This window comes from Haliotis rufescens, unplaced genomic scaffold (genome assembly GCF_023055435.1).
Source record: "Haliotis rufescens isolate VD_foot unplaced genomic scaffold, xgHalRufe1.0.p SCAF_15, whole genome shotgun sequence".
Taxonomy (NCBI): Eukaryota; Metazoa; Mollusca; class Gastropoda; order Lepetellida; family Haliotidae; genus Haliotis; species Haliotis rufescens.
The window spans coordinates 16,879,823-16,944,405 of record NW_025963835.1 but is presented as its reverse complement, the minus strand read 5'-3'; the positions used below and the strand labels follow the sequence as shown (position 1 = coordinate 16,944,405).

Genomic DNA, 64,583 nt, shown 5'->3' with positions numbered 1-64,583 from the left:
AAAGGCATGGACTTAGCAAAGAGTACTTGTACATACTGGGTGTATTGGAGACCAATGTCATGTCCTGGTAATGTCTTTGCTTCCCAAAGCGAGAGATATTAACCACATTTAGAACATAAATACGTAAATAATCATGTTATGTACAATTTACAATGTACTTGACTACAATTATGGAAATATTGTTAAGTCATTAGGTATCTTTTTTTAAAACACATTTCTACAAGATTACTATCATGAATTCAGCAAACGTGGTGTCAGTCACGTAACTACACCTGTACTCACCGCCAAAAGAAACGCAAACAATAGAAACGCCTAGAGCAGTATGTAAGTTGAGAGGAGTTGTTTCCAATGTGTACCAAAAAATGACAAAACTAACAATCAGTCAAGTGTTTCCACAGAGTGACTTCATTCTAATGACGATATGATGCATGTGATTTCCAAACTTTACACGCTAATCTTGCACGAGACAAATGGTGCATCTCGAGTCATGGATCTATGACGTCGCATGTGATGCGTTCATGAGCATCTGTTCACACAACATACCAGTATGTTCCTTTGTGCCTTGAACCAATCTAATATCTCTTGAATATGAGTAAGTCTTCATATATAAACCATCATGTATGGTATTCGCGTTTCCTTTGGCGGTGAGTAAATATTTGGTTCAATCAATTGTACTCTGGTCCACCTGATTGACATGCTGAATAAAAACGTCGGTATGTCTGTCTGTCTGTCTTAATGTATGTGATAAAAACAAAAATTGTGAAGATGAAGTGCACCCATCTATGGTGGCCGAGAGGAGACATCGCTTTCTCGCTTTCTCGCTCTATCGCTCTATCGCTCTATCGCTTTCTCGGGGCGGTCGGGTAGCCTAGTGGTTAAAGCGTTCGCTCGTCACGCCGAAGACCCGGGTTCGATTCCCGACATGGGTAAAATGTGTGAAGCCCATTTCTGGTGTCCCCCGCCGTGATATTGCTGGAATATTGCTAAAAGCGGCGTAAAACCAAACTCACTCACTCACTATCGCTTTCTCGTTCTATCGCTTTCTCGCTCTATCGCTTTATCGCTTTATCGCTTTATAGCTTTATCGCTCTATCGCTTTCTCGCGGTATAGCAATAGTCCCTCTTGGCCACTATAGGGGTCGCATGTGTTACGTGTTTCTATACGATAAAATGTATATACGTAAAACAAAATAATGAATTGTTAAACCTGACCTCAGTGGGTGGAGGCTGAGGTGGGTTTTAGTCATAAAAGAGAGCTGAGATTTTTCCAGTCACATTACAAATTATACATATGGATGGAATGTTGAATTTTTTTTCTCACTATCTACTTAAAAATAATTTAACAGTACAGACGTAGGTGCTTTTATAACAATCCACGGATCCCTGCGTAAAAAAGAATTTGATTGTTTTATGGCCCTATTTAGGAGTTTTAGGTCAGGCCAGGTTATCAAAACAAACTGCAAATAACACTGCTCATTAGCGCTGAGTTGTACATGTACGTACTTCCTAAAAAACAATAGTGTTTTCCTAAAAACAACACTCAGGTTATATCAATGTTTATTCTGATTGCGGAGTAGATGTCATCAAAGAGGAAGTCCCCACCCAAGCAGTGGTAATACTACCGGATGTCCATTATGTACTTTCTAGTTTTTTGGATGACATATTGTTCTCAGTAGCCGTAATGTGAAAATAGATCGTTGATTGGTTTTATATTCAAGTTAGTATTTCCGCTATTCAAGTGTGCAGTGAGGCCGTCTTATCAACAGTCATTTCTGAGACATAAATGCAAAGTTTAATTAATGAAGTCTACTCTCATTTTTTTGTATTTATAATTAACTCTAACGTTAATTTCAAGATTTACAGTACATACTTTTTAAAAGAAGTTAAAGAACACCCGATTCTATCATATGACTTTGGTTAGTCATAAGAGAAAGCGATAGAGCGAGAAAGCCATAGAGCGACAGAGCGAGAAAGCCATAGATCGAGAAAGCGATAAAGTGATAAAGTGATAAAGCAATAAAGCGAGAAAGCGATAGAGCGAGAAAGCGATAAAGCTAGAAAGCGATAGAGCAAGAAAGCGATATTTCCCTTAATGCCGTACATTAAAACGGTTTTTGCTAAATATTTGGTGATCCGTTCCTGTAATTCTCACCGTTATTTTGCCTCTTATAATTAGATTTGTTTAACATCTTGTAGTAGATAAAAATATTACAAAGACATACATAATGTTTTTCTCGTTTAGCTTGTATATATACACGTGTTTATTTTCCTGTAGTGTAGTACATAAGCAAGATTCTCAGACGACAACAGAATAGTCACTGTTCATATTTTCATTTTGTTCATAATCCACTGAAAAGGACCATACATCAATCAATTACATTTTACGCAAAACTCTGTGGATTGTTTTAAAATCACCTACGTATGTACAGTTAAATTGTGTTTTAAGTAAATAGTGAGAAAAGTTCAACATTCCCTCCCAATTGCAGCAGATATCACATGCGGTCCCTTTAGTGGTCAAGAGGGGATATTGATGAACCGCAAGAAAGCGATAAAGCAAGAAAGCGATAAAGCTATAAAGCGAGAAAGAAAAGATGTATATACAATTGGAGAAAGCGATCGAGCGACATCTTGGCCCATTCTGGATCTTGACCTGGGAGCGAGGGATCCAATAAAACTCCTAAATAGGGCCATAAATCAATCAAATTCTCTTTTTACGCAAAAATTCGTGGATTGTTATAAAAACACCTACGTCTGTACTGTTAAATTATGTTTAAGTAGATAGTGAGAAAATTTCAACATTCCATCCATATGTATAATTTGAAACGTGACTGGAAAAATCTCAGCTCTCTTTTATGACTAAAACCCACCTCAGCCTCCGCGATAAGGCGATAAAGCGATAGAGCGAGAAAGCGATAGAGCAAGAAAGTGGTAAAGCGATAAAGCGAGAAAGCGAGAAAGCGATAAAGCGATAGAGCGAGAAAGCGATAAAGCGAGAAAGCGATAGAGCAAGAAAGTGAGAAAGCAATGTCCCCTCTCGGCCACCATAGATAACCCAATAAAACAACGCTCACTTGTAATTATCTTGTGTATCTTTTTCAGCGTGCGTATACGTATATCTTCAAAGATATTTTCTTACTCGCGGAATGCGGGTATCCCATACACATGCTCTATACTGTAGTGAATAGTGCACTTAGGTGAAACATCTCGCTTACTGTAACTTAGTCATACATCACTGTTATGGGTGCATGTGTACTGCGACTGCCTTTAGGAAAGAGCACGAATAAATGCTAATTAGAAACAGCATAGAAGATGCTACCCATCGGTTTACAACAAGCAATAGACTGTACCCAAGAGAGGTAAATATTGTGAATATCCGGAGAAAACTGTCAATACCCAATGTGAATGATAACACGTGAGTATAAGTACCCAATGTGAATGATAACACGTGAGTATAAATACTCAACGATAACACGTGAGTATAAAATACCCAGTGTGAATGATAACACATGATAAATAAATACTCAAGTGAATGATAACATACCCAATGTGAATGATAACAAGTGAGTATAAATACCCAAAGTGAATGATAACACATAATGATAAATGCTCAAAGTGAATGATAACATACCCAATGTGAATAACAAGTGAGTATAAATTCCCAAAGTGAATGATAACACATAATGATAAATGCTCAAAGTGAATGATAACATACCCAGTGTGAATGATTACAAGTGAGTATAAATACCCAATGTGAAGGATAACACATGATAATAAATGCTCAAAGTGAATGATAACACATGATAAGTAAATGCTCAAAGTGAATGATAACACGTGATAAATAAATTATCAAAGTGAATGAAAACATACCCAGTGTGAATGATAACAAGTGAGTATGAATAACCAATGTGAATGATTACACATGAGTATAAAATACCCAGTGTGAATGATAACACGTGCGTATAAATACCCAAAGTGAATGATAACACGTGATAAATAAATGTTCAAAGTGAATGATAACACATGATAATAAATGATCAAAGTGAATGATAACACATGATAAATAAATGATCAAAGTGAATGATAACATTACCAGTGTGAATGATAACAAGTGAGTACAAATAACCCATGTGAATGATAACACATGAGTATGAATACTCAATGTCAATGATAACACGTGAGTATAAATACCCACTGTGAATGATAACAAGTGAGTATGAATACTCGATGTGAATGATAACATACCCATGTGAATGATAACGTGAGTATAAATAACCGATGTGAATGATAGCACGCGAGTATATATACCCAAGGGCTTAAACAATTATCGTGATCCCTGAGTATTTACAAATGTGTCCATGTTGTTTTGATTCAATAGGCCTTTGCTGTATTTCGATGATTCTAGGAAACGTGCGGGTACCGGGATGTACAAGTATATCAGTGAACCATTTCCTCATAGATGGTGGTTATGTCGAACATGTGTTTCCGTCCACCGACGTCCTGTTCATATTCGTGTGTGCGTGTCTGCATGTGTGTGTATGAGCGCATGTATGTATGTATGCTTGCGTGCGTGATAGTGCGTGCGTGCGTTTATGTATATTATGCATACTGCTTTATTTAATGGCTACCCCGTCGCCCCTGTAAAGGGAATAGTGAGTTATTTTTGGTGAGACATTATGACGTAAAAGAAGCACACGAATCAAAACCCTTTTTTCCTTTTTCTTTACGTTCTTACTGATGGTTTATTGTTATTCTGCAATGAATTGGAAATTACTCGATTCTGATTGGTCAATCAGAGGTTACAAATCACAATAACCACCTCTGTTTGAAACAACCGATTTGACGGCCACATCACTGCGGAAACCAACATGTACAGGAAAGTACTTATTTCTGTTATTGTAGCTACACATTTCAAATAATTATAAGTACAATAATAGGTTAGAAAATGAAGAGTTGCGGTTGCTACAATAGTCAAAGTATATGTGACAATAGATTTCGGCCAGAAAACGCGATAGAAATCTAAAATGATGTATTTCAAGGTTCAGGGACAACTAATGGCTTGAGGTTTGGAGCTTTTCTGTACACCATTACACTGTCATATATATTGCGTCACAATGAGCAGTGTGACGTCATAATGGCGATGCGCGTTGTAGAACGAAATCTTGCGGGGCTTTGTTACAACCCTTAATGTAAAAATTACTCTTAATATAAAAGTTTTTACATTAAGGGTAACGTTTATACTTAAGGATTGACTGTGTATTTTTTTCGGTTCATTGAGGTATGAATCGAAAAACCGATGTGCAAACTGTATGAATCCGCGTAGCGGATTTTTACAAAAGTTTGCACATCGGTTTTTCGATTCATACCTCAATGAACCGAAAAAAATATACAGTCAATGCTTATAATTAAATTCGACAACGTTAAACATGTTTTATCTACAATAGTTTAACCCAAAACAGTTGCATATATCAAAACAGACAAAAATGACGACATTGATAAACATTCCAGGTGTAGGAATATATACAGTGGCGTGACATGAATCAGGTGATCGTTTAATTTATGCACATAACTTGACACGCCTACACAGTCAGTAGCCAATCAACGGAGAGTGGGATTAAAACAATGTTCATTAGACCTGTCAATTAAGGCAAGAGGCAAAAAGAACTGCAACAGTCAGACTGTAACGAACCGGAAGAAATATGTCGACCGAGAGAAAGCGGCTGTTTCAAATAACATGGTCATTTACTGCGTGATTCAAACATTACTTCACTGATTACGGTAAAACTCAGTTAGAGAAATGCTAGTTAGACATGAAACCCGAAGACATGAAAGTTGAACCGAGACGAGCGGGGAAAAAACAGGCGAGAGAGCCTGCACGTTTGCTGTTTCATTCGTTTTCGGTTTCAAACGGTTGTTTGGAAAATGAATATGCATGAAAGTCGCTAAATGTCCTGTGCATGACGATACACGTCTGCAGAAAGGGAATTCCCTCGAATATTGGGATTCCCCGACATTCCGCAGTAATAAAAGTAGTGCGCCGCGGTGGGCGTGGCTTAATTTTTTACATTCATTGGGAAATGAATGCAATAACACGTGACCAATTCAGCTAATCAGAATGCAGGAATTTCCATGAACACAACAAAAATTTAATTATATTAAGAGTAACAAGCCGCAACCCTTAATGTAAAACATATTTTTTCTACATTAAGGGGCAATATCGTACATATCGCCCCTTAATGTAAAATATTCTTATAAACAAAGGTCCAAGTTCGGGAGGTATTCGGGAGGAATACCTTTGATAAAAAATTCACTGGTAAGACGTGTTATTGATTTTCGCTACAGATAACATGCTATTACTATTCTGTTGGATAAAAGTATGTTTGGTTTCAGTAGCGCCACATTATGTGTGTTTACATATATCCAGCCGGAGAGATCGACCTGGTAATAATAACAAAGATAGACAAAATAGGGTAGAGATTTTGTTGTATTTTTTTAGTACACTGGAAGAAGACCCAGCTGTTTCTATCATTGTACTTGGATTTGTTTGTTTGTTTGATTGTTTGCCTGTTGTTTAACGCCGCACTCAGCATTATTCTAGCTACATGACGATAGTCTGTAAATAATGGAGTCTTGACCAGACAATCCAGTGGTCGACATCATGAGCATCGATCCACGCTGTTGGGATATGAGGACATGCATCAACCTAGTCAGCGAGTCTCACCACCCGATCCCGTTAGTCGCCTCTTACGGCAAGCATAGTCGCCTTTTATGGCAAGAATGGGTTGCTGAAGACCTATTCTGTCCCGGATCTACACAGGTCCATTGTACATGAACAGTAGAACCGGTGTGACGCGGGACTATGTGGAGAACGATGTTATTCACCATGTTGAAAGTAATAATTACTCAATAGATGTTTTTTCACAATTTGATAAGGAAAGTTATTCATGTGATAATTTACTTTGGAAAAACTCTTTTGGAAATGTGTTCAATTCTGAACATACATATTGTGAATGGAAGATTTGGAACTGACTATCAAATCGGTGACTGAACATTTATGGACATTTAGTGAGTGAGTGAGTTGGGTTTAACGCCATTTTTTACAGTATTCCATTTATATCACGGCTTATTGTCAGTTTAATGTGGGGGGAAAGCCCGAAGTGATGCAGGCCTCAGACGTTTACCACTTCGGTGAAACCCACGAGCACGGGTATGGTGCTGACAAACCTAGCAACATAATCGGTGCGAACCGGGATTCGAACCTACAATCATAGATTTCTGGCGTACCCAAGGTACGCAACTCTGCACAGCGAATCGCGGACATCCCGTGCCTCCTATTAGGCATTTAGGGTGTAGTGTGATAGATTATGGTTTAGCATCGAGTGATATGTTCCCCGATGATGATGAATGTCTCTGTAAAAAACATGAACGGTGCCATTATGTAAATGCGTTCAGAAATAACTAAAGATGACTCATACCTTATTAAGTAAAACAAAGTTTTGCAATGAATACAGATAACTCTGAGAATCAAGAAGGACCAGTTTGCACAATGTAAAAGGAGTGACCTAGAAAAGAAGCAGCGGTAGACTCTAAACGTTTCTGGGACATCATAAAACGTACGTCTGGACGACCTCAACGACCCAACCTTATTGATATACAACGCTGGTGGACTATTTCTCGTCTCCGAATTCTAAACCTATGGGTATTCAGGATAATCTTGGTGAGGTGGAGGACATAGTGACAGGTCATGGTTATGTGCAAGAACTGACAATTGACATATTAGAATCAACAATCACAAGATCCGAGTTTTTTGAAAGCATCAGTGCTTGGAAACATAATAAATCAGCTGGCTTGACGACATCTATGGAAGCCATTGAACAAACATGATTTGAGTGAAATGGGTAAAATGTTACAATCCTTGTACAGTAATGTAAAGGCCTGTGTTCGTTCAAACAACAGAGTATCTGGTTTATTTGTTGCTTCATTGGTGTGAGTCAAGGGTGTATGCTTTGTCCCTTTTTGTTTCAGTTTTTTTCATAAACGAATTGGTTACAAAATGGAACAAAACTGTCGTTTTGGTGTTTAGTTACATCCGGAATTTATTTATATTTTTCTACTTCTATTAGCGGGAGACCTTACTATGTACAAATGAAGTTGAATATCTTACATGATGACTGTTGTAAATGGGAAATGCCAGTCAATCTATCGAAAACAAAAATAGTTGTTTTTCAAAAATAGGGGAGGTTTATCACGTTATGAAAAAATGCTATTATGATGGAAATGCGTATGAAGTAGTTACTGGATACAGTTATCTTGGGTTGTATTTTAGCAATAGATTACTGAGATCGAATGCTTAAATGATATTTCAATTGAGGCAAGAAAGGTGTGCATGGTCCTGTTAATTAGTATACATTCCTTGAAACCATACTCGCCTCACTTTTACTTAAACTGTTTTGATACAAAGATAACACCAATACTTTTATATAGGGTTGTAATTTGGGGGTTCAGTGACATAGAACCGAGTCTGGCAGATGTTCTATTCGGTCGCTCGCTGTTTTGAAATTTGTCAAATATTGGCTGTCTCTTTATAATATGCAGGAATCTCGTATACCCCAAAAGTGGTACACTATGCTGCAGTTGTGCGATGAAAAAGCCACGTAAATTGGGTAACGAAACTTAAATCTGTTACTTTCAGATTAGGATTTGGTGATGTCTGGTACTTTCAAACATGTGGTAATAAAACCGCGTTTTTAAATATGTAACGTCAGCGGTTAAAACTTTTTTTCGGGTTTGGCATGGTAATTTATGCGAAAAACCCCAAATGGCTTATTATGCACAGTTTAAAACATCCATTTCATGTGAGAACTATTTGAGTAGTATTACTGTAAATAAAAACAGGACTCGTTTTGGGTTCAGTTCAATATTCCTCGTGAATTTAGAAAATGTAAAGTTTGTAACCTAAACCATTTCGAAAATGAATATCACTTTCTTTCTTTTTTCTATGATATAGCCATCTGAGGCAAAGTTTTACATCTTTCCAAATATTCTGAAGTTTAATACACTACTGTCATCGCAAGACCCTATTATCAATATGAATACAGCAAAGTACTTGTTTTACGCCAAATGCTGTAAGAACACAAATACTACAACTTAGTTAATATGCAATTATGTTAAAACTGCTTTTTCAAAAATAAAATGCAAAGGAATGTGTTGTATTTTATACTGTTTGCACCTTAATTGTATTTCGTTTGTAAATAAAGTCCCGTGGCCTAAAAGTACTGAATAAAGTGAAGACTAATTTTTCGTAATAGCTTCCTTCAACTGTGCGCGTTTATTCAGAAACAACAAAAAGTAGAGCCATTGAACTTGTGTAAGTGCACTACACCTTTCATACTCCAACAACCTCTCAACAACGACAACATTATGAGTATTTTTTACATTAAGAGTCGAACAAGGGTGAACCCGCAACACTTAATTTAAAATATGTTTACATTAAGAGTAATTTTTACATTAAGGGTTGTAAAAAAATTACATTAAGAGAAATTGTTACATTAAGGGTTGTAACAGGGCTTGCTATATTTTTCTGTTGGGATGCTCGTTTTGTTTGCCTATGAAGCAGTTGTGTTACACCCTCTCTGGATAGGTAGTTTACTGTGTACACCGCACGAAGATAAATCATCCGACCTTGATAGAATCAAGTTTCCTGCGTCAGTGTGTGTCATTACTGTTTGTTCGCTATTCAGTTGCAGAAACCAAACAAAATTTTAAAAAGTCATAGAGATTTCTAAAGGCTCCTCGCTGACAGCAGAGGCGTGACACATCAGTTCCGTAGGCCATTGTAAATGTTGCATTAGCTGTTTGTTCAAGTTAAAAACGCATTTGTTAAAAAATATTTAAATACGGTTACACATAATCTTCCTCTCCCACTCATGTAAAAGAAAGCACTAGTTTAAACTTTTACAACAAAAAAATTCACATTTCCCACTATTGTATTTACAAAACGTCGGAAACGCCTTTGCGTCAATATGTTTTAAATTGAACTGGTTTCAATTACGCGTTTCATTTTTATAAAAAAATTGTTTGGTTACAGTTGACTCGTCTTCCACAACGCTGTGAACAATATTTTCATTCCATGATCCGTCCACTGTAATTATCCTCGAATAAAGATATTTGCATACATAAGCGTACTTTGAATCGTGCATGCTACCGTGAGCAGTTTTGTTTGACAGACGCATATCATGTGAGACGCCTTTGCCAGTGTAGACCTCCGGAATGAATACATGACTATGCGTTTAATGACGTAATCAAGGTAGACGCTTCAAGGTCCACTGAAGACATTAACGTGTGCGCCACTTGCCGCTGATGTTTTTAAGGTACACGAGGTGAAATATTTAATAAGTAATACAAGCATACCTCAAAACTTACTTTTTCACTAACGCTCATTTTAATCAAACTTGAACTGATGATAAGTTTGCATCAAAACGTATTCACTGATGATGTATCGGCTGCTGTTGTAAACTTCCTGCCTGTGATGTCATGTGACTGATCATGTGACTGATCATGTGGTTCATCTATTTTTTATTTGAATATAATGGAATGGCTCGAAATCATGTGACAGGACATTATCAGTCTTGGTTTGACTAGATATGGTCAATTGAAGTGTTAGAAGAAATATATGTTCTCAAAGGGAAGACTTAATTGTAGTGTATTGGGATTGTTATAAGACTCGTAATCAGAAATACTTCTAAGGGGCTCGAAACACCGTACGCGAGGGCCCCGTGAAGATTCCGGGGTAGAATATGTCTTCAGCAACCCATGCTTGCCGTAAAAGTGCTGAGTGCGGCGTTAAACAACAAACCAACCAACCAACCAACCAACCGTACGCGAGGATATTTATTTCACGCTGGTATTCCTCCAAGTATTTTCCATTTATGCTGATCTTTACTATGTTGTTTGTTTGTAAGTTTGTTAGTTAGTTTGTTTGGTTTTTTGTAAGTTGTCTAACGCCGCACTCAGCAATATTCCAGCTATATGACGGCGATCTGTAAATAATCGAGTCTGGACCCGACAATCCAGTGATTGATATCATGAACATCGATCCACACAATGGGGATACGATGACATGCATCAACCAAGTCAGCGAGCCTGACCACCCGATCCCGTTAGTCGCCTTTTACGACAAGCATAGTCGCCTTTTAGGGCAAGCATGCGTTGCTGAAGACCTATTCTGCCCCGGATCTTCACGGGTCTCTTCAGCATGTGGTGCGGTCGGGTTGCCTAGTGGCCGAAAACCCGGGTTCGATTCCCCACATGGGTACGATGTGTGAAGTCCATTTCTGGTGTCCCCCGCCGTGATATTGCTGGAATAGCGGCGTAAAACCATACTCACTCACTCACTCACTATGTAACGGGTAGACAACATGTATAAGATCATACAAATATTTCGATTTCGCAGGAGTAGTATTTATTTCAGCAGTTGTCCCATCATACACTGACAAAAAATGTGTTCAGCATTGACGACCCTTTGAATATGAAGATTTGTTTGTTTGCTAACGCCTCACTCGGGAAATATTCTACGACGGCTTGTGGATAATGGAATCAGGTCAAACAATCCAGTGATTGATGTAATGAGCAACATCCCACGCCATTGAGGTACTAGGACCATCCTAGTGACCTAGGGACCTAGCCTCCCGGTACTTGAATCCGTACGAACGATCAAGTGCTCTGATCCCCTACAGGATTCAAATCCTTACAAAGACATGGACTAAAAAGGGACGATGTAGGCATAGCATGGGTAGAGACATTATACAGTAAACTTCGGATATAACGAACTCAAAGGGACCCACTAATTTTAGTTCGTTATAACCGTAGTTCGTTATAAGCATATATACAACATAGCTACAGCAATTAGTCGGGACAAAAAAGTAAGTTCGCTATATCCGTCAGTTTGTTATAAGCGTGTTCGTTATAAACGTAGTTTACTGTATATTGAACAAAGAAATAAGAGAACATGATGGAGGTGGGGGATATATTTAAGAGTTATTTTTATGAAAGTTTGTGCTTCACTTTAGAAAATCCCAAAAAATTTCGTGATCCCTAACTAATTTTGTACAGTATATTTCATGATAGAGACTATGACCTTTAAACCCATCGATTCAGAGCATCTATTTGATTACTTCCGTGACCACTCCTGTCATGCAAGGTCACGTCGACTAGCGAATCATGTCATCTCCCTTTCATTGACTGTGCTCCGTCTTTGCGTAAACTACCATAAATAAATAAATTGTGCCGCCATTTCACTGTCAAACTTGCTGTTATTTTTACATGGATATTATCTAAATGCGTGTCTCTCTTGTGTAATGGATAAAGCATTTGTGCCGTAAGCGGATAGTCGGGGGTCCGATCGGTGCAATACCAAAAGACGCTAAAAGTCCTTACTTATAGCAGAGTAGGTACATAACAGTAATCTGGGGTCTTCATCTCGTGGTACAGTATTATATTAACGGTAACAGCCGCGCCAGATCGTAGCTCTCCGCGTGGAACAGTCTGTTTATATGTGCAGATAAAGTTCGTGACAGTGGGACGTTCAAATAAAAGAATAAAGCAGTAATTCTCTTTTTACAAAGTAAACATGTGGCTATCCCTCCTCTGTGAAGGATATCGGCGCCTATCTGTGCGGTCATCAAGACGGCAGATGACCTTGATCATGCTGACCTCGTTGTCGGCGTTGTCGGCATTCAAGAGGGATAAAGTTCTCTTAGCTTGGGATCGCCCCCCCCCCCCCCCCCCCCTCCCCCTAAACACACACACACACGCACGCACACGCACGCACACGCACACACGCACACACGCACACACACTCTTCTTCCATTCAGATTCAATACAACTACACACCACCATTTTCTGCTATCTATAATGGGATATTAGCGATCGTTCAATTCGCTGAAAGCCCGGGTTTGATTCCCGTATGGGTACAATGAAACCCATTATTGGGTCTTCCACGGTATTGTTGCAATATTGTTAAAACGGCACACACGCGCGCGCGCACGCACGCACGCACGCACACACACACACACGAACACACACACACACCTACACGTCGCTATATAAATGCAATATACTTGAATCCCATGTTAAACCCCATGTCACCACCTCTGAATAGGGCAGTTGATGTCTAGTACCAATCAACATGGTTCCACACATAACGGTATTGGACGTACGTGCATTCAATTTGAGCATATCATCGAGTCTTAATAAAGTTTATGACTAATGATAGCGAGTGATTCAATAGTCCATTAACGAGAGATTCAATGATTCATTAAGAGAATCATGAGTTCAGCGATGCTATGTATTTAACGCGACCACCATCACACTGTTATTCTGGTTTAATGAATAGAGAGCAAACACATTCTGGCGATATCGTACAGTGTTCACTGCAGGGTGCATGTTTACACGCGTGCCACTTGTAGTCCATCATAGACATCGGTGTCTGGATCATGCCACTATCTCCTGTAACCCTGGAGTGTCATGTTTTTGCTTCTGGCGGATTATTAAACAACATCTTATTAGACGAACATTAAACAACACCCCACCCTTCTTGTGTTTGCCAATACAATAAGTGGTTGAAACGTTCGCTTTAAACAAGATCTTACAATATTAATAATGAAAGAAGTCTTCGCTCGTCACGACGAAGGACTGGGTTCGATTCCCAAATGGGTACAATGTGTGAAGCCCATTTCTGGAGTACCCTGCTGTGACATTGCTGGTATATTGCTGGCAAAATCTTATTCACTCACGTACTCAATTATGATCCCTTTTATATCTCATTACTTATGATTACTCATTACTTTCAGTTCTAAATATCACCTTGCATTTCAAGCGTTTGACTCGGACGATAGACTAACACTTAGTCAATGAAAGCATTTCTTTAAAATATTTTTTTTCATCTTTCCCCTTCTTCTCATTTCACAATGTGATATCAACTTGTAGGAAACTAGACTTGGTTTAGTTTGATCTAGACTTGCCTAGGCTTTTAGTAAAAAAAACATAGATAGATATAAATTCCACAGCCATGGCGCAGGACTAGTCGCACGGATGTCCAAGTCGTCTTAGGCGCCACAATTCCCTGCACGATGTGGCCAACCTTACGTGTGCCATAATCCTATCATACATACATACTTAACAAAAAAGATTACGGATCATGAATATTTTGATGGAGTTTTTTTTAATGTGTACGGTATATAAAAATACCAGATGATGAGTAACTTTTTTTGTTCAGTATATGATCATGGGATCAAATACAACATTTGCCCTGACTCGAACCCTATGTCAGTTGTTTAGGCAAAGGTTCTCCACGCGGACTGGTTCACAGGGTCAACGCGTCCTGCTCTAGAAATCTTACCAATGCCTGTTGATGTGTTTGTGCTAACAGAATTATATCATGCCCACTTATCACCGATAATATCTTGGTTATACTGAACAAACAAGGCATTGGATGACCGGACGTGGGAGAGGACGTTGACCATGGTCATCGTCAGCCATGCGGGTTAGAAGGATAATCTACTTCTTTCTGGTTTTGGCAAGTTGTTTACAGGTATCAGGTTGGAGTGATGTATTGATATGGTGAAGCCTGAATGAAAGAAAAGACACGGTTCAGAGCGCACTATAATCTGCATGTGTGTCCTCTATTGACTGGGTAAAATTGCCCTGGATAAAGAATATAAACTGTATTGTGCCTGGTGGATTGCCGCAAGGCCATTGACCAGGTGAAAAAAAATGTGCTTTGGCACAAACTATATTTTTCGGGTATTAATTACTCGGATTATGAATCATAATGTACCAAGACGTCAAATCGTCTGAAAGAACGGCGGGTGGTATCGATTCAAAATTATTTGGATCCACTATCGGTGTTTGGCAAGGGGAAAGCTTATCTCCTATCTTATTTCCTTTGTACGTTAGAACGCCTCCGTGGTCTAGTGGTAGAGCGTCCGCCCGGAGAGCTGAAGGTCAAGGGTTTCATCAGATGGTACTTGTTGTTACGCTGTCTGACGCTCGGCATTAAGGGGCTAAAACAAGGACTGGTCGGCTCGGAGTCAGTATATTGTGTCTGAGTGGGGTATTCATGTTAAACTGCAGCATGTTGTCTCAGTGAGCTAGCACTATAAAGCGGCGGACTAGTACAAGCAGCCAAACACACACGTGCATGCATCCAACAATCCTGGACGCGACGTTAAACTCCGTTTCACCTCACCTGTTTGTTTATTAATGATGTCGTTGATCATCTCCATCCGAGAGTTTGTTTGATTGTTTGTTTGATTGTTTGTTTGATTGTTTGTTTGATTGTTTGTTTGTTTGATTGTTTGTTTGATTGATTGATTGATTGATTGATTGATTGATTGATTGATTGATTGATTGATTGATTGATTGATTGATTGATTGATTGATTGATTGGTTGGTTGGTTGATCGATCGATCGATCGATCGATCGTTCGTTCGTTCGTTCGTTCGTTCGTTCGTTCGTTCGTTCGTTCGTTCGTTCGTTCGTTCGTTCGTTCGTTCGTTCGTTCGTTCGTTCGTTCGTTCGTTTGTTTGTTTGTTGTTCAATCCCGCACTCAGCAGCATTCCAGCTATAATTACATGTGTGACGACAGGATGGGACAATCTGAACTTTCCAAATCATTCCAGACTAGAGTTGTATTATGTCTTTTATATATTATTGTTGTTGTTTTGATGCTGTATGTTTGTTTGTTTGTTTGTTTGTTTAACGCCACACTTTTCCAGTAATATGGCGGCTGACTGTAAATAATCGAATCTGCTTCAGACAAACCAGTGGTTGACATCATGAGCATAGATCAACGCACTTGATATAGATGACCTGCTTCAACCAAGTCAGGAAGCCAGAACACTAGGTTTTATGTCGCGTCATAAGTCATAATATAATAGGGCAGTACATTTCTGACACGTGATGTTAACTGACCTGGGCCTCGTTCCACAAAGCAATCTTAGCGCTGATGATCCCATACTTTCACATAGGCTTACGGTAGTCGTAGGGCTAAGACCGTTTAGTGGAACGGGGCCCAGGGAAAATAAGCAACGACACAAGGGTCTGAGGTCCAGCACGATAATGGTACAGACAAATCTAGAACGAACCAGGATTCGAACCCACAATCATAGATTTCTGACGTGCCCAAAGGAGACGTGCGTGCGTGCTTGCGTGAGAGTGAGTGAGTGGTAGTATCACGGCCTGCGGTAACAGAAATGGGTCAATCTATTGTACTCATGTAGGGATTTGAACCCGAATCCTCGTCGTGTCGGTAAACGCTTTAACCATTAGGCTACAATACCGCCTTACCCCACGCCCCACAGTCTTTTAAGAAAATGTTGCGATGTTGAAGACGATTTTAAGAATTTCGATGATCCGAGAAAAGCCAGTTTTATCCTGTCTTCCCAAGATGTGATATATTTAAGTGCCAAAACCTGCTTTAACATTTTATCTAAAAGATATGATTGCCTTTATTCTTAATTCATGGTTTTACTTTAATATGCGTTGTAGTTTATGTACCTTTTATTTATATTTTAATATGCTCTTTTTATGAAAAGTCTCTCGTAACCCTGTATAGGGTGGCTCGTTACATTTTATACTTGTATACTTTTACATATGATATGTATTTGAGATATAAATTTGTGTATTTTAAAAGTATGTATAAATCATTGTAATGAGGTGAGACTATAATAAACTGTCTGTCTGTCTGTCTGTCTGTTGAAGACTTTGTCAAACAATCACGATCGGGGCGAACCTGAGCACGAGACCAAGACTCGGCAGATCCTGCTAGCTTGGGCGCGAACGGCGCCTTCGACGACTGGTCCAACCGTGTGATTAAGAGGTGAAGTGCATCAGTTTTCAATAAAGGGCTCATTTTCATTTTGTATTTATGAATACATTTTTCACTACAGCGTCTCGGGATATCTGAATACAATAATTATGAATAGATTGACATAAAACATACAGAAATCACTTGAAATGGTATCAACAGTCTATGGACTGGTGTAGACACACGGCTCTCACCCAGGACGATGCGCTTTACAGGCAACCGGATACTCCAACGTTAAAGGCTTGCAGCATGGGCGTACATAAATAACCCTATACAAACACCGCGGTACAGAATTATACGTTCGTATTGAAATGGAGTTGCTTTACGTGTGAAATCAATGCGAATGGTCGTTTTTAACCGGTGCGAATCTGGAATACGACGCATTTCGCCATTGAGAATTACGAAGCATTCTTTCACTGCCCCGCCTCACCGTTTTGGCAATAAAGTGAAAATCATAAACGAAACAAAGCCGATCCTTTGACGGTTAAGGGACGCAACTCTGTACAGGGTGTTACGACACATTACATCACTGCCCCGCACACACCATCCCCAAACCGTTGTGGTTATAATGATATTCATTATAATAATGATTATTATGATTGTGAATCAGGGATACGAACTCACGGCAAGCGTATACTTTGGTGGCTAAGGGACGCAACTCCGTACAGAGAGTAACGACACATTACATCACTGTCCCGCACACACTTTCCCCTACATCGATGTTATAATAATGATATTCATGATAATAATGATTATGATGATGGTGGATCAGGGATACGAAGTGACGACCAACGGATACTTGGACGGCAAATCTGTACTGGGGGGCGCGACACACTATCCCCTACACCAGAAATGGGCTTCACACATTGTACCCATGTCGGGAATCGAACCCGGGTCTTCGGCGTGACGAGCGAACGCTTTAACCACTAGGCTACCCGACCGCCCCTGATGATAGTGAATCAGGGACACGAACCGACGACCAACAGATCCTGGGAAGGCTAAGGGAGGCAACTCGTGGGGGTAATACTGAGTGAGTGAGTTTAGCTTAACGCCACTTTTAGCAATATTCCAACAATATCACGGAGGGGGCACCAGAAATTGGCTTCACACATTGTATCCATGTCGGGAATCGAACCCCGGTCATCCGCATGACGAGCGAACGCTTTTACCACTAGACTACCCCACCGCCTGGGGGTTATTATAATCACATCAAGTACATAGTATACCCTCCAGTGGTCAGTGGCCAGTGATCTGAGCAGAGATTATAGGGTTTCAAGTTACAAATCACATTACATACACAGGTTCTGGGCTGGTCACTGTAGAGAGGGGGTTGGGGACAGTTCTATCAGAAAGGGGAGATCTTATAACAAGCAAAAAACACGTTTAACAAAGTATAGAGAGGAATCACTGCATATTCATTACTATGTTTTACCACTGTGTATCGCCATTTCATTTACATATAGTCACTGGAGGGGCAACACAAAACAGACGACGTGCGTGTCACTTGCATCCGCCTCATCTCGACTATCACCAGCATCTTCATCTTGATGTATGAGGCAACATCAGACACCGTCGATATTATAAATCACTTTAAATCGAGTATCAGGAATAGATTCAAGATGTTTCTCGGGAATGTGCGGGTAAACCGTTTCATTCAGTCTGCTTAAATATTTTTTAGTTTGTCCGATGACATTTCTTGTTTCAATATTTATCTGTGAATGTCAGTATTTTAAAGGAAGTATGTCTTCCCTTGCTATGTCGCCATGGTTAGTGGGGAGTTTGAATTAAGTCTAGGCGTCCTGAGAAATGCACCAAACTACGTCTGGTGACCCTGTCATTTTGAAATAAACTTTGTCTCACCTACCCGACAGCCTAAATTAAACTTATGTACATTAGGACTGGGATGGTCTCTAAAGCATGGAAATTAATTATACTTTTATCGAAATCTGATTGTCATAAAGCATGATTTGAAACCTGATTTTGGTGGATGGTTTGGTTGTGGTGATATATGGATTGATGTTATCTGTGAAAGAGGCATGTTGCCGATGGATGGGGGGGGGGGGTTACACGTACCCGCTGGGGGTCTGCTAATAATGAATGATTCACTAAAATATATCCTAAGGCAATTTACGGCAGCATTTTCAAAATAAACACTATTTTCAGAGGCAGACATTCTGGATATGTTGTACATCATATTCATGCTGTGTTGGTATATAAGTATAGGTTTTGGGGACAACGGACCGTGGTCTAATCGGCCGAGACGCCTTCTTCTGAATCATGTTTGCCAATTAGAATTGCTCAGAGTGAGTTGTGAAATGAAAGTATGAAGTCAAAATAACCCGCACAGAAAGATAATCAGAGAGAGAGAGATACAAAATGGATATAGAGAGCGAGATAGGGAAAGATAGAAAGAAAGATGGCGAGAGAGTGATAGAGAGAGAGAGACATATATTTTAGAAATAGAAAGAGAGATAGGGTGAGTGAGTATGTGTTTACGCCGCTTTTAGCAATATTCCAGCAATATCACAGCAAGGGACACCAGAAATGGGCTTCACACATTACATTGTACCCATCTCGGGAATCGAACCCGGGTTTTCGGCGTGACGAGCGAACGCTTTAACCAATATATATATTAAAGCAATATTCGTGCTTGTCAATACTTTATCCACGGGTGTAATGAAAAATAAACGTACATTGTAGTCCTTACCATGATGTAACAGAGAGAGAGAGAGAGAGAGAAAAGAGAGAGAGAGAGAGAGAGAGAGAGAGAGAGAGAGAGAGAGAGAGAGAGAGAGAGAGAGAGGCTACCCCACCGAGATCCCGAGATCATCACGCTCATGATCTTGTTCCGAATCTCCACGTGAAGGCCAATTCCTGGTGATACTGCTGGTCTATTGGTAAAAGCAACGGTAGCTCATTCTCACTCACTCTCCCGCAATGGGAAACCTTGCCTGATGATTCCTAATGAAAAAAGGGAGTGGATTAACTCAATAGAGTTAACGTCACTTTGAGTGGTATTTCTGGTAGATCGGCTTGTCGGCTAGATGAAACCCACGACTCTCTGTTCTCACAAACAAAGAAACATAATCGTGCTATTTGGATTCGAACTGTGCGGCGAGTTATGGCGGTTTAGACCACCGTGCCATCCTTGACACTATACTGTTGAGGCCGCGGTCGAATGCATGGCCATAATTCACAGGTGTGAGTGAGGAAAGGCAGGTTCCATTGTTAACAAATGAAGGACCCTTTGTTGGTATTTTGGCACTAGTGTTCGTGGATCAGCAGTTCACCAAGTGGGGGTAACCTATAATTTATGTATGAAAGCCGTGGGGGGGGACAGTATAATGGCTAGTCAGTGGCCCATGTTAACCGAAAACACAAACGTTATATTCTCGGTGTCAAATCCACGCTGGACACACACATGATAAAGTTGACGATGGTGATGAAGATAATGATGACGGTATTGTTTGTTTGTTGTTTAACGCCGCACTCAGTAATATTTATTTCACGCTGGTATTCCTCCAAGTCTTTTCCATTTATGATGATCTTTACTATGTTGTTAGTTAGTTAGTTAGTTAATTAATTAGTTAGTGGGATACGATGGCATGCATCAACCAAGTCAGCGAGCCTGACCACCCGTTCCCGTTAGTCGCCTCTTACGACAAGGATAGTCGCTTTTTACGGGATGATGATATTGACAAGTGATGATGATGATGATGATGATGATGACGACGACGACGATGATGATGATGATATTATCAAAAAATCTCCCTACCTTACACACAGGGACGTTTGACCAACCCTTGTAAGTGCGACTTAAAAACTAGTTCCGTGTTTGCAAAATCGTAATATATATAAACAAAAGTAACCAAAACAATTTGATGTCAATAAGATTCTTCATCATACATTTTTAATATGATTATAAACAAAATCAACTTCAATAAAAAATATTCTTAAAATTTACGAGACTGAAATATTTTCAAGAAAATAACAAACGGCAAGAAGCAATATTAAATCCATAAATGACCATATGTCATTACTTTGCCTTGTCAATGTGGAACTACCCTAAATAGGATGTCAACAGTTTGTGTACGGGCGAGACACTTATGATAAAGGGAGATAATTGGTGGGGGGGGGGTAACTCTTGTAAGAAAATAGCTCCGTCAAGGTGTCATATTCACTGCAGTGACATATCAAGTGCTATGTTCACTGAAATGAAAATGTCACTTTTCTCAACTTCAGAAAACTCAGTCTTTCACACTGAAGCATATAAATTACAGTAAAATACGTTTATAACAAACACGGATATAACGAACTTTATTTTTGGTCCCGGCCATTTGCTGTATAGATGCTGTATATATGCTTATAACGAACTACGGTTATAACGAACTAAACTTAGTGGTCGATTTGAGTTCGTTATAACCGTAGTTTACTGTATACTGATATACCCCGCGCCAGAATTAATTCACCCGGCCCCTTTCACGGTAAATTGAGCGCTGGTACATGTATCCAAGCGATCAAGCTAACGATCCAGTATAGACTATACCGGTTTAGATCCTATCGCAAACAAGTTCAACGGCTCCAGAGTTACATAACCAATCCAGTAATCAAATTCAAAGGCTGGACACAATTGGTCGGTCACCTTGAGCATTGAATTGTTCTCGGCCTTATTCGCATCACAACACATACAGCTCCATTATGTCCAGACTGCCAGCAGCGGCATATCACCTGCCAGACACGATGTAATACACTGGGTAATTTCAACTTAACCTCCTCCTTGTGGGGCTCATAATGACTATCCGAGCGTGGTCAAACAGCACTGATATGGACCCGATTATCAGTGGTGTTATCTTGGTTGGTTAGTTGGTTTGTTGTTTAACGCCATGTTTAACGCTATATGACGGCGGTCTGTAAATAATCGAGTCTGGACCAGACAATCCAGTGATTAATATCATGAGCATCGATCCACGCAATTGGGATCAATGACATGCATCAACCAAATCAGCGAGCCTGACCACCCGATCCCGTTAGTCGCCTTTTACGACAAGCATAGTCACCTTTTACGGCAAGCATGGGTTGCTGAAGACCTATTCTACCCCGGAATCTTCACGGGTCTAGTGTTATCTAATATACTCATAGTGAAATGTTATTCTGATAATATAAGTAACTGATTGTTGGAGACAACTTATTATATCTTTATAATAAACTTTAAAAATGATAACTCTTCAAAAATGTCTTCACAAAAGTGAGGGAGTGAGTGAAATTTAACGTCGGCATTATTTCGGCCTTATAGTGAGTGAGTGAGTGAGTACGGTTTTACGCCGCTTTTAGCAATATTCCAGCAATATCACGGCGGGGGACACCAGAAATGGGCTTCACACATAGTACCCATGTCGGGAATCGAACCCGGGTCTTCGGCGTGACGAGCGAACGCTTTAACCACTAGGCTACCCGACCGCCCCTCGGCCATATAGCGACGAGAACATGTGTTAATAGCTACAAGCGGGTCATATAAATGCAAAGTTATATTTTAAAACAAATTTGTCAAAAATATTTTAGCACGAGAGTATTTTTACAACTGTAGCCAAGATAGCCAAACAGGGAAGAAAGTAAAATTTAATTATGTAAAGGAACACACAAACTCCAATTTGAATTTGAATTTGAAAAATTCCTAATTTGTCAAAATTTTAATTTAAAAAATCAGTTTTTAAAAATCAATAAAATGATGATGAACTAAACTTAGTAAACGTAACATCTTCAGAGAAACACAGTTTGTTTTTATTGCCTCTAAAAATTAGGAATATGGTAAACACAAAATTATTCATAGTAACCTTTTCCTTAGGTGTGAACACAACTTTAAAAAGCATAGAATGTGTTACTATCCCATGAAAATGTGAGTGGTATATTGTGAACGGAGAACATTATCTGCCTTACTCAGGATAGGGACAAAGGAACGGTAATATATACGAGACATACGTGATATAGCCACGATACAGATACAACGGGCGCGAACACTGATAAAGAAACATTTTGTCAAAGTCAGATTGATACATGGATACCTTGGTCAGGTGAAATGGGGTTTAATGTCGCGAACACGATTCAAGCACTTAACATGGAGAGAGAGGGAGAGATAGAGGGGGGGGGGGGGGGGGGGGGTGAAATGAGGTTTTAAGAAGAAGAAGAAATGCAGTGCCGGAGGGCAGGGGCAAGAGGGGGGGGGGGGGGAGTTGCTCCCTCTTCCCCACCACCCCACCCCCTCCCCCCTTGCCCCTGCACCCCGAGTGTGAGAGAGTACACTGGCTCCGTGCTTCCGACCAGTCCTTGTTTTTATCCCTTTTTGCTCTTACTGATTAGCGATCTTTTACGCCGTTTTAGCAATATTACAGCAATACCGTGTGTGTGTGTGTGTGTGTGTGTGTGTGTGTGTGTCTCAAACTTTATCCCACTTGAATATATTAGTCTGTCGATAACTCGTTGATGACCGCATGGAGGGAGGGGGGGGGGGGGGGGGGGGGGGGGGAGGCCGATATTCTTCACGGAGATGGAACAGTCTCATGTTTACTTTGTGAAAAAAGTGATCTGGCTCTATTTCTTGTTTCTCTTGTTCTCTCTGTCACGAACTTTATCGCCACGTATCAGTAGCCTGTTCCACACTGAGATCTACGACCTGACGCCGTTGTATTACGAGGTGCAGAGCAGGGTCGTTACTCGCCACCCCACCACACACATCCCTCCACCACCCTAACGTGTGTCAATGTGCGATGTCCGCACCCTCGCTTTTGATGCACGTCATCGATTGTACTGACTTCGCTTATTTGAAATTATTTAATTTACGTTACAAAGTTCGAATTTCAAACCAACATGCATGAAAGGGACATTGCTCCATGGCCACAAGCCTAGACGTTATAACTAGTACCCTGTTTGAAATGGATTGTTTCAATTAAATTGGTGTCATCATTAATCATGGATAGAAATACGTCTTATTCATTTTCTGTGCGTTGATTTTAGGCTTGACTGTGTATTTGTTTCGGTTCATTGAGGTATGAATCGAAAAACCGATGTGCAAACTCTATAGTATACTGACTCCGAGCCGACCAGTCCTTGTTTTAGCCCCTAAATGCCGAGCGCCAGGGTAATAACAAGTACCATCTTTTAACGATTTTTAGTATGACGCGACCGGGGATCGAACCCCCTTCCGCTCTCCGGGCGGACGGTCTACCACTAGACCACGGAGGCGGTCTAAACCTATATGAGCACGTATTGCACTTTCCACATTTCTATTTATATCTACTATATCGAAAATAGCATTCCTTTTGAAATCATATTGTAATGATGGGGGGGGGGGGGGGGGGGGGGGGGGGGAGCATCTCGACAAATACAACAATAAATCAGTTCGATTGTGAATCAATCAATTCTGTCTCCGAGGTGTGGTCTTTTTAAATAATGAATGATAAAGTTGAATGAATGTTGTTTTACGCGGAAGGTAGCAATATTACAAGTGTATCACGGCGATTTGTAAGCGACCGAGTTTGAAGCAGACAACTTACTGACTGATCCAGCATCCATTTCAACCATCCGATCCTCTCTTCAGTTTGACGAAAACATGACCTCCAGTGGTAATCAATTTCATTAAATAAATATGAAAACTACGACACACGAGGGCAAGGATGTCGTCTAGGGCACCGCAATTCGCTATGCAGAGTTGCGTCCCTTGGGAACGTCAGAAACCTATTATTGTAGGTTCGAATCCCGGTTCGACCCGATTATGTTTCTAGGTTTGTCAGCACCAAACCCAAAGTGGTCAACGTCTAAGACCTGCGCCACTTCGGGCTTTCCTCCCACATCAAGCTGACACGCCGTGATATAATGAGATGCTGTTAAAAGGAGCGCTAAACCCAACTCACTCACTCACTACCAGGGGCGGTTGGGTAGCCTAGTGGTTAAAGCGTTCGCTCGTCACGCCGAAGGCCCGGTTTCAATTCCCGACATGGGTACAATGTGTGAAGCCCATTTCTAGTGTCCCCTGCCGTCATATTCACTGGAATATTGCTAAAAGTGGCGTAAAACCATACTCACTCACTCACCCACGCTAATAACATGAGTGACATGAGTTGAAATTGAATACCATTGAAATCGACACCCGTTGCAATTAACAAGGATTTTTGCGCTAACTGATACTCAGACCAAAGGATAAACATTAAATTCCGCCCGTTGTTTCAAAGTCCGTCAGGAAATTCCTCTGTTTGTAATGTGGGCAGTCGGTGCGCTAGAGACATTAAGCATTTGGTGCATATTTACATATATACTGTACTGAAATGTATTACTTGTCAAACACATTGTGTACACGCGTGACATCGGATTCATATCATAATAACTATGGTATTTTATATTTACATACAAGCACGTGTGGTTAAATATTTGGTTGCAATGTCAGGTGTCGAGTTTCATAGATACTCCCCCTATGAAACTAACAAATATTGTTCTGCGATTTATAACAATATTCACGCATGATCTATACGGCATTCCAACTTAAATATTTCCATTCACACTGACTAAAAACAAAAAAATTATTAACAGTACACAATAGTGTATGTGAGTTCAAATTTAAGGTCGCTTCGGCATTGTTTCAGCCATACAACGACGAACACAATAGTGCATGGAAACAGCACAATCGTATTACACACGATTGCAATTATCGTATTGAACAGTTCTAATACGTTGTAACTATATTTTACTATTACGTAATAGGATACCATTTCAAGTGTAAATTATCAGAATAACACTAATTGCATAACCGTTATGCAAAAGTTAAACCCCTCTCAGGCTGCGTAACATGCGAAATTTTATCACGGCTCGGCTACCGTACTTTCTATGCCGCTAACGAACAGGCTTTGCTCTGAGGGATATTCCACGAATCACGTGACTCAGACGAATCCTCATTGAAGATCTTCAGGATAATTGGATGGCTGAAGGCCGTGTGCAAAATATGGTCGTACTATAAGTACCCCAAACTTTTTGTCTAAGATGGTGTGACAGACTTCAGATTGTAGATTGAAAGCTCCGAGTCAAAAATGGATTTTCTTAAAGTTCTCGCAGTCGCCGTTGTGGCACTCGTCCAAATGTTTCCTAGCGCCATTGGTAAGTTTCTTAAGCCATTTTCATCATTTCTCAATATACTGTTATTGCATTTAAAAGTTTAAAACATCTATGAACTTGTGTTTTTAAATTTTCTAAAGATAGAAATAAGTGCGACGAAAACTGTACTGTAATTTTATTGTTTTTAATGAACCAATGTGTCCATCAAGTATTGCGGCATGATATAACTAAATCATCTTTATTATATATCTATATGTACCTTACACATACATCACTTAACAAAAACCTTCTTTTTTGAAACTGAAAACAATTTATTACTATTTTACAAAAACCTATAAAAAAAACAAACACTTTTATTTTAATTTACAAATGATCAATAGTTTTGATATTGTATCAAGCTCCCACAACGGTTGAGAACACTTTTACAATCATGATCACCGAGCGATTGTAAATATTTTCGCTTTTCATCCAGCCGCTATAGGAACATAACGGATTCAAAGGGATGTCTGTCCCATCTAACGAAATAGGACATACACACACGCCTTATGCCTTTCTGGTGGTTAAGTGAGGAAATTTTCCTACCACGAGTGCGAAATCCCCTAACTGACTGACAGTGTTAGAGTACACGAAGTATGTGATGTGGTCAGATCCTGTTTTTAGAAGCTGTATATTCTAAAGTGTGCGCTAAGACAGTTTGAAGGATCTGGTTTATAACCATGAACTTCGCACTATTTAGGTAATTAACACAATCCGATATACAAGCTTAAATATCGTTTAAATCTTTTTGACACATTTGTTTAAAGCTGATATCGTTTAAAAAGTTAAGATACAACTGTACTGCGAAGTGTGGTTTACGTGAAGCTGATGTCATTTAAATAAAATTAAGATACTGTTTTCAATTGTATACGTGTCCTGAAAAATTGGTGTTTTGTCAAACAGTTTTATAGCGTAGATTTAGAATTTAGATTTAGAATTTAGATTTGCAGGTGTGACGCGTAAATGTGTGGTATTTTGGATGATCAAAATATGTTTTCGATTTTCGTTTTCCAACGTCTAGGTTAAAACGTATCTAGGTTAAGACTTAAATAGAAACCGATGGTCGCAGAAAGGGTAGTGTTAGAGGGAAGGTGAAGAGAAATTTGGTTTGACGTCGCGTTCAAGATTATTGTACTTATATAGCGGCGTGGACCAGCTTGCCAAGTGTGCATGACACTGCAATCTGCATTATACACTGAAGTTTACACTGTAGTAGATCGTTTGTTTGGTTTGCAATCATTTATGCTGTGTCAATTTTAACAGGATATTTGCTTAACTGTAAAGGGTTTTGTTCTAGGTATAAAGCATTAACTCGGCTCCTATTCAAGTAAATCTTATCTCTTGAGGTTCCGATGAAATAAAAAATTTTATCAATACATAACATATCAGTGGAACGCAAAGGTGAGAAATGTAATAATTAATGGCTTACAAATATTGAAGATGTATCTCTCATATTTACATCGAACAGGGTGGTTTAATGGTCCAGTTCTCGGTCACTTAGCTGCAGGATCCGCTGATTCTGGGTTTAAATCCTAGATCATGGTCCTTGCTTTGCGAGCATTAGTCCCGTGATGGAGGTCCACGGGTGAACGAACATCTATAATCTGTTCCACTTTGGGCTTACTCCTACATGACGTCATTGTGCGGTAATACAGATTAGTTACTAATAAAAGCAGCATTAGCCCCTACTCACACACTAACACATTCTCCCAGGTTGATTCTCTTCAGTTTGTCAACTTCGCGCTCGATTTCCGTACGAGAACACTGCGAGCCTAGGGGTGTCGGGTTGAGTTCGGGCGAGTTCATTTTTTCATATAGGGCGAAAGGGAGACTATAACTGTTTCTAAGTATGTTTACGATGCTATTTAGTTGTTACGATAAGAACATATATTTAATTTTCTTAAACTTGAATTAAACCCGGAAGACGAGTAATTAATATCGTATTTATATCAACAGCGTTAGGATTAAAACACAGGCGGTCTTGTAGGTTTAGTTTATTGTGTCAATAAGCGAAGCATGCAGGGAAGGCGGAGTGATTTGTTTGTTTGTTTGTTTGTTTGTTTGCTGTTTAACGCCGCACTCAGCAGTATTCCAGCCATATGACGGCGGTCTGTAAATAATCGAGTTTGGACCAGACAATCCAGTGATTGACATCATGAACAATTGGGATCGATGACATTCTTCAACCAAGTCAGCGAACCTGACCACCCGATCCCGTTAGTTGCCTCTTACGACAAGCATAGTCGCCTTTTACGGCAAGCATGGGTTGCTGAAGACCTATTCTACCCGGATCTTCACGGGTTGAACACTATTTGAATGGTATCCCTCCCAAGTTATTTAGATCAGGTTATTTTTATTTATTCAGAAGATTATTTTATATCCTTGAATGAGAAAATGTAATTTAATTTTTTCCTAGGCTACCATATTCATAAAAAAAATATTAAATTGGTTCCACGGGAGAAAGAATGTATTCCGCGATCACGGTTGATGGCGAGTTACAGAAACACGTTTCCATAGTTCTGCACTACGCCCGAGTTCACTCGTTGTACGCTGGTGTCGGTATGTACGACTGTCTCAGGAAATGTCTGCCAGTTTCCACGAGTGACTAAGACTGAGGTACGCGATCTGCTCGGAAGTGAAATGGGTGGTACGGGGTTGACAGCTAACATATGCCTGTTCAGGGACGTAGATTTAAGGCAAGAAATACACTGTCGGCAGTACTTGTATGCAACGGCCAGGAGAAACTTCCTGCTTGATTGCTCGTCGTATGTCATCGTGACCCGACGATGTGTTTGCGTGGACCTGGGCCCACTTGCACAAAGCGATCTTAGCGCTACAACTATTGTAAGCCTATGTTAAAGTATGGGAGTTACGATCATCTTAGCGCTAAGATCGCTTTGTGCAAGTGGGCCCTGGCCTGATTCCTGCCACGATCGACGGGATAACGATGTACTGTAGCTATATTATATCCGGATTGTAACTGATACATGGACAATAACCAATCATAGATGTTCAAGGGGTACATTTAAAAAAAGAGCGACATTAATGGGATTTCGGTAGCTTTTTACGTATGTACGTTATCGTTTTATATAGAGATAGGCCTTTTTAATTGAAGTTTGGGGCAGGAGGCGCCCAATGGTTTAAGGTGTAGAGTTGCGTCCCTTTCGATGCGCTAGGATCCGATAATCATGAGTTCGACTCAAAGATTCGTCCAGATCATGAACATGGGTTTATAAGCACCTTACTCCCTGGTTTCACCAAAGTGAGGTCAGGTCAGGTGAAATCGAGTTTGACGTCGCGTCCAAGATAATGTGTGTGTGTGTGTGTGTGTGTGTGTGTGTGTGTGTGTGTGTGTGTGTGTGTGTGTGTGTGTGTGCTTGTTCTAGTTCGGACTGATGCCGATTTATAGTGCGAGCCGCAGTTTAACATGAATACCCAACTTAGACCCGTCTAATGACTCCGAGCCGACCAGTCCTTGTTTTAGCCCCGAGCGCCAGACATGGTAACAACAAGTACCATCTTTTAATGTATGTTGGTATGACGCGGCCGAGGATCGCACCCCGGACCTTCCGCTCTCCGTGCGTACGCTCTACCACAAGACCACGGAGGCGGTCTAACCAAAGTCATAAACATCTAAAACGATAAGCGCCACTTGGGGTTTTATTTTTTAACCCATAAACAAAACGATACATGTCAATATATTGACCAGAACCCTAAATTATGAAGACACTCTCATTGCGCGGATATACCATATTATTCGAAAACTATTCATTCAAAAGGTGAAACAAAATACAGTCGAAACGAGAATACTCACAGCGTGCTCTTTGCCGATAGGAATCATTAAAAAATATCCACATACGTTGTTCTCGATCCCAACGCGTGATCTCTGTTGCGTCAGCTATTTACGGATTCTATGTGAAAATAATGAGGTTGGATGTGTTACAACTATCCCAAACTATACATTGAGGACAACTTGGCCGACTACAAGTGCATGCAACAAAGTATGCAACAAAGTATGGTGATCACCAGGGCCAAAATTATTTTCGGTTTCGTTCGCAGTTCTAAATTAGTCACAATTCAACTCTCCCTATATCTACAGTCCAGGGTGGGAGAAAGAGAACCCATCCTGTACAGTAAAATGCCAAACAATCGCTAAACTTATATATCAGCCTTTCCGGGCCTAAAAAAATGTATCGTAAAGATATTCAAATGTCATTTTAATGTAGAGTGTTAAAGCTATTTCCCGACGCTTACCACTTCGGCGGAAGCCACGAGCTCGGGTTTGGGGCTGACACCCTTGAAACATAATCAGGGGAAATATCGGACCCAGGTTTCCGACACGCCCAAGGGGCTCAATACAACACCAGCAAGTCGAGGCGCCTTAGATGACATGCCCGCCCTGAGCCCTCATTCTGCATAATGTCTGATAAAGTTCGGAGATATGTTGCTTTTAACAAGTTTGGTGTGGGTCATATTCTTTTCAATGTGCCCTTGCAATGCTCTATCAGAAAATGGGCCAGGTTTGTTTTGCCACCCGGCTTGAAACGCCCAACTGCAAATGCCATTCCTACATGAGGTTAAGATGTGATTTACTGGAGCATATGTTTATACCACCAGTACCAACGCTGTCCCTGTTAATGTTATCCTGGTTAAACTGTATCGTAAACGTGCAAGTGTTTAATGTAGTCTGTGCTTTCGCTGTTAGGGGAAAGTGACAGGCAGTCAACCAGTTGGTTTACGAACTAAAAGCCAAGTCCTTGAAACCAGAAACCAGTTCAGCCCAGTGCAACAAAGGGAGTGAACTCTGTATCCACATGGGCTTGAATTTGTATTGAACAAGGGCTGTTTTTCGTCACATTTTGGGGAATGGTTTGTTTGTTTGTTGTTTAACGCCGCACTCAGCAATAGTCAACCTATATGACGGCGGTCTGTAAATAATCGAGTCTGGACCAGACAATCCAGTGAATGGCATCATGAGCATCGATCCACGCAATTGGGATACGATGACATGCACCAACCAAGGCAGCGAGCCTGACCATCCGATACCTTTAGTCGCCTCTTACGACAAGCATAGTTGCATTTTACGGCAAGCTTTGGTTGCTGAAGACCCATTCTACACCGGATCTTCCTGGTGCCGGGGAATGCTGGCTCAGTGGTCTAAGGTGCCGCAGTGCGCGTCCGTGACGCGACAATTGATCCCAGGACCAGGTGTTTGAATCCCAGAATCGCCCTATCATCACCGGTTCCTCCATCACCATGGCCCACATGCAGAAAGCAATCTTAGCACTAAGATGATCGTAACTCCCATACTTTAACATAGGCTTACGATAGTCTTAGCGCTAAGATCGCTTTGTGCAAATGGGCCCACGTGGGTTTCACGGAAAGCCTGCTTCGTTTTCGGCCATCAGGTTGACATAGCATGATATACCGAAATACAGTTCAAAGTGGCGTTGACGCCAAATCACTGTCGTTATTTCTCACAGTCTCTTGACATATCAATTCGCTGAAGGGGGCATCAGTCATCTGAGGCGCCACAGTTCGCTTTGCAGAGTTGCCTCCCTTGGGCACTACAGAAACCTATGATCGTGGGTTTGAATTATGTTTCTAGGTTTGTCAGCACCATAACCGTACTCGTGGGTTTCACCAAAGTGGTAAACGTCTGAGACCTGCACCACTTCGGGCTTTCCTCCCACATTAAACTGCCACGCTGTGATATAACTGGAATACTGTTGAAAGCGGCTTTAAAACCAACTCACGCGCTCAACACATAAACTAATTGGTAATTGTCCTTTGTTCGCTCATGTGATATATGACGTAGATGGAATCTCCCTATTCGTGCGTTATACCTCAGCACTTTTGTGTTGTTTGACGTAAATCGCTAAACATAGATCATTACACGGTGACCCCAGCTGTTGAACGTAAACAACCTATGTGCCCAGATACATTCTTTTTTACCAGCGCAAACAATTGGCTTGTTTTACAGCTTGAAAACATTTCTACAGACGCCCGACAATTGAAACACAAATCCCTATTCAGGGCTCTTAGTTCCCACACACGCGACAAACTCGGGTATTCATATCACTTGCTGAATTGGGTCTTTTTCAGTCAGCTTATTTACATTCCTGGTGCATTTCTACGCGTTCCCAGTTCAAGGTAACAAAGTGAATAATGGACAAAGTAAACCGCCCATCCCAAACCCAATTGACCTATGACTCTAGACTCTCTAGGTATAGGCCCGTGAAGTTAACGTGAAGATCTTAGACGGCTACTGAATCGAATTGCAAGGCAAAACGCCGACAGCCTGAATGCAATTATGTAAATGAATGAATGGATGAATGAATGAATGAATGAATGAATGAATGAATGGATGGATGGATGGATGGATGGATGGATGGATGGATGGATGGATGGATGAATGAATGAATGAATGAATGAATGAATCAATCAATCAATCAATCAATCAACCAATCAATCAATCAATCAATCAATGAACGACGCGATAGGAAAACGACATATCAAAATGTATCCTTGTCAATAGGTTTACTGGGTTTAGTGAATGCTAAAAAATTTCAGTATCATGTTTAATGTATACTAAATATTGTTTTAAGTGTTGTTTAGTTCGAGTCAAACTAGATTCCCTCATATCGTGTATCTACCCCTTCATGAACAACGCAGTTACAAACAGAACTATTTGAACGAGATACTTAAGGACACGAAATTCTAGATACAAAAAGCATAAAGACACTTTTCCAATATCTCTTGTTTAAAATACTGGTAGGAATATCCGACGTTTACATGAAGAAAATAGGACAAAGATAATCTCCTTGTTGAATGCCTGTTACCATAAAGCAATATTTATTAAATTTGCCTGACTATAAAGAGCCGTGTGCCTACGTACATACGATAAAAGTTAGCTTGAAGTGGGGCACGTGAAATTAACATAAAATTTCTAAACATTAAAAGAGTACATTGACACACATGAAAAGGACATTTTATTTGTAAAGCTCATAGGATTAATAACAATGACAAACACCAAATGGGCGTGGTCTACTCTACCACACAAAGCGACCAGTAACGGAATAGCACAGAACACTTTAAGCCACAATCGAACTGGTTTATTGTTGTATTTGATGTAAACTTGTTTTAAATGCAGGTATAAAATAATTGCAGGTGTTTTCTTATAATATATGTACAACATTCTCCTCAGGGACAGTATGCGTGGGGATGCTGAATGCCCATCCCACCCCCACCCCCACCCCCACCCCAAAACCCCCACCCCCATCCCACCCCCACCACCCCCCACCCCATTATATGATCTCAAAAGGAAAACTATTAATTGTGTAAAGTGTGATACTTGCTAATATAGGTTAAGAGATGTACATGGCAAGAAGGCGTAAATACACAACACTGTAAAGCTAAATGTGGGTTAGGTAAATGAGTGTTTGCAAAGGAAGATAGTCCACAAAACTGTAGTACCTTTTCACAAAGTCCAATGAAATGTTAAGGTTGAGACGGTTTAATTTCTGACTTAATATGTACAAAAGTATTTTTTGCCGCATGATACAAATAGATTATTTACCTCTTTAAGTTCATGGTGCAGTGTACACACATGTAGCATGAGCCTGCTTACTAAAGGCGTCCTAGACAGTTGGATTGAAGTCATTATCAAAGTACTGAAAATAAATAAGATGTATTTCTACCCAGTGATTAATGATGACGCCAATTTAATTGAAACAATCTATTTCAAACAGGGTGGTAGTTATAACGTCTATACCCGAACAGGGTCGTGGCCATGGAGCATCGTTCCTTTCATACATATTGATTTAAAATTCGAATTTAACGTAAATTAAATAATTTCAAATAAATGAAGTCAGCACAATCGATGACGTGCAACAATAGCGAGGGTCGCGAACATTGACCTGTCACCACATACAAACGTTGAAGACACCCGCGGGGAGGTGGTGTGTGATCAGATAACACGCTGGGGTGATATGTTAGCGAGTGTCATCAACATGCGTCTCAACCAATAAAAGAGCGATTAGGACTTCATACAAGCAACGTACCAAGAAAGGGTTTTGTTGTAATGTGAGATTGTCGGAGATGGGGTGTATCGTAAATCACGACGTGTGATCTTTCCTGTAGACTGTCCACTGTATCGTTGTGAAAGTCCAGTTCAAATCTCGGTCAGTTAAACACCCCTGGATTTGGGCAAGGGTTGGCTTTCAGCGAGAACAAGACACGTGAAAGGTCATGTGACAAGGAGTCTTTTGAATAGCACTTGGAGTTTTCAATTGTGTTCTTTCATTAATACGACGAAGGCTACATTCTGTTTCTAATTCCCTGTTCTAATCTTTGGGGTAACAATACAACCCACAATCCTACATTACGTAATACCACAGCTCAGTAAATTTGAACTGCATTGCTTTCAATGCATAATCTGTTCGTTCTTTGATACGACGTACTATAGAAACACAAGACGAATTTGACGTAAAGGGGTAGCAATAAAACGTCCTAACTTGGCGTCCTGTTATAGCGTTCTTATCTCTTCAGTGGTTTTCTATACACGTTCATTTTGAAGCATAAAGGTGACGGATAATGCAACCTCAACCCATTATTTATACACGCCAGAGTGAAAGCCATTAAACCTTTAATTGTCACATATAAATATCTGTATTGCGCTAGTCATTACCAACATCAAAGGACGATTTCCTTTTTGTACGAGTACGTCTTGTAAGATTTGTTAATAGTCGACCGAGAATGCAATGGCATGTTTGGGATTTATTGGCACTTGTGTTTATTCTTGAGGGTCCTTATAATAGAATGAAAAAATCACAGGTGGATTTCAATCAAGTATCATTTATACATGTACTCTTGAAGAATACTAGCTGTTTTCTCATCCAATTTATAAATCAAATGTATATTAACATGACACAGTTTTCTATGGGCTATATACATTGTATATGTGAATGAAAACATTTTTTACTTATAAGAAATATCTGCTAAAAGTACGACCCCGACTATATTGTAAGCACGTGTTTATGACTCACCATCAAATAGTGACGGTACCGAATGTTCTCGAATATGAGAACATATCCTGCCCCACCAATACATGCAAAGGCACGTCAATTGTTCACCAAAAATATGGGAATTGCATCGGACATCATTTTTGTCACTGATGCATCAAATTTGGAAGTGACCTCAAAATTTCTACATAAAACGTTACTGAGACCTCGAATGTTGGAACGTGTTGTAATTGTATGGTTCTGATATTTACTGGCGCGACCATTTTGACGGTAAATAATTCTCATAGCGACAGGACTGTGATTAAAAACCAATAGATCGTTAGCAAGATGATTGTATAATTCAAAATGTAAATAACCGTCACATGTATTAAGCTTATAATTCCCCACTTACAACCGCCTTGGGCCGTTATTATAGACACATACGTGGTTGCTGCACGAATAGTTGGATCTGATTATATGTAATTATTTAGCCGTGTTCCGGGCCGTCCTACTCGTATACGGGCCCTTTCATGGACAAATTAAGACATTTTTAACCAGTTTTTTTACGTCAAAATCCCTGAGTGAGTACGTGATAGTTTGTGCATTATTTATTATTTAAAGAGTGTTAGTTATCGTGACGTTTAACATTTACAAGCGTGGGTTAAGAGACCAACACGGAAGCTACAGTCACAATATCTACGCTAAAATATTCAAATCAGCTTATGTTAAGAAACGAGCAGAGGTAGAACTCAAGACGAATGCAGTAGTGTAGTAGTAGTAGTAGTAGTAGTAGTAGTAGTAGTAGTAGTAGTAGAAGTAGTAGTAGTAGTAGTATCATCATCAATATTATTATTATTATTATTATTATCATCATCATCATTATTATTATTATTATTATCATCATCATCATCATTATTATTATTATTATTATTATTATTATCGTCGTCATTATTATTATTATTAGCTTATTTAAGTAAAAGCATTATAGTAACCTCTCTATTGGATCAGACGGACACTTGATATCGACATATCTTGCTTAAAGCTTTTCAACCTCCCCAAATGTCACGTTGAAATGATCGCCGACACGGCGCATGTTATTTTGACCCAGAAACTGTACCGTATATTTTGTGCAAGCGTTGAAAAGGTTCTTGTGTCTTCAAAGGTTCAAAGGTTTTCGTAAGGGGGAGAGATGTATATACTTTATGGTTTGCACGTTTTACTAAGCATACCCACTCTTTCACAAACCTCGTGATTGTGCGGGGCCATTTGGGAATCTTTTGAATTTCTGGCGCCACCCTTGTGTTAAAAAACTAAGTAAGCTCACTCTTGTTGGCATAACCAAGGACCTCTCCGTAGCGAAGAAGAGACAGATAATACAATTCAATCGTTTCTCATCTGAAGTTATCTGACTCATGGCGTTTACATTCGTTAAAATAATTGCCGTGTTGAAAATATAGGTACCCTTTTCCGTTAAGCTTATATTCAGCATAAATTTCCACAAACTTCAATGCTCTCAATGCTGCTTGCTGTCGCTTCTCTAGACTAACATTTAGTCTTTGAAATCTTATATTACACAAGATCCTTCTTGACTCTAAAAATATTTTAAAAATTCCCTATGCTGATTTGTGGAATAGAGCTAGCTTGAGCTGGTTAGACTTGCTTTTGTATGCATTTCTAGATTATTATTTTTTCATAAAATAAATATATTCCACGGTCATGGTGCAGGACTATCGCTTCCCCATTCGTTAGTTTCCGTAATCTGCACGAAGACGGGAGGGCACGAGTGGTCACGAATGAGTTCTTGCAGTTACGGTTGGAAGGTTATGGATAAGATAGGAACGCATATGGGCTGCATGTTTTAACTGATCATCTGATTGGAGTACATTGTGGAGCTAAAATAGGGTGTCTGTGCTGTGCCTAAACTCATTTTGATAATGTGGCGTCCCTGATGGAATTCCCACCTAGCTCTTGCAGAACGCAGGATATCGTTTACTGGTGATATCAGGGTGATATCGTGATGAAGACCGTGAACGGTGGAATTAGTTTCCCAGGGAAACTGGCAGGCACACTGCCCCTGTCAGGACTTTCATCTGATAAGGTCTCTTACTGTCCAACAAGTGAACTTGCCGATGCTCTGCTATGTACCAGATGTTCAACAGTCAAAACACAAATGTTCAGGATATCTAATCAGGTCAACTAGACAAAGTCTACACACAGGTTTTTTTGGCTTTTATCTGCTGATGATAATAATAATAATAATAATAATAATAATGAGGCGACTAATGGGATCGAGGGGTCAGGCTCGCTGACTTGGTTGATGCATGTCATCGATCTCAATTGCATGGATCGATGCTCATGATGTCAATCACTGGATTGTCCGGTCCAGACTCGATTATTTTACAGACTGCGGTCATATAGCTGTAATATTGCTGAGTGCGGCGTTAAACAACAAACATAATCTTATAAGTTGAACATTACAGGTATTATTCTTCTCGAGTAATTCTGAATCCAAAATTAGCAAAAGAAACATTGGTCACTTCTTTGGTCATCAATGTCATCGAGATTCCTGGCACCTCTGATATAAAACTGACTACCAGTTAAGATGGCAGTGGCTTATTTCCAGATGCATAGATATCCTCCCGGCGATTCCTACCGACTACAGCGTTCCCGTACGTACACGTTATCCGATATTAGTATGCAAATCTCTTTTCCAGTTTTACTTTCGACTTAACAAGACAAGCAAACATTGCACATTTATATAATAATCTGTTCAGTAAACAACTTATTGACATTTCTACTGCGATTCACCACACGCTGTTTGAGATATCACGTCAGATTCTAGTGTCCTCGATCCAGGCGTCTGTTCATAACGTCATGGCTCTGTATCGGGATTCGTATCTCTGCACGTTAACCTTCTTTCTGCCAAACCCTTAACGAGTGTTCATAAATCTGACGAGAAACGCAATTAGTTGTAAGTTAAAGATGAAAAGACGTGTTCTATTTGATTAGACTGCGGGAGGATGAAAGTAAGTTGGTCTGGCTCATGCGGAGAAATGTGTTGCCATGGATACGGGGCTAGATGTTATGGTTTGACCAAATTTGGTATAGTTTTGTTTTACAATTTTTTATTCCTTTTTTTACAGTAGAGTTTAGGAAATAATCCCTTAGTGAATGTGCACTTTCTTGAAATGTTATAGTGGTATAGAAGTACGTTGTTAAGTTGAAGAACACACATGTACCAGTTGCTAAGATACGAACTCATTTGGCTTTTAACGTGATGCGACACACATACGTTGGTTGGTTGATTGGTTTGTTGTTTAACGCCGCACTCAGCAATATTCCAGCTATATGACGGCGGTCTGTAAATAATCGAGTCTGAACCAGACAATCCAGTGATTAATATCATGAGCATCGATCCACGCAATTGGGATCGATGACATGCTTCAACCAAGTCAGCGAGCCTGACCACCCGATCCCGCTAGTCGCCTTTTACGACAAGCATAGTCACCTTTTACAGCAAGCATGGGTTGCTGAAGACCTATTCTACCCGGATTCTTCACGGGTCCAACACACATACGGTTACATACTGGCGTGAACCTTTGTTATCTATTCATCAAACAAAATTCTCAACAGAAGTTTATTTGCAATGTGACCAGGTCACAAACAATGGCGGAGGGTTGAGCAAGGTCATTTAATTCTGGTGCTATAGTCTGGACAATCTTGACGTTCATGACTCTAATATTATAACCAAATGCCTTACGGCGAATCCCCATGAGAATTTCGCTTGAGAATATAGGTCCCCAGCAATCTATGCCGGCCGTAAGAGCTGACAAAATGGATCGGATGGCCGGGCTTGGTGAATTGGTTGATGCATGTCATCGTACCTCGACGGCGTGCATCGTTGCTCATAATATCAATCACTTGCTTGTCTGGTCCAGGGTCCAGGCTCGATTATTTACAGGCCGCATCATATAGCTGGAATATTCCTGAGTGCGGCGTTAAACCACAAACAAACAAAGTTATTAAAGGAAAATAACCTCGTCCTGAAAACATTCGTTCACATGGCGCGTTTTAAATGACCTTCACTATAATGAGAAACATTTATTTCACTTTTCATGGCCTTACAAAATAATTTTAACCGAATTATATCTTATTTTCCTGGTGCACTAAACGCCATCGTGTAAATGTCTAAGCCATACTGATATTTTACCACAATCACCTGACGCAGTCAGTTCCCGTAGAGAGGAACATGTCTGTTAATAGCTGTTCCCGAGTTTCCTCTTTTCCCGTCGTTAATAGGTCACCGCCCTTCCATACCCCTCCCCCCCCCCCCCCCCCCCCCCCCCCCCCCAACCTTTATGTCCCTTACTAGCTGTTTTCTTCTCCCTTCGAGAGTTAAAAGTCACTGCCCCTCCATACACACCATACACCCCCACCCCCACCCCCACCCCCACCCCCACCCCCGGCCGACCTCCCGAATTTGTGACAAGAAATCGTGCGTGTGGTGTATGTATAGGTTTTCGGTCTAGTCATTAATTCCCCAGGTCAAGTGTTAGCCCCCATTAAGCCTGCAACAAATCGTATAGCTGCCAAACGAAATCAAAGTTTACACTGCAAATAAATTGTTTACCAGAGCGTCGAAGCACCCATGGCGCCATGTTCAAATTATATCAGGGGCGTATCTAGCAAGGGGGCTGTGCATTAATTATTCCCGGAATTCGATTTTCCCAAAAACTTACATATTATCGTATTTCTCTCACTGTTGTTTCTGTTTAATGGGACGAAAACTCGCAATCCTTTACATCCCCTTGATCTTTTGTAAGATAATAGAAACCTTTCACTTATGCAATGTATCTATCCTAGTTGTCTCGTTTGTAAATAACGATGAATTACACCCCTTCATTATCAAGGGGGGGGGGGGGGGCGCACAGGCCCCGCAATTCGTTGTGCAGAGTTGCGTCCCTTTGACGTACCAGAAACCTGGCGTCATGGATTCGATTCACAGATTCACTTTTATTATGTTTCTAGGTTTGTAAACATCATACCCCTGCTCGTGGGTTTCACCAAAATAGTAAACGTCCAATATTGGCACCACTTCGGCATTCCGTAAAAACCTTAATTTAGTTTTTCAATGAATTAGAGACGATTTTGAAATTTTGAAATTCTAAAAAAAACAATGAACTAAATATTGTCATCGCAAGTTTTGCCTCTATTCTGCCCTCACACATATCGAGTGAGTGAGTGAGTGAGTGAGTATGATGTTGCGACGTTTTTTAGCAATATTCCAGCAATATCAAGACCGGGACAACAGAAATGGGCTTCACTCACTGTACCCATGCAACGCATATATCTGGAAATGCTGACGACTCACTACTTAGGGAAAAGAACAACAGGTACTTTTTTGCGGTAAGGAGGAGAAATATCTTGGTAAATATATATGGCCCGTGCTTGGCAGACGTGGTCGGAACGTACGGTATGGAAGCGCAGAAGGGTAATCTCTGAATTGCGAAGTCTTGCAATCTCCATCACCGTTATCTGGAACAGTCGCTGACTGCCGTTGTCATTCTCCCGTTGTTACATCAGCTTAACAATGTATCCAGGGTAACTTAGAAGTTTCGTAACACTGACTTTTGACAAATGAAGATTTCGACCCACATTGTCCTTCACGATTGCCCGTATATGAAACCACGCCATAGAAAATGCATTAACTCGTTTGGTCGTGTTTGATGTTGATAATCTCACCTGTCAAACTCTCCACAAGGCAGAGTATCTGTTTTCTCTTAGTCAGCTACAATTGTTTTAAGATTACAAAGTACCGGAGAGTTCACAGATGGCGAAGATAACGAACTCGCCCGCAGTGGAATTCTGATATTAGCGTTCAATACGTGACAGACTGATTTATGACAAAGTGTGATTTTCCAATAGTAATTGTTTGTTCACTGATTGGGTACAACAGCAAGCTGTATTCGATTGGTTCGCCAACTCTCAAAGAAATATTCGAAAACTTCAAACAAGTCTACAATACTTAGGCAAGTCTAGATCTGAAGACATTCCCTGGTCGTCTTTCAATTATTTTTTAAAAGTAAATGTAAATCAATTGGGCGGTGGGTTAGCCTAGTGGTAAAAGCGATCGCTCATCTCGCCGAAGACCCGGGTTCGATTCCCCACAATGTGTGTTCATTTTTTCATCACTTGTTTGTGTGTACCTAGACTAACATCTAGTCTCTGAAATGAACATATCGTACAGAAAAAAACAGTTGTTCAGTTATCTTAAAAAAATATAGTAAGAGGAGCCCAGTGACTCTCTTCATTTTCAGATACTGCAGTAATCTAGCCTTGCCAAATATTATAGACTTGCATGGGCTGTATTTGATATATTTGTATCAGGGTCTGTAAGACAGACTAGTGTGTACCAGGCGCTTTAAATTAAAGGACGCCGGTCCACAGCTCGAATATTGCACACTTCTTACTTTGGAATTTCGTTATTACCTTTTCGCAGAATTAGGTCTTTATTAAGATCGTTATATAAAATTATTTATTAATAAGTACTTGTCAGTGTAACATATAGCTCCCCGTTCATTTCGTTCTAATTATCATTTCAATGGGGAAAGAACTTAAAGCTTATTCAAACAACCCTACCTTGCTACTTTTACCAGATGTCAACATCGGCTTATGATACTACTCGATTGGGGCCTGTGTACACATTATGTAAGCCCTGTACATGTCTGTTTTAATTGATAAACGGTACTCGCCGAGGAAAGCTACACTTGTTTACTCGAGGTTTATACAAACCCACACATCTGTTTCCTGTGTCTGTTACGTGTCTACCATCACTGTATTCCAAAGCAGGCTGCTGTTTCTCAGGAGCTCCGACTCCGAAGAACGTACCTAGTTCGGTCGACTCAGACAGCCTGTGTTATTTACGAGATCTGGCGAAAGTCACTTTTGTATCCGAGATACTAATGATTGAACATGCCTGTGCTGATTACAGACACTTCGGGTCTTGGTTACGGGAATTTACGACATCTGAGGAATGTCACTTTTTTCCTACCCGATTCAATGCTAATTGTTTGAGTGAGTGAGTAACAATTTAACGTCACATCGGCTAATTATTTGTATATGATAAGGTTATATTGTATCTTCATCGAAAATGATGTTGGTGTGAACTTTGTAAAACGGACACGACCATTTAGTCTTAATGCTGTGATTAAAGCCCCCCGTCTTGACGCCAATGTAAGAGACCCGTGAAGATCCGGGGTAGAATAGGTCTTCAGCATCCCATGCTTGCCGTAAAAGGCGACTATGCTTGTCGTAAGAGGCGACTAGCGGGATCGGGTGGTCAGGTGCGCTGACTTGGTTGATGCATGTCATCGATCCCAATTGCGTGGATCGATGCTCATGATATCAATCACTGGATTGTCTGGTCCCGGCTGTATTATTTACAGACCGCCGTCATATAGCTGGAATATTGCTGAGTGCGGCGTAAAACAACAAAGCATCCAAACCGTGTTCGATTCCCAGTGCACACACATATATAACCAGTCTTGTGTTCCCGTCGTGAACCAACGCCGCTGAACACACGGCAGTCAAGAAATAATATGATAGACATCCTACTTTCCGTACCACTTCTGTTAGGAGCCTCTGCATATATATTTGCTAAGGGATGATGATTCCTTAATTACATACTTTGATATCCGTAATATTTCACTGTGAAAGGTTCTGTCCGCATTAACGGGATTTCACTGTTCCGGGGGCGGTCGGGTAGCCCAGTGGTTAAAGCGTTCGCTCGTCACGCCGAAGACCCGGGTTCGATTCCCGACATGGGTACAATGAGTGAAGCCCGTTTCTGGTGTCCCCCGCCGTGATATTGCTTGAATATTGCTAAAAGCGGCGTAAAACCGTACTCACTAACTCACTGTAACCGAGGAAAAATGAAAATAAAAACCTTTTTATTGAAAAGAGAGTAAAAATGTGAACGAAGTCGTTTACGATTGGAACTATCAGTTGAATGCATCAATTACCAGAGGGCTTGACTCGCGTTAGTTTTAGGCCAGGCAAATGTGAGGATTATCGTATGTTAATCAATACTCTTCATCGGAAGGGCAAAACCAGTCAAGTGATATACTGCAGACAACAACGTTGTGTGAGACATTATCAGGACTTGGACATCGATAGATAAAAGCAACGACTTTTCAAATAGCCCATGGCTTGTTCGTGGCTGTATCAGTTCATATTTAACTGTAATAAAAAAAAATCGGCTAGCAGGTGATAAAAGAAGCAATGACCTGAACCTGTGACCTTTGGCGGGTTCGACCCTATTTGGAAAATAACGTTTATATTTGGCAGTAAAAAAAAAAAATTACTAATACAACACATTAAATTTATACACCGCTCCCAAAGCTGAAAATATATTGTCAAGAAATGTCTGGGAACGTTTTACAGGTTACTTTCGAAATCAGAGACCATTTTTTATATGTATTCACTAAGTGTTCAATCGGATCTAGTTTGTTACCGACACTGCGGGATTGAGCCTAGCCGATTAGAAAGGCGTTGTCATTTTTTAATGCACGAGAAGGTGCACCTACTTGACCGAATTCGAGAGCCGTGATATGTCATTGTTTGGAAGTTGTGGATGCATTGCATAAAAACCACGTCAGCATACGAACCTGGATTTGTTGACAATTCATGATTATGAGTACGAGTACTCTATTAATTATGCTAGGTGGGGATCAAAGATAATTATATATAATTAAATTAAATATTAGAACCGTACAACCTGGATAAGTGCAGATTCAGTCACATCTTTCAGTTTCCCAAGGGAATAGATGAGAACCACTGAACACCGCCACATGAGTACTCCTCTAGGCAAAGGTTTTATCCATAGTCTTTGCTTTACGTTGACATAAAAAGCGAACTTTTGTTAAGCCCCCGGGAACAGCTTCAAAAACAAGTATCTATTTGGATAGATAACGAGGTCTATATATAGAGGCAGCTAGAACACATCCGGGTCTCGGACCGCCTCCGTGGTCTAGTGGTAGAGCGTCCGCCCGGGGAGCGAAAGTCATGGGTTCGATTCCCGGCCGCGACATACCAAAAGGCGTTAAAAGATGGTACTTGGTGTTACCCTGGTGGCGCTCGGCATTAAGGTCGGCTAGGAGTCGGTCTACTGTTCCTGAAAGGGGTATTCAAGTTAAACTGCGGCATGGTATCTCAGTGGGCTAGCACTATAGAATTCGGTATTAGTCCGGACTAGTTCAAGCAGCCAAACACACATACGTGCATGCCCGTCGCTATATAAGTGCAATAATCTTGGACACGACGTTTAACCCAATTTCACCTCACATCACCTGTCAAGCAATCGGCGAGGTCAGACACACACAGTAACCTCGCGATCCCGAAAATAACAATTCACGCGGGTCCCAATTCAATGTTATCTGACAAGTGCTGTTTAATATGACATTACACGCCCATCCACAACAGTTCGTCTACTATATATAATTCGTTTTCCGATGAGTGGGCAGCGGTCAAGTGTCCGAATCTAAGAACTTCCGAATACGTTGTTATCGGCTTCTGACTGTTGGTTTCCGGCTTGTTATGGTAATTCCGGTAAAGAGGTCATGAGAACGGGTTTGAACATGATGTAAGTGATGAACTAGCGTTCATACACATTGTATTCGTTTCTTTAACGCAATACGCTGACACAAGTATTTTGAAATCCAAACAATAAACGCAATACTGCCTTTTTAAGTCCACGTTTATTGGGGTTTTATAAATGTGTCCCTTTTTAAATCTCGCGCTGATAGCCGGACTGACCCAATCGCTTATTTAGCTGTGCAGAGTTTAACGCCGATTTGACCATTTTTTCAACCATATCAATGCGCGTCAGCTAATGGGAGGAAAGCCCGAAGTGATGTAGATCAAGACGTTTACCACTTCGGTGAAATCTACAAGCACGGGTATGGTGTTGACAAACCTAGATACATAATTTGAGTGAATCTGGGATACGGAACCATGATTATAGGTTTCTGGTACGCCAAAGGGACGCAAATGCCAAAAGAATTGCGGGGCCTTAGACAACTGGGCCACCCGCCACCCTGTTCATATCAGGGCTTTTTCAACCGAATAGGGTATAAAAAAATACTACTAGTTTTGAATATAAAGAGTGCATGTCCGATGTGTGCGGAGTGCTTTCGCGTATCTCCGAAGTTAATGTCCGATGTCGTGCGGAACGCATGTCAGGTGTTCATGTCCGATGTGTTCTGATTAAAGGTTCGATGTGTGCTGATGGTATGTCCCATATGTGCTGATAGTATGCCCGATATGTGCGGAGTGATTGTCCGATGTTGGCCGATCACATGTCTGTATTATGTGCCCATGTGATCTATGCCAGTATCGCCACAGAAATGCAACGCCGTGCATGAGACAGGTTCCGCCAAGCCATCAATTATGAAAAGCCTTTCGAGTAATGTATAAATTCTTCACTGTCTGCCACAATACAAGCATGCGTGATCAGCTCCGGCAACCCGATTTTTCCTCCCGCCATTGTTGTGATGTCATCGGTGAACTTTGCATGTGGTGATCGCACTCGTTATTAAAAGCCTAAAGATTGAAAGCGATACCATTTCAAAATCTAAATATTATCCAAACGGCAGTAGTGAAGCTGAAATTTCACTGATCTTTATAACAGGTGCGTCAGTGTAAGAAATACCGCACAGGTAACGCCTTTGCACAACCTTAAAGGTTTGAGTCAGCTCTAAAATGATTAAATCTGAAATATTCATTATGACATCATGATTATTTAATTTTATTAACTAATCATATACCATAAAAGTATTACGATAATCGTCAAACGATATTTGTCAAAATGATTTTTTTTTAAATAATTTTGTTCGATTCATGGCTCACCCGAACTAAACATTTTAAATGAACTTAGGTGATAAAGATTATCTCTTTGGAAGACGCCTCTCTCTCAATCCATTTTCAGGGGGCACGGATGGCCCAGTCGTCTAAGCTGCGTCCCTTGGACACGCCAGAAACCTATGATTGTGGGTTCGAATCCCGATTCGTCCCGATTATGTTTCTAGGTTTCTCAGCACCATACCCGTGCTCGTGGGTTTCACCGAAGTGGTAAACATCTGAGACCTGCATCACTTCGGGCTTTCCTCCAATATTAAGCTGACACGCCGCGATATAACTGGAATACTGTTAAAAGCGGCGTTAAACCCAACTCACTCACTCACTCACTAATCCATTTTCAGAAATTTAATATTCTTTTACCACTTTTGTGAAGCACAGTAGTGCTGTGGTGCTGACCACAAGCAGCACTCGCTTAGAAATCGAACTCTCATCTACCGAATCCTGACAGGACTAAGGGAAGCAACTCCGCAAAGCGATTGCGACCCCATAGATTATTTCATTTTTGCGTCTGGGTCACTTTAAACCACATATTCCAAGTTGTTATTTCATATAAAAATCGTTGTTGTCGGATCAAGTATGTCGGTTTTCACATATTTTTTAGACTGTCACAACATTAGACACGCCTTGTTGTTTTTGGTTTGATGACGGTAATGTTTACCCTCCATACGCCCTTGGTGATATTATTTTTGCTGCGCCGAATCACCTGTGACATTTACATGGTTGATCAAAGCCTTTCTCGCGTCTCCAAAGAAAGATTTGAAATTTTGTTCTCCGCCTTCCCGGTTATTCGTATTTTTGAAAAAATCTGAATTAAATCCAAAATATACTTGCACTTAATATAACACAAAGACCAACCCTGCAAATAAACATCCTGGTTCTCTGCAGGTCGTAATTCAAAAGGCGAACAACGAGATCGGGTGGTCAGGGTCGCTGACTTGGTTGATGCATGTTATCGTAGATGTATGCTCGTGATGTCAATCACTGGAAGGGCGGTCGTTTAGCTTAGTGGTTAAAGCGTTAGCTCTTCACGCCCAAGACCCGGGTTCGATTCCCGACATGGGTACGATGTGTGAAGCCCATTTCTGGTGCCCCCCGCCGTGATATTGCTCGAATATTGCTCAAAGCGGCGTATAACCATACTCACTCACTCAATCACTCAATCACTGGAATGTCTGGTCCAGACGCGCTTATGTGCAGACCGCCGTCATGTAGCTGGAATATTGCTGAGTGCGGCGTAAAACAACAAAGCATCCAAACCGCGTTCGATTCCCAGTGTACACACATATATAACCAGTCTTGTGTTCCCGTCGTGAACCAACGCCGCTGAACACACGGCAGTCAAGAAATAATATGATAGACATCCTGCTTCCCGTACCACTTCTGTTAGGAGCCTCTGCATATATATTATCAAACAAACAAATAAACCCAAGAAAACAAACAAGCAATGAGGTCTAACTGAACCCACAAGAGGTGAACCTGACACGACAAAAAGAATAATTGTAGTCCAGTTGCTCAATTCACACCTTTCAATTCTAAATATACATGCGTGGGAAAATTGTCACCTTTCAAAATCAAAGGTCATTATATTCATATAATCAATATCAATCAATATTGGAGGCTATTCCCCTGACCGTGACCCCACCCATCCTTTAAACACCATAATTTAATAATAATAATACCACGCATGTCAAATAGTCGAATAAATGTCACATACTCGAATACATTATAAGAAAATGATTTAGCCATTATTCCATGCCATGTGATCCATGCAAGATGTCCTATTTCTTCCCAAACAAATTCAAACATGCACGGAGATCATTGAAGCTTGACCAGAGGAAACTGGACAAACAAGACACCGCTTTCTATAAAAACCTGAGAAAGTGTCTGTGTAAGACGCCACAATCTATCCACTTCAATTACAAATGATAAAGAGTTAATATCCTTGTTTATGGTGCCTGAGAAATACACCTACTTAGTGAATTGCAAGTGTTTCCCCCGCTTAGCTCTATGGTAATGACGCGACACTCTCCAGCTGGGGGCTTGCTGTGCGATTGTGGCCCGCCCGGTTCACCTTCGTTTACCACACCCATTATGACAGCCTAAATCCCACAATGAAGTTTGGATATTGTCAAATGAGGCGACCTTGGTGGCTATACTGAATTCACATGTCACATGCATGGTTGGTCTTGCAAGGCTTGCTTCGAGCTCCAATGGCGATGACCGCGGGTTGACTTTGCAGATAATGCTTTTTCTTATTGTTTGAAACTATCAAGTTTTTATATCCTTCGTCAACAGCTTATCCCGGGGCGATAAGAATCTATATAATCCTTATATGTTGCACGCCAGAAACCTATGATTGTGGGTTCGAATCCCGGTTCGCCCCGATTATGTTTCTAGGTTTGTCAGCACCGTACCTGTGCTCGTGGGTTTCACCGAAGTGGTAAACGTCTGAGACCTGCATCACTTCGGGCTTTCCTCCCACTTTAAGCTGACACGCCGTGATATAACTGGAATACTGTTAAAAGCGGCGTTAAACCCAACTCACTCATTCACTCACTTAAACTTCAGAAATGATTTTCACTTAAATAGGTGATCGAAACGGTAGTCATTTGAATTAAGAGCTCCGCAATTCCCTGTGCAAAGTTGCGTCCTATAGGCACTCCAGCAAACATGATCGTGGGCTCGAATCCCGGTTTGCCCCGACTATGTTTCTAGGTTTGTCAGCACCATGTCCGTGCTCGTGGCTTTCACGAAAGGGTGACATTATTTCATAATAATATGATAATTAAGGTAATACCGGTATTTATTCATCTAGGGGCACTGTGTCCTTGTCGTCTATTGAACCGCAATTCACTGTGAAGTGTTGCGTCCCTTGGCCACGACAGAAAAACTTATGAACGTGAGTTCGAATACCGTTTCGCCCCGATTTAAAGCGGCGTTAAACAAACTCACTCATTCACTAAAATAATAATGCAAGCTCCAACGTTCACACTGTTTGACTCTCACTCTATGAAGGGGCGGTCGGGTAGCCTATTGGTTAAAGCGTTCGCTCGTCACGCCGAAGACCCGGGTTCGATTCCCGATATGGGTACAATGTGTGAAGCCCATTTCTGGTGACCCCCGACGTGATATTGCTGGAATATTGCTAAAAAGCGGCGTAAAACCATACTAACTCACTCACTCATAATACATATTCATCTAGGGGCACGGGGCCTAGTCGTCTAAGGCTCCGAAATTCGCTGTGATGAGTTGCTTCCCTTTGGAACGCCAGAAACCTATGTTCTTTTGCCTCCATTCTGTCGGATCACATTATCTGCACTACTTGAAATCCCATTCCGATATATATAGCCAATTTCAGTGACGACAGAACGCAATCTCCAGAGCCTGTGAAATTGACACGAGTTAAAGAGATTTTCATCCTTAGATCTCTTGGAGATGGATACTTGTTAGTGTAAATTGACGTGATTGTATTACATACGCTTCATGAAATTGATTACTCCCAAAATTTCAAGGCACATAATTGACGTGTGTTTATATTCAGAAAATATACAAGTACACCTGTTTCCGCTCGGGAGCTTTGCGATAAGAATTTATGATAAAATGGCCAATTAAACTTGAATCACATCTATAAATAAAAGTTTATAGAGCTATTTGTGGGTACTGTGCAGTTTGAGCGTGAAGTGGTAGACTGACAACAATATGCAGGGGTGATATTCGTCTTTGATATTCCTTGATTTAAACAATGACTATTCCTTTGGATGTGACACACAAACTATTTGAATAGTAAAATCAACACAGGAAATATTACAAACAGTGTCATCGAGAAACACAGGTGCATGAATAAATATTATGAGTCGTAGGTTGATGTTTATTTTGCGGGATATATCAAACTGTGACCCTGACCCAGCCATTTGCGGCACTAGAAAAGTTTATTTAGTCATCCGAACTAGAAAATGCAAATGCTTTTATATACTTTTCATCAGCCATTTCCTTAATTGAGCTAATATTTGTTCAGCGTTTTCGTGACGAAGTGCCGTGGTGTCGCTAAACCGCTGGGATTATTGTAAAGACACGAGGTCACATATGAGTAGGGATGGGACACTGTTGTTTTTTTGTGTTTTTTTCGATAAAATCCCTGCTTACACCCCCAGAATATCAAAGGGTAGGTCCCTTAGTGCATTTTTGGGGTGTATATTTCACTTGAGAAACTCTCACAACATGGCAACAGAGCACCTCTTGTTTTAGCATGTAAGCTGTTTGCAGCACATATACAAACGGAGAGTTATTATCCTTTGGTATATAAATGACGTCAATCTCTGACTTGATAACAAGCGAATGGCAAGCCAGCCTTCGCATCGTTACAGACGGGCCAGTTACAGCTCGAGTGCGGTGGAGGCGTGTGCATCTACGGAAGCCTTTTAGGGCCACTTCTTTTTTTCGCAAAAAGTTAGTTGAAATTTCAACATACATACGTTGACTTATATTTTGACTTATTATCTTGAAACGTTAGGATTATTATCTTGAAATTACAACTTAGTATATATCCTGAAATTCCAACTTTGTATCTTGAAATTTCAAGAAATTAACAAGTGGCCCTAAAAGGCTTCCGTACATTTCTCTCGTGGGTGGTATATTTAACGGGAGATATCGCAAAGCGCCAGCCTACACAGCCACCAGTCGGGGTTATCACAAAAGAAACTACTCCAGGGCATCTGATCTGATGTGATTTCTTGACATGAAACAGGCAACTCGTGTTCCAAGTGGTTGCCCTCGAAGACAGCATGGTTGAATGTTAACTAGTCTGTCTTACAGACCCTGATACAAATATATATCAAATACAGCCCATGCAAGTCTATAATGTTTGGCAAGTCTAGATCACTTCAGTATCTGAAAATGAAGAGAGTCACTGGGCTCCTTTTTATTATATTTTTATTAAGATAACTGAACAACTGTTTTTTTTATGTACGATATGTTCATTTCAGAGACTAGATTTTAGTCTAAATGTTAACTAACGCTTTGACTTATGCTTAGTCTCTGAAATTTATATTTTTGTCAGAAACCAGCTACTCCCTTTTAAATTGAAAAGGAGCCTCAGTGACATTGGACCTGATCCTGAGGGAAATATAGACTTGCTTCATTTAGAGCTCTATCATTACAGTAAGGGCTGGGCAGAACGGAAAATATAGGGTGGCACAGCCACAGCAATTTGCATGTCAGGTTCTGCTTGGACTAAGAAGAAGACCTAAAATGTTAGCAATCGAAAATCTAAGGTGACCGCCAAACGTCCTTAATTGTTAGAGGGCACGGGTGGCCCAGTCGCCTAAGGCGCCGCAACTCGCTGTTGCGTCCCTTGGGCACGCCAGAAACCTATGATTGTGGGTTCGAATCCCGGTTTGCCCCGACTATGTTTCTAGGTTTGTCAGCACCATACCCGTGCTCGTGGGTTTCACCGAAGTGGTAAACGTCTGAGACCTGCATCACTTCGGGCTTTCACGCCGTGACATAACTGGAATACTGTTAAAAGCGGCGTTAAACACAACTCACTCACTCACCTTAAGTGTTACTATATTGTATACTTTTTCTTGTATTTATGGATAATTTTTCAAAATAGATCAAATACCCGTGAACTTATGAACTTCTTTTTGTTTGCAGGATCCTCATCTTGGGGCTATTTCGGCGATGACGGTAAGTGTTGGTCGTCAGAATTATTTCAAATTCAGTCATCTATTAATTAATGAATCCCAGTTTCTTATAAAACCCGCTGTATTATTTGTGACTTAATTTATCATGGATGCAAAGGCTATTTTTCATAAATGAGGCACACCCTTTAAATGTATGAATTCCACCCAGCGCAATGATCAGTTGCGTCCCTTGTCCTTTCCGGGATCCGCTGATCGTGGATGCGAATAAAACATTCGTCACGATGATGATCCTTGGGTTGCAAGCACCAATCCCGTGCTCGTAGGTTACGTGCTTGTGGGCTTCACGCCGTGATAAGCTCGGTGGGGTAGCCTGGTGGTTAAAGCGTTCGCTCGTCAAGCCAAAGACCCGGGTTCGATTCCCCACATGGGTACAATGTGTGAAGCCCATTTCTGGTGTCGCCTGCCGTGATATTGCTGGAATATTGCTAAAAACGGTGTAAAACCATACCCACCCACTCACACACTTACTCACGCCGTGATATAGGTGAGGTGAAATGGGGTTTAACGTCGCGTCCAAGATTATTGCACTTATATTGCGACGTGCATGTACGTGTGTGTGTTTGTATGGCTGCTTGTACTAGTCCGGACTGATGCCGATTTATAGTGCTAGCTCACTGAGATACCATGCCGCAGTTTAACATGAATACCCCACTCAGACACAGTATACTGACTCCAAGCCGACCAGTCCTTGTTTTAGCCCCTTAATGCCGAGCGCCAGACAGGGTAACAACAAGTACCATCTTTTAACGTCTTTTGGTATGACGCGGCTGGGGATCGAACCCCGGACCTTCCGCTCTCCGGGCGGACGCTCTACCACTAGACCACGGAGGCGGTCCGCCATGATATAACTGAAATACTGATACAAGCGGCGTTAAGAGAAACACACTCACTTCACGCATTGATCTGCTTTTTCTCCAGGCCCCAGTCATTGGACCGACGTCAGTGCAACATGCGGGTTGTCGAGTCAGTCCCCCATCAACATCGTCCCCACCGACGCCACCTTGTCAACCCTAGCCCCCTTCACCCTGGACAAGTTTGACACCACAACAGCGTTGACCCTCAACCTTGTTAACAATGGCCACACAGGTGAGAAACGTGCCTACATTTCCAGGTACCCAACCCGGGTCAAACAAACCAGTGATCGATAGTGTAAGCATCGAACAGGCCAGCGAAGTGCGTTGACAAAAAAAAAAAAAAATTTGGAACAGTATTCGTTGATGTTTGCAATATATTTATTGGTTTCAGTATAAAACACCGAGTTACAACAAGAGTAAATGTCAGTTTATTCTCACCCCTTCTTCTTCAGCCCAGCTGAATATCGCAGGGGCATCGGTCAAGGTGTCGGGGGGAGGACTGACCGGAGATTATAACACTGCCCAGCTGCACTTTCACTGGGGCAAAACCGATGCAGTTGGATCTGAACACACCGTGGGTGGAAACCGATTCCCAATGGAGGTTGGTTTCTAGCGAACACCGTAACGGCTGGGCTATCCACCGTCTCCGCAATAGCTGACGTTAAGTCGGTGACGGTAACGTCATATATAAACAACAGCAACTCGCGTTTCAGTAGTTGTTGTCTGTTGTTATCTTTAATACAAGGTGATTTGCTGTTCTGATATCTCCATCCCCTTCACTCGACTTTCTTCATCGCGAGCGTATCTTATTGTTAAATATATTTACAATGAATACACACCAGTTTTGACGTACATACCACCATAAACACATTAAAGTCGTTTCTTAAATAAATACTATCATATACATCATGACGTGTGGTTATTAAATAATATTATCGAATATGACATATGAAACATATCGTATCACGATATGTATTGAACATTGGGAAAATGTCGGGGAATGTAGTTAAGCGTGAGATAACTTAACTGTACCTTAAATTAATACAGGTCTTGATGCTAGGTAAATATCGCAACGTGTTTCGAAAATTGCGGTAAATACCCGACATGTATCGGCATTAGGGTTTGTATCACATCATAATGTGAAGGCCGTAGTACATCGTGGGGTAAATATCGCTATAGGTATCGAACATCGGGGTAATATCGCGATATTTATCGAACATTAAGGTAAAGATCGCGATATGTATCCGATATCGGGGTAATATCGCGATATGTATCGAACATTGAGGGAAAGATCGCGATATGTATCCAACATCGGGGTAATATCGCGATATGTATCGAATATCGGGTAAATATCTCGTAATATGTATCGTATCGTGAAATCAACATCGTGATTCGTATCGCAAAGATTTTCAATTCATTGACTTCACACTTCATCGTTTCCAGATGCACATCGTCAACTACAAGTCCACCTACAGCGGCATCTCCGATGCAGCAGGCCACTCCGACGGCCTTGCCGTCCTGGGTTTCTTCTTCGAGGTAAAAAGTATTTCTTTTGTGTGCCTTACCCTCATTGCATTTTTTTCACCATAGAGACATCTGAATACTTTCGTGAACGTATCTATGAAACGACAGAGTGTTACGAACAGGACGATTATACCCACAGCACAACGAAGATGTGCTCCGGATGTGTCGAACTGCGAAGTACCCTCAGTTTGTAATATCCGAAGTTCGACTCTTTCATGAACAAAAATGTTAATCATCATTTCTGAATGATTAAAGTTCGTAATAACCAACAGTTCGTTATAACCGATTAGTCCACAGCTATAGTAGTGTCTGATATCAAACACGAAATATGACTCTGGCGAATAATTTATCCCATAGTAATTGTCCGATATTTTGTGCTGACGAGACAAGAGGCAAATGAATCCTTTTCAATACTGGGGCGGTCGGGTAGCCTGGTGGTTAAAGCGTTCGCTCGCCACGCCGAAGACCCGGGTTCGATTCCCCACATGGGTACAATGTGTGAAGCCCATTTCTGGTGTCCCCCGCCCTGATATTGCTGGAATATTGCTAAAAGCGGCGTAAAACCATACACACTCACTTTTCAATACTGGTGGTTGAAAGGATCTAACTTGCATTTTAACCATTGCAGATCGGCGAGACCAGCCACCCTGGCATCCAGAAGATCGTTGCTGCTCTTCCAAGCGTCACTGCCAAAGGTAATATAAAACGTCAGCGATGCAGAATAACCAGATTCCAATGGGCGTAAAATGCAAAATAGAGGGAGAAATTATATGAATGGATCACTGAAAATCCGTGATGACACTGGGTGTTCGCGAAAGGGTAAGCATGTCCTGCTCTACAGGTAGCACCCGCCACTCAAACAAATCCCGGTATTGACAGATATTTCAGATTATGCCTACCGATTGGCTCATCTTGTAGCAATGCTCCAGCAACAATGACACGAATTGTCCCCAAATGACAAATGACAAATTGTTGATGATGAAATTATTATCATTATGATGGTGGGGATAATACGTGAGTGAGTACAGGTTTACGCCGTAATGTCACGTCGCGATTTGCTGCACACAATGTAACCATTGGGATTCGAACCGGGCCTTCGCTGTGACGAGCGTACTCGGAACCACTCCTCCACCCTGTGACGATATAGGGTAGCAATGATGAACGTGATAATGATTGCTGCTGCTGATATTCATGATGATGGGGATATTCATGATGATGGTGATATCCATGATGATGATATTCATGATGATGATGATAGTCATGATGATGATATTCATGATGATGATGATATTCATGATGATGGAGATATTCATGATGATGGAGATATTCATGATGATGATATTCATGATGATGGGGATATTCATGATGATGATGATAGTCATGATGATGATATTCATGATGATGGAGATATTCATGATGATGATATTCATGATGATGGGGATATTCATGATGATGATATTCATGATGATGGGGATATTCATGATGATATTCATGATGATGGGGATATTCATGATGATGATACTCATGACGATGGGGATATTCATGATGATGGGGATATTCATGATGATGATATTCATGAAGATGGGGATATTCATGATGATGGGGATATTCATGATGATGGGGATATTCATAATGATGATATTCATGATGATGGGATATTCATGATGATGATATTCATGATTTGGGGATATTCATGATGATGGGATATTCATAATGATGGGGATATTCATGATGATGATGATATTCATGATGATGGGGATATTCATGATGATGGGGATATACATGATGATGATATTCATGATGATGATGGTATTCATGTAAATATTTATGTTTCACAGATGCCACTACCAGTGTGACAGCATTCATGCTGAATGAACTTCTTCCTTCTTCCTTCGACGAGTTCTACCGCTATTCCGGCAGCCTTACCACCCCCAACTGCAACGAGGTCGTCACGTGGTCCGTCTTCCCACAAACAATCAAGATCACAGCTGCACAGGTACGATCGCTTTCCCTCCTTGATAAAATGTTTAGGTACGTATTTTAGCTAAATAATACCCGTTCAAGTGTTGAACTTTTATTTATATAGTATTTCAATTATCAATTGCGTGGATCGATGCTCATGACATCAGTCACTGGATTGTCTTGTCTGGACTCGATTATTTACAGATCGTAATCACATAGCTGAAAAATTGCTGTGTACGACGTTGAACAACAAATAACAAATATTCTATCGATCCCAGTACATGATGATCATCATCATCATCAATAAATAAATGGGGGCACGGGTGGCCCAGTCGTCTAAGGCGCCGCGATTCGCTGTGCAGAGTTGCGTCCCTTGGGCACGCCAGAAACCTATGATTGTGGGTTCGAATCCCGGTTCGCCCCAATTATGTTTCTAGGTTTGTCAGCACCATACCCGTGCTCGTGGGTTTCACCGAAGTGGTAAACGTCTGAGACCTGCATCACTTCGGTCTTTCCTCCCACATTAAGCTGACACGCCGTGATATAACTGGAATAATGTTAAAAGCGGCGTTAAACCCAACTCACTCACTCACTCACTCAATTAATAAATAACTGAGTGCGGCATTAAACAACACGCAAACAATTCCTTTTTTTATTAAGAGGGACCTTATATCACAAACATAATTCCGTGATGATGTAACAAACACTAACTTCTGGATACATGTTTCTTATAGATGGCTGTATTCCGAACGCTGCAAGCTGGGGAACAGAACGACGACGGCAACAACAACATGTACAACAACTACCGCCCCGTGCAACAACTGGGGAGCCGAAAGCTGTACGCCAACTTCAACCCTAACGCTGGTGCCCGTCCCTCTGTCCATCTGTCACTCGCTCTTTTCGCTCTTCTATCATGCCTTCTGTCGCGCATGTTCTAAAAGCTTCTCAATGACCATTTCTCAGGGATTTCTATATGACATTATGGAAACCCAAAAAACGCGAGAGTTATTTCCCTTTTCATTACCAGTCTCCATGGGAGATAACTCTCTCCGTTTGTTCTTAGTGAATACCTGCGATAAGAAAATAACACGGTTTACAGAACTGTAAAAGGAGCTACACATGCAATGTGTGACTTGACCAAAATGTTTGTCAGTGGTCCTATTTGAGACATCTGTAAGTGTAACAAATACTAGATGTGCATAATATATAGATGCGGTGCCTTGAAGATACTGAAGTATGTGGACTGGTGCCCACTTCCAGCAAACAGGTTAATAGTTTATGGATTCATATACCACAAGATTTGAGCTTTGTAGTAGTGTTCAGGGACTACAAGAAACTTACCAGGGATGAATAATCCGAACTGAATCCGAGTGAATCATAAAATAGAGGAGATTTAAAGACACACTTTAATCATAATGGAACCGCCGAATTTATGGTTTATGGTTTACTTTACTTTGATTGGCTCACTTTCAGTCTAATGACGCTATAACAACGTCATTTATGCTGCATTTATGTCATATATATTCCAATCACGAGATGATCTAAATGACCAGTTTATAATGCATAGCATTAAGGATTTCACCTTAATTTATATTCCCGGGATTTCTTAAACTAATCAACATTTTGCACGGTGCCTTGTATTGCCTTATGCCAGTGCCTTTGGTCACATGACATGAATTCTACTTTCACTTTTCTGTACAATTTGTTCTCGGTATGAATGGTGATGTGTTGTTTGATTATTGTGCATCTGTCATGCTTGGAAATTTCATTTATTTATATTATTTTGTTTGCATTCTAAAAAGAAAGTGTTACGCGGTTTTAAGTTGTATTTTGAGTGTGAACTAAAGCCTTAACCCTGCACTGTAAAACATAAAACATAAATGAGTCATTTGACTCCAAACATGGACTGTATGTCCGATCCTATGTTAACTAGCCTGTTCACTAGCATCCAATCGTTCCTTCTACCATTCTTGCATGAACAGTACAGAAAGAAATTGAACTAAAACAAATGCCACATTTACTATTGCTGATACACTTGCAATCCCTAAGACAAAAGATGTTATAGGCGGTTTTACAGTGCAATACTTTACTATACAGATGTAATCAGGTTTAACCTACGTTTGTATTATCTTGCTCAATCAATTTTGGTGGAATTATGTTTGCTTTGTTTTGATGTTTTGTCATTTATTTGTGAATTAATACATACATTACATTAACGTATGCGCAATCGAGCATAACAGACAATCAGTCAACAGTGGCCACATATGAATCTTAAGCTCTCTGCCATATTAGAAAGCGTTTCTAGGCTGAAGAGATAGTTGTATTCTTGTTTACAAGAAGAAATTTATTCGTAGTAACCTGTGTGGGTAATTACTGTTATTTCCTTAAACAAAAGTAAAAAACGACTAAGAATCGGCACAGGTGGACCAGGGATGTAAGAGTTGCGTCCCTTGGTTCAAGATCCGGTGGTCTTGAGTTCGAATCCCATACCCGTGCGTAAAAGCGGTGAACGTCTATGAACTGAGCCACTTCTTCGGGGTGAGGTATGACTGAAATATTGTTGAGTAAAAACTCACTCACTCCTTTCGTGTATTTCAGCTATGGCGTTTCCATGACATATTAGTCTGCTCGACACTCTCTGATATTGTGTAGGAATTATTACCGTAGTTATTATAGCAGTGGTCACGAGCTAACTAAGCGGTCAGATCAACTTCAGTGTTCTGTCTTGTGTCAAATGTATTGCTTATACGGAATATACGGTGTAGCTTAGTGTAAGATTAAGGCAAACACTGTGTACGCTTATCCGACGTGAATTAGCCAGTAATCATGCGCGCTTACGTCATGACCTTCAAACGATTTCACGTGTGAACCATGCACAAGCAGTGAGCTCAAAGATTTTAGCATTCTCTCTACCCCAAGGGCTCTCGTTTCGGTAAACCTACGCTAATCCCTGAATCCGTTCAGTTTTCGCGATCTTAAATTACCTGCCCTTGATTTTCATTAACATTTACCGACCAATTAAACGTGGAGATAAGAAAAAACGAAAATGGGTAAGGGAGGTAACAAAAGCCCCCGCTAGTTTTAATGGACATAAAAAAATCCTTTCCATCAAAAAGATTTTTGAGGGCTTTCATTTGCCCTTTCGGTCATTCTATCAATGTCGAATTTCTCGCAAACTCTATAGTTATCAATGGGACAGGCCGCCATGATGTTAATCGGCAACCCAACAGGCTGGTTTGTCACTCACATTCTGATTGGTCGTTAGACTGAGAAGCGTAGCCAATCAAATTGGCGAATGGAAATCAAGGGTGGGTAATTTGAGATTGTGAGAACCACGGGAATGGCTCCAGGGGTATGTTTACCGAAAAGCGAGCCCTGGACATACAGAGGACAAGGTGTGAGTGCTGAGGTTCATTTCTGTCGAAGCAAATGTGGGAGCATGCTTGATTTAACCCCCGGCAGTCCATCTGTTCAACGCTAATGCCAGACGCTCGCATGCATGGTTGTAATTGAAGAGTGTCCTTGTCAAGGTTGCTCATTTGAAATCGTTTGCCCAAATTTTAATTTATTTGCCTCGTGATCTGGCAAACGTTTACCTCGGTTTGTGTACACAGAATGGGTGTCTGGATAACTGACATGTGTTCATAAAAACGGGGCGATGAAGGGAGTGAACTCTCCCTGATGTGCTCTGACAAGTGACAGAAGTGAAGTTGGTGTGTACATTAGTTGAAGCCAAGATACGAATAAATTATTTTCTAACAATACCTCTTGTCTTTTGTTGAATATACATAAATAATAGTGACATTTTATAAAGTTGTATAAATCTCAATTGCGTAGATAGATGCTCATTATGTCAATCACTGGATTATTAACAGACCGCTGTCATATAGATGGATTATTGCTGAGTGCGGCGTAAACAACAACTAAACAAAGAATTTAAAAGTTGAGTTTTGGGGAATGGTAGGAAAATGTGTTATGGATGAAATATTTTCATTGGCAGGTTAAAGTCATTTTAGAAGATATATTTAACCGTTTACACACCTCTGTGTATAAGAACCGGTTTCGCACTTGATATACATGTGTTCGGTTTAGTGATTTTGATCTATTTAATTTCCAAAACCGTTAATCCATAGTTATCTTGCTACTTCTCTTGGAGATTATACCTGCGCTTCTAGTGATGCCGATTCGCACCCAACACCTATCGGTCAAGCTTTTCGTCTTTTAAGTGATACTAAAGGAAAGCCACTGAATAGATGAATAGACACATTTAACTGAAGCAAATCTCTAATGCGCCGGAGATTTTCTTTTTTCACTTTTTTAAAAATTTAGTTTTATTTAGATTACTTTTAAATACAGTTAGGCAGTTTGTTCATGTCTGACAGCCTCCGTGGTCTAGTGGTAGAGCGTCCGCCCGGAGAGCGGAAGGTCCGGGGTTCGATCCCCGGCCGCGTCATACCAAAAGACGTTAAAAGATGGTACTTGTTGTTGCCCTGTCTGGCACTCGGCATTAAGGGGCTAAAACAAGGACTGGTCGGCTCGATGTCAGTATACTGTGTCTGAGTGGGGTATTCATATTAAACTGCGGCATGGTATCTCAGTGAGCTAGCACTATAAATCGGCATCAGTCCGGACTAGTACAAGCAGCCACACAAACACGTACATGCACGTCTCTATATAAGTGCAATAATCTTGAACGCGACGTTAAACCCCATCACACCTCACCTTGTTCATGTCTGGGAGTAGGTACTATAACAGGTTGGCAACAAAACCAAAACAATTATTCATTACAAGCAACATCTTCTTATCATCTAGTTAGAGTTATATCCTTCTACCATATGCGTGGTGTTTTGTTTCTGCCGCCAGAGGAGTACACATGGTTGATGTCACAGATTTAATTGCCGTGATTAATTGCCGGCCAAACAACCTGCAAGTTGTGGGAAGCTAGCCTTGTCCTCGTTCCGACCTTGAGAGAGGAGTAACGGTTTTTTATCTTCTAAGTGCATAATGAAATCGGGTCATGAGGACCACGGAAAGAAGGCTGGATTAGTAAGCGGTCCTGTTTATGTAGGGTTGGTTAAAAGGGAGTCGGATAGTGTAGCGGCCGCTTGAAATAGAGTGCCGGAGTATTAATCATGTAGAGACCGGTTTAGATAGAGCGCCGGATCATGTAGAGATCGGTTTAGACAGAGTGCCGGATCATGTAGAGATCGGTTTAGACAGAGTGTCGGATCATGTAGAGATCGGTTTAGACAGACTGCCGGATAATACACAGATCGATTAAGACAGAGTGCTGGATCATGTAGAGATCGGTTTAGACAGAGTGCCGGATCATGAAGAGATCGGTTAAGACAGAGTGCCGGATCATGTAGAGATCGGTTTAGACAGAGTGCCGCATCATGTAGAGATCGGTTAAGACAGAGTGCTGGATCATGTAGAGATCGGTTTAGACAGAGTGCCGGATCAACACAGATCGGTTTAGACAGAGTGCCGGATCATGAAGAGATCGGTTTAGACAGACTGCCGGATCATGAAGAGATCGGTTAAGACAGAGTGTCGGATAATACAGAGATCGGTTTAGACAGAGTGCCGGATCATGTAGAGATCGGTTAGAAAAATTGTGCTGGATCATGTAGAAATCGGTTTAGACAGAGTGCCGGATCATGTAGAGATCGATTTAGACAGAGTGCCGGATCATCACAGATCGGTTTAGACAGAGAGCCGGATCATGTAGAGATCGGTTTAGACAGACTGCCGGATAATACAGAGATCGGTTTAGACAGAGTGCCGGATCATGTAGAGATCGGTTTGGACAGAGTGCCGGATCATGTAGAGATCGGTTTAGACAGAGTGCCGGATCATGTAGAGATCGGTTTAGACAGACCCCTTGATAATACACAGATCGGTTTAGACAGAGTGCCGGATCATGTAGAGATCGGTTTAGACAGAGTGCCGGATCATGTAGAGATCGGTTTAGACAGAGTGCCGGATCATGTAGAGATCGGTTTAGACAGAGTGCCGGATCATGTAGAGATCGGTTTAGACAGAGTGCCGGATCATGTAGAGATCGGTTTAGACAGAGTGCCGGATCATGTAGAGATCGGTTTAGACAGAGTGCCGGATCATGTAGAGATCAGTTTAGACAGAGTGCCGGATCATGTAGAGATCGGTTTAGACAGACTGCCGGATAATACACAGATAGATTAAGACAGAGTGCCGGATCATGAAGAGATCGGTTAAGACCGAGTGTCGGATCATGTAAAGATCGGTTAAGACAGAGTGCTGGATCATGTAGAGATCGGTTTAGACAGACTGCCGGATAATACATAGATCGGTTTAGACAGAGTGCCGGATCATGTAGAGATCGGTTTAGACAGAGTGCTGGATCATGTAGAGATCGGTTTAGACAGAGTGCCGGATCATGTAGAGATCGGTTTAGACAGAGTGCCGGATCATGTAGAGATCGGTTTAGACAGAGTGCCGGATCATGTAGAGATCGATTTAGACAGAGTGCCGGGTCATGTAGAGATCGGTTTAGACAGAGTTTCGGATCATGTAGAGATCAGTTTAGACAGAGTGCCGGATCATGTAGAGATCGGTTTAGACAGACTGCCGGATAATACACAGATAGATTAAGACAGAGTGCCGGATCATGAAGAGATCGGTTAAGACCGAGTGTCGGATCATGTAAAGATCGGTTAAGACAGAGTGCTGGATCATGTAGAGATCGGTTTAGACAGACTGCCGGATAATACATAGATCGGTTTAGACAGAGTGCCGGATCATGTAGAGATCGGTTAAGACAGAGTGCTGGATCATGTAGAGATCGGTTTAGACAGAGTGCCGGATCATGTAGAGATCGGTTTAGACAGAGTGCCGGATCATGTAGAGATCGGTTTAGACAGAGTGCCGGATCATGTAGAGATCGATTTAGACAGAGTGCCGGGTCATGTAGAGATCGGTTTAGACAGAGTTTCGGATCATGTAGAGATCGATTTAGACAGACTGCTGGATAATACACAGATCGGTTTAGACAGAGTGCCGGATCATGTAGAGATCGGTTTAGACAGAGTGCCGGATCATGAAGAGATCGGTTAAGACAGAGTGCCGGATCATGTAGAGATCGGTTTAGACAGAGTGCCGCATCATGTAGAGATCGGTTTAGACAGAGTGCCGGATCATGTAGAGATCGGTTTAGACAGAGTGCCGGATCATGTAGAGATCGGTTTAGACAGAGTGCCGGATCATCACAGATCGGGTTAGACAGAGTGCCGGATCATGAAGAGATCGGTTTAGACAGAGCGCCGGATCATGTAGAGATCGGTTTAGACAGAGTGTTGGATTATGTAGAGATTGGTTTAGACAGACTGCCGGATCATGTAGAGATCGGTTTAGACAGAGTGCCGGATCATGTAGAGATCGGTTTAGACAGACTGCCGGATCATGTAGAGATCGGTTTAGACAGAGTGCCGGATCATGTAGAGATCGGTTTAGACAGAGTGCCGGATCATGTAGAGATCGGTTTAGACAGAGTGCCGGATCATGTAGAGATCAGTTTAGACAGAGTGCCGGATCATGTAGAGATCGGTTTAGACAGACTGCCGGATAATACACAGATAGATTAAGACAGAGTGCCGGATCATGAAGAGATCGGTTAAGACCGAGTGTCGGATCATGTAAAGATCGGTTAAGACAGAGTGCTGGATCATGTAGAGATCGGTTTAGACAGAGTGCTGGATCATGTAGAGATCGGTTTAGACAGAGTGCCGGTTCATGTAGAGATCGGTTTAGACAGAGTGCCGGATCATGTAGAGATCGGTTTAGACAGAGTGCCGGATCATGTAGAGATCGATTTAGACAGAGTGCCGGGTCATGTAGAGATCGGTTTAGACAGAGTTTCGGATCATGTAGAGATCGATTTAGACAGACTGCCGGATAATACACAGATCGGTTTAGACAGAGTGCCGGATCATGTAGAGATCGGTTTAGACAGAGTGCCGGATCATGTAGTGATCGGTTTAGACAGAGTGCCATATCATCCCAGATCGGTTTAGACAGAGTGCCGGATCATGTAGAGATCGGTTTAGACAGAGTGCCGGATCATGTAGAGATCGGTTTAGACAGAGTGCCGGATCATCACAGATCGGGTTAGACAGAGTGCCGGATCATGAAGAGATCGGTTTAGACAGAGCGCCGGATCATGTAGAGATCGTTTTAGACAGAGTGTTGGATTATGTAGAGATTGGTTTAGACAGACTGCCGGATCATGTAGAGATCGGTTTAGACAGAGTGCCGGATCATCACAGATCGGGTTAGACAGAGTGCCGGATCATGTAGAGATCGGTTTAGACAGAGTGTTGGATTATGTAGAGATTGGTTTAGACAGACTGCCGGATCATGTAGAGATCGGTTTAGACAGAGCGTTGGATTATGTAGAGATTGGTTTAGACAGACTGCCGGATCATGTAGAGATCGGTTTAGACAGAGTGTTGGATTATGTAGAGATTGGTTTAGACAGACTGCCGGATCATGTAGAGATCGGTTTAGACAGAGTGTTGGATTATGTAGAGATCGGTTTAGACAGAGTGCTGTATCATGTAGAGATCGGGATATAGGTAGGTGTGCAGCA

At 41.1% G+C, this 64,583-nt stretch overlaps 2 protein-coding genes across 2 annotated transcripts; both read left to right on the top strand.

Moving 5' to 3' along the window:
• The first annotated feature begins 25,808 nt into the window (after positions 1-25,808).
• LOC124138695 (carbonic anhydrase-like) lies at positions 25,809-59,721 on the top strand. Its single transcript, XM_046505489.2, has 8 exons — positions 25,809-26,002; positions 51,568-51,600; positions 52,536-52,703; positions 52,924-53,072; positions 53,915-54,007; positions 54,624-54,690; positions 55,834-55,991; positions 56,692-59,721. Exons 1-8 carry the CDS (start codon positions 25,936-25,938, stop codon positions 56,893-56,895), a joined length of 939 nt encoding a protein of 312 aa, XP_046361445.2. The 5' UTR covers positions 25,809-25,935; the 3' UTR covers positions 56,896-59,721.
• Positions 59,722-61,287: 1,566 nt separating this feature from the next.
• Positions 61,288-62,508, top strand: LOC125379935. The gene is made up of 3 exons (XM_048395833.1): positions 61,288-61,322; positions 61,591-61,822; positions 61,856-62,508. The coding sequence occupies exons 1-3, from the start codon at positions 61,288-61,290 to the stop codon at positions 62,159-62,161; spliced, it is 573 nt and encodes a 190-aa protein (XP_048251790.1). The 3' UTR covers positions 62,162-62,508.
• The last annotated feature ends 2,075 nt before the right edge of the window (positions 62,509-64,583 follow it).

Bases quoted from the DNA above. Each gene is read 5' to 3' on its own strand.
- LOC124138695 (XM_046505489.2), top strand. From the start codon at position 25,936: ATGGATTTTCTTAAAGTTCTCGCAGTCGCCGTTGTGGCACTCGTCCAA. The intron at 26,003-51,567 runs GTAAGTTTCTTA...TTTTGTTTGCAG, and splicing joins AATGTTTCCTAGCGCCATTG to GATCCTCATCTTGGGGCTAT. The intron at 55,992-56,691 runs GTACGATCGCTT...TGTTTCTTATAG, and splicing joins TCAAGATCACAGCTGCACAG to ATGGCTGTATTCCGAACGCT.
- LOC125379935 (XM_048395833.1), top strand. From the start codon at position 61,288: ATGAAGAGATCGGTTAAGACAGAGTGCCGGATCAT. The intron at 61,323-61,590 runs GTAGAGATCGGT...TGGATCATGTAG, and splicing joins AAGACAGAGTGCCGGATCAT to AAATCGGTTTAGACAGAGTG. The intron at 61,823-61,855 runs ATCGGTTTAGAC...GATAATACACAG, and splicing joins GAGTGCCGGATCATGTAGAG to ATCGGTTTAGACAGAGTGCC.